Raw genomic sequence first — 72,089 nt, forward strand, 5'->3', positions numbered from 1 at the left:
GAGCCTTCAGGAAAGTTCTAGATGGTGTTGGTGAGGCACTTGTGTGCTTTGCCATAATGATCACTAACAGCACAATGAATTGATCAATGATGGTATATTCACCTTCATAGCAACACACAGTCATTCTCACACTCAAAGCCATGGAGGAGGCTCACAGATAGGACATCCATGCAGCACGAATTCCTTATTCAAAATACAGATATACACCAAAGCAATCTGTAGCTGAAGTGCAGGGGGAGTTTCCCTCAGGTGGTGGGCACTGATGGGCACAAGGAACCTGGGGGACTTTCTGGACAGCAGGAATGTTCTAGTCTGGTCTGGGGGATAGTTGCCTAACTGTGTACATATGTACATATTAAGAGGCTGGTGTTCAAGATTAGTGAACACACACACAAACACACACACTCACTATTTTGTACTTGAACATCACAATTGACTTTGTATTTGCACCAACTTTCCTGGTGTTGTTATTGGAGGTCTTATGTCTCCTTAGACCTCAGTTTAATTGGGCAGGGGTTAAAGCAACCCAACAGGAGACATGGAAGTGGGTCTGTTGGAGCAGGCTCACTGTTACATACTTTATGACATTTCCAAGAGTGGAGATTAGTATTCCAGATTTCTTGGTAATGTTTGAACAAAAACATGAAAAAGTTCAGAAGTCAACAAACACTTTTCAAAGGTATTTTTCTAAAAAGAGTCTGTTTACCAAGAGATCTGGGATATCCCTGGTCTGTGCTGATCATCTGTCAGCTAGAGGGAGGCTGCAGTGGCTGCTAATCACAAGACACAGTGGCGTGCCCTGGGCTGCCATGGAGACATAGCTGGCCACCACTCCTGAGCCGCCCCTGGATCCATGCTTCATCAATGTGTGCGTGCTCCGCTCCCATGTGGGCACCACTGACCTCTCTGCTTCCACCTACCTGGCAGGAGGCTTTTATTGAATTAATACAGGCTGACGTCTTAAAGAGCTGCAAGGCTGGGATAATCCAGTGTAGATTATAAATTCTGCTTGCACAGGAGAGTGGTTTTCTAAGATTCTGGCATTAGCCAGTCCCTTCACACCTGAATTCAGGCTAGAATAATCTATGCAATGTCCCACATTCTTGCACTCAAGTGTGGTCTGGTTGTGGCCACATCAACCTAAACTATTATCCCAGGTCTCACCCAGCCTACCCAGTGAGCACACACCCCAGCAACATCTGCAGGGGTTACCTAGGACATGGAAGGGAAAAAGCATTGATCAAACATTAGGCACTCACCTTGGCCTTGGAAGTGAAAAAAGATTTGGGGAAGAGATAGAAGGGGAGGTGAGAGGTCAGGAACCGTGGGCCCTCTCTCTCCTTTAACAATTTGTATCCTGTATCTATCTCTAACCAGGGTGCACGATCCCAGATGGACACAGATCGAATCCACGTGGTATCGCCTTTGGAGTGAATCAGGCAGAGAATTTCAATCAACCAGTGGGTTCCTAGATAAGAAAGTGAAAATGATGGTCACTCATTTCAACATGACTTGCGAACAAAAAATTATGGTAAAATGCATAATATAAACTTTACCATAACATAAACTTTACCCATTTTAAGCATGCAGTCAGGTACTGCTAAGCAGTGTTAAGCACATTCCTAATTTTGCTCTTACAATGTCCAGATACTTTTATCTTTGAAAAACTCAAACTCTCAGCTTATTAACAACATTTTCCTTGTTACTCCATATTTGGTCTCTGGAACCCATGATGCATTTTTTATGAACACTAGGTATTTTACAAGAGTAGAATTCTATAGTATTTGTCCCTTTGTGCCCAAAATGTTGCATCTAGCATGACTCCCTCAAGATTGCTCTATGTTGTAGAAGGTGTGAGACTATTCTTCCTTGTGAAGGCTGAATCGTATCCCATTGTATCAACACGCCACATTTTGTTATGCATTCATCTATGAAAGGATTTTAGGTTGCTCCACCTCTTGGCTGTTTGCTGAGGTCAGTTTTATATGTTCCCCTTTCCCTTGACTTCCCAGCGCAGTGCCCCTTCCAAGGACACTGGCCTCAATCCTCGCCCTGTTTGCAATGCCCCTGCCCCCAGGCCCACCACATAGATTTATGATGCATGTCCTTTCACTCCCTTGAATTTCTCAGGCTCCTGTCTGATTCCCAGCCCTTGTCCATGCTGACCCTCCTGCTCTAAAATCCCCCTCCTCATCCCATGGCCTCCCACTCCCTCTTTCATTTCTATGGAGCTGGTATTTCACCCTTAAGTGCCCACTGGTCATTCTCTGCCACCCCCCTCCCAGGCCACCACACAGATGCCTGGGTGACATTAGGATTCACTCCTGTATCTTCCTGCAGTAGCTTAGCTGACCCCTGCTGAGCACTTATGTCCCTGTGTCCTAGTCTGAGTGGAAGTGGCCTGGGGCACTGCCCCTTCCTCCCCCAAGCAGGGCTCACTGGCTGTAGAGGTCATGAACTCCATCTGCTGAGCAGGGGAGGAACACAGCCCTCGCCGTTCTCCTGGACAGTTCCTTTCTAGTTTCCTTACCTGACTTAGGGTATGACACCATTACTGTATCTTCGTCCTTTATCCAAATTTAGTACATGCTTCTTTTAGGCCTTCATAGCTGTAATCAATAGAAGGGAAAGGTAACCCTTCAAACCACAGGTAGCCATCTGTCATGATGATGATTTCTCTGTGCCCGGTGCTGAGGTTCACAGCATTGGACCTTATGGGAGATAGTGAAATTGGACTTTAAACCTACTCTTACTTTAACAAAAGTAAAAAAAAAAAAAAAGTAATGATTCAAAAGAATCATTAACTTTTTTTTTTTGTCAAATTAACTGTTATAAAAACAAATTGTGACTGGTGGTTTAAAGTTTCACTGTATTGATCAATTTTGGACTCATACAGAGAACATGAGCCCTGTGACATCAACATGATCTCATGACAGGACGCCATGGCAAGTGCTGCAAAATAATCCCACTGATGAATCCCTGAGACCTGAGAAAGCCACTCTTTCTCATTTATTTGCATTTGAAGAGTTTTTCAAAGTAGAATTTTTACATGCAACCGACTGATACAGTGTATAAATAATTGCCTGGAAGCAGACAGAGGGACAGTGGACTGAAGACTCTCAGGCTAAAGGGCAGGAACCTGCTTCAGAGGCAGCAGATATGAGGTGGACTGTCACTGACTCCGGGGTCCAGTCCTCCTTTACCTTCTGATTAACCTGTGGGAGTGGGTTTCATGCTGTCAGGATTTAGGGGGTTAGATGAGAGTTTTCATATCTACCACATCAAGGATCCATCGAAGCTCTGTTTCATCCTTGTCGAGCACTCTGAGTGCCATGGGACTCGGGGACCAACAGCTCCACATGTTCAAGCAACATTCCCACCCAGGGGGCCCATAAATAGCCACCTACTGATTCCAGGAATGCTTCAGGATGCACCTACATCTTTGTCAGTCCCCATGGTCTTCTGTCAGCTAAAATGAAAACCATCTAATGAATGTAAGCCCCACATTGGACGCAACAGTGTTTCATGTAGAATGTATGATAACCAGGAGCAAAAACATTGCCACTTTCCCTCTTAATTCTTGGGTGTATCAATAGACTGAGCACTTGTGTATGACACCAGGAGCTGTTGATACTGACCCTAAATCTCAGGTGGCCACAGACTACTGAGTGTATCTTGGGGAGAATGACCAACAACTGGGCATGAGTAGTATTCTGGCTGAAGGAAAAGTGGATCCAATTAGGCAAAATTGCAGAGGGGTACCTGTTCTCTGACAGAATAATATGCACATGAAGAAAAGGAGCTACCTTTTTTAAATTTAATGATTTATATTTAAACCTTTTATTTATGTATTTATTTTGTGTGGTGCTCAGAATTCAACCCAGGCCTTACACATATTAGACAAGTGCTCTAGCACGGCGTCACAAGCCCAGCCACAAGAGCTACCTTTTTTAAAAGGGAAAACCATTTCACGAATTTTGTTTTATTCTTCGTATTGTCAGATAATTTTAGAGAAATATGTCACGTTCACAGTGACCCTGTGACACTGTGAATGTCCAACAGTAATGGAGGGCTGACATGTCTCTGTAGAATTCTGAACATTTAATACCTGTGACCCGTTACATCATCCCACCAAGCCTATGGAACGAATGAGGCAGTCCTGAATCCACCCACCCGACAGTGTAAAATGCTTAACTTTCTTAAGCTCTTATTAGTGCACTGGGGTTCAACATTGCAGTGGGGTTCATTTTAACATAGCCATACAGACATGGAATTTAACTCACTCCCATTCTGCGCCCAGTGACTATGCCCTCCGTCCCCACTTTTCCTCCTCTACCTACTAGTATTTATTTATGTATTCATGCGTTATCAATATGCATGAAGGTGAACCCACTGTGGTGTATTTATACATGCTCATGGCATAATTTTATCCATTTCATTCTGCACTTGCTTGCCCTTCCACCCCTCCCTACCCCCTCAGTCTATTTCTTCTTCTCCACTCACCTTCCCTCTATCTTTATGATATCAAAGCCCCCACCCCAGAGTCCCCCCTTACTTTGCTCTATCTTCTGCATATGAGCAAGACATTTAACCTTTAACTTTCTGAGTCTGGCTTATTTCACTTAGCAGGACAATCTCCAGTTACATCCATTTACCAGCAAAGTCCACAATTTCATTCTTTGTCATGACTTACTAATTCTCCTCTGTGTCTATAATGCCATATTTTCTTAATCCATTCGCCTGTTGATGTGTTCCTGGGCTACTTCCAATACATGGCTCTTGTGAGTGATGCTGTTATCCACACTGATGCAGCAATGTCGCTCTAGTATACTGACTTTAGAGATGGGTAAATACCAAGGAGTGGGATTGCTGGGTCACCTTGGGGTTCCATTAGTCTTTTGAGGAATGTCCATAGGACTTTCCAGAGTGGCTGTGCTAATTTGCAGTTCCACCCACGATGTTGAGTGTACCCTTTCCCCCTATCCTCCATGGCACTCATTATTTGTGTTCTTGATGATTGTTATTCTGATGGAGTGAGATGAAATCTCAATGTCGTTTTGATTTGCATTTCCCTGATTGCTAGGGATGTTGAACAGTTTTTTCATATATTTGTTGGCCATTTGTATTTCTTCTTCTGAGAAGTGTCCATTTAGCAGTTTTGGTAAAATGGTTACTTTATTGGAAAGCATCCATGTGTCAAGAGTGTGATGACACTTACATATAGTTCCTCTGAAGCACCCTCTGCCTACATTTGTCAGCAGATGTGACCCCAGTTATTGCTCTCTGCTGGATCCCACAGTGTCACCAGAGTCCATGCTCAGTACAGAACTTCTGTCAATGGCCTGTCGTGGACCAGTGTTATGTCTGAGGGAAAGCAGAGTCTAGCATCCACTGGACTACAGTGATCCCTGGGTGACCCCAAGCCCAGCTCTGTGCTGCACTATGCTTCTTCCCAGTGGTAACCAAGTTCATGTTCTCTATATGGAAATGCTGGGTGAGCCATGAGTCAGTGCTTCACTGGTCACTGTTATCCCCAGTGCCCTCGAGTGCCTGCTGTGTACGGTCTGCAGTTATCCCTGGTGGCACAGGAGGCTCTGACAGTACTGTTACAATCTGTCCTTCCTGTCTAGTCCCTCTGCTAGGGTGGTCCAAACATGTCACCCATGGAGATTTTACAAGAAATCGATGAAGTAGATCCCTGTACTTCACCTTAATATAAAAGTCAACACAAAGTGGGTCAAAGACCTAGAACCAGACCAGAAACATTATAACTGTTATAAGAAGACATAGGGTCAATTCTCTGACGTATAGTTCCTGGCACTGACTTCCTCAATAAGTCTCCTAAAATTTAGGAAATCAAACAATGAATCAATAAATAGACACCAAATTAAACCAGTTCTGCAGAGCAATGGAAGCAAGTCTGTGAAGGAAGATGCAAGTAATGGGAAGAAAACTTTGCCAGCGACTCTTCTGACAGAATGTAAAAAGAACTAAAAAAAACCTTATTTCCAAATAACCAAATACTCCAATTAATAAATGTCAGATGAAAGTTCTTCAAAGACTAGGAGCAGAGTCACCATGTGACCCAACTCTAACACCCCTTGGTACTTATTCAAAAGAATTCAAATCAGTATAATAAATAGCAATACGTGCACAGCCAGGGTATGGACTAAAGTTGAGTCTATGGAATCTGGCAACACTGTGTGATCAAGCAGAGAGCTTGAACATGGGTCACAAATGGGGACAAGTTTAGGCAATAGTGTGCTTCAAAGGAACTTTATATCAAAGGGTCAACACAATCCTGACACATGAACTTATTCCAGCAAATTGACAATTTTACCAGGAGAACTGAACACATACTTCTCAGAAGAAGAAATACAAATGGCCAAGAAATACATGAAAAAATGTTCAACAACATCCCTACTTATCACAGAAATGCAAATCAAAACTACATAGAGATTTCCTTTCACTCCAATCAGAACGACAATCATCAAGAACACAAATAGTATATGCTGGGGAGGATGTGGGGGGATGGAGACACTCATCCATGGTGGACATGCAAATTAGTACAAACACTCTGGAAATTGGCATGGGTTACCCATAAAAGCTTCAAATAAAAACCCCATGTGACCCAGCTATCCCACTCCTTGGTATTTACACATCTCTAAAGTCAAATACTATAGTGATACAGCCACATCAATGAATATTATAGCATAACTCACAAGAACAAAGATGTGGAAATAACACAGCTACCCATCAATAGGTGCATGGATTAAAAATCATGGTGTATATACACAGTGGACAGTTCCTAATTTATAAGGAAGAACAAAATTATGGCATTTGGCAGTAAAACTATGGAACTGGTGAACATCATGCTGACTTAAACAAACCAGGCTCAGAAAGCATACAGGTAGATGTTGTTGCTTATATCCAGAATCTAGAGTAAAGTAAGAGGGAAAACCAGGTGGGGGTTCTAATATCATAAAGATAGAGGTAAGCTCAGAGGACTAGAAGGAGACCCAGGGAGTAGGGAGATGGATGGGAAAGGTAAGGAAATGCAGAAGAAATTAACAAATTTATGCTGTGTGCAATATAAGTAGACCACAGTGGATTCCTCCTTAATGCATATCTATAAAGCATAAATAAATAAATACTAGCAGTTAAATAAATAAATACTAGCAGTTAAGGAGGGAAAAGTAGGGTAGGAAAATCACAGTCATTGGGGACTGAAGTGGAGCAAATTATATCCCATGCATGTGTGATTGTGTCAAAGCGAACCCAAATATAATGTGTAAACATAGTGCACTATTAAACTGTAACAAAGTTCACCATTTTACTCTGTTGAGTGTGTGGAGTTCATGACCTCCTCATTCAATTCATGGGATTGGTGGATGATGTAATGGTTGACATGTATGAAGTGTTCAGAATGCTGTAGAAACATGTCAGCCCTGCATTATTAGTGGACATGACAGGGTCATTGTGATTGCCATAACTCTCTAGAATTACTTGGCAATACTGAGAATGAAACAAAATTCATGAAACGGTTTCCCCTTTAAAAAAAATGATAGGTTTTTTTGTCTTGATGTGCATAGTATTCTGTCCAGAGCACAGGTATCCCTTGCAACTTTGCCTAATTCAATTCCACTCTTCTATCAGCCAGAATAATACTCAAGCCCCAATTGTTGGTCTTTCTCCCCAAGAGGCACACAACAGCCTCTGGCTATATCAGATTTACACTCAGTGTCAACAGCCCCTTGTTTAACAAACAAGTGCTTCATCTATTAATACTTCCAGGAATTAACAGGAAAAGTGAAAAGGGTTTTTCCTCCTGATTATCAAATATTCTACATGAAACAGTAGTGCCAAAAAATGGGGTTTGCAGATTCAGGCATTTTTATGGTGGCATGGGAGAAAGTGGTGGAAGAGTGAAGATCTCCTAGGGAAATACCAGCTCAATGGGAAATGAAAAGTCTGAATGGGTGTTCACGTGGTGGACAGGGGTACTGTAGAGCAGGAAAGTCAGCATCGACAATGGCTGGGAATCAGAAATGAGCCTGGAAAATTCAAGGGACTGAAAGAACATGCATCATGCCTCTACAGGAGAGGGACTTGGGGCAGGAGCATTGCAAACTGGGCAAAGCTTGAGGCCAATGTCATTGGAAGGAGCATGGGACTGGAGAGTCAAGGCAAGTGGGAACATATTAAAAGCATCTCAGCAAAGAGCCAAGTAGTGGAAGCAACCTCAAATCCATTGACTGATAACGCATGAACAAACTGTGGCATGTTGATACAATGGAGTATGATTCAGCCTTAACAAAGAACATAGTCTGACACCTTCTGCAACATAGATCAATCTTGAGGACATCATGCCAAATACAGTCTGTTGGGCACAAAAGTCTAAATCGTATATGATTTCATTGGTGCAGAATACCTAGTGTAGTCAAAGTCGTAGAAATAGAAAGCTCCATGGAGAGTTTCAGGGGCGGAATGAAGGAATGAATAGGATTTATTGTTCATAAGCAGAGAATTTCAGTTTTTTAACAGGAAAAGGTTCTGGACATTGACTGAGCAAAAATATGAACGTGCTCAACACAGCTTAGCACCACCCAAATGTAAGCTGACATGGGTATAATGATAGATCTTGTGTTATATATTTTGTCATGATTTTTTGTTCAAAAGTAAGGTTCAAATGAGTGACCATCACTTTTTTTTTCCTTATCTAGGAAACTACATGCTGATTAAAATTCTCTGCCTGATTCACTCTAAAGCAAATCCCAAGTGGATTTGATCTTTGCCCATCTGGGAACACTCACCAATGTTAGAGACAAATATGGTTTATAAATTTGTGAATGACAGTGGAGGGCCCACAGCTCCTGGCTTCTCCTCTCCCTTTCCATCTCTTCCCCAAGTCTTTATTCACTTCTAAGACCAAGGTCAGTGCCTAATGTTTGATCAATGCTTTTTGCCCTTCCATAGGCCTAGATAATCCCTGCAGATCTTGCTGGGTGTCTGCTCATTGGTAGGTTGTGTGAGACCTGAGTTTCTCAGACATTAGATAAGGTTGCTGTAGCCAGACCTCACATGAGTGCAAGGATATGGACCATTCCACAGATTAGCCTAGCCTGAATTCAGTGGTAAAGTCACTGGCTACTGTTGCCCTCAGCCTGTGGGGGCAGCTGAACTTAAGTTCATTCATGTGAATTTCCAGGGACACCAAATAAAACATAGACACACACACTTTACCTTTAAACAAGCTTCAGGATGGCTCCTCCACTCTTGGCCTCAAGCTCCCCAAATGGGAGAATGAGAGATAGTCACAAGAGGCTGGCGAGAGAGAGAGAGCCAGCACGTTCAGAAGTGGGCTTTTATTGGGAGGACCCTCATTCTTAGAATATTCCATCCAAAAAAGGTAAGAAGGGGGTGGAGTTACAAGGGACATGTGAGTGTAATTCCACCCAAGGACTGTAGGGTGACACCTACATCTGAAGACATGTCTTCAAACTTCTAGGACCAGGGCAATGTCCAAGTCACTATGAGATGTAGTGACCATTAAAGCCTCTCCGCCCTGGGACGGAAACACAAATCATTCAGAGTGGCTCCCTACATATTCCCTTTTCTTTCTTTGAAAAGCAGGTGATGGGTCACTATTTCGAGTCCCAGAATCTTTGTTTTGAAGGCTCACCATCCTACAATTATAGAGAGAATTAGTAGCAAAGAGAACAATATAAGGATATACCATGTAGAATGTTTAAGAATGTTTCCAGGGTTGACGTCATTCAATTATTTATGTATTTGATCAGCTAAAGAAGTAGGATCCGAAAAATCAATCTTACTTTTTTTGTATATCTTGAATATGATGATGGAGCTCCAAAAAAATCCAAGGTGTTATTATTATTTTGCTGAATACCCAATAAATGGTTTTTAACCGTTTCCCAATCCCATTGGGAAGCATTGTATTTGGCAGCAGTAACACACACATACCTATTGCTAGTGCAAGAGTTAAGTCTTTCCTTGAATTTCAAAGCTGAAAGTTCATTACCAATATTTATGACAGTAGCCTCTAAGGCATTTAGCATAGTCTCAATCCTTTCATCAATATTTATTTGGTAAATAAATATTGATGAAAGAATTCTGAGCCATATTATTAAGAAAATTTGCATGTTGAATATTTTGAGATGTGGCCACCGAAACTGTGATCATTGAAACAATAAAGGCAACAACTCCCACTACAACAAGTCCAAGAGCACGTTTAGGTCTCGCTAGCTGGGTATGTATTTATTGTAAAACTTGAAAACCAGCATCAGCATATCATGGCTCTGAAATATTAGCTGGCAATAAGACAAAAAAGAGCTGATGATGTATCAGCATTCCTTTCCCTCTATTATATCTGGAGATACAGTTAGTTACTTTGAGATTTCTTCTTTTTGAGGGAAGGCTTCTCTAGGTCAATCTTCAGTCATTTGAATCTTGGTTCGATTTCCTCCATGCCTGATGGCACGTTCAGGTACCCAAATAGGATGAAAAGCACCTTCTGGGAAAATCCAAGCATGACCTCTGCCCCACATAATCACTGTGTCTGGTCCTTTCCATTGACCAGTCTGTAAGTCCTTCCACCAAACTAGGCCTAAAGGGCCTGTTGCTGTGGAAGACATGTGTCGCTCAGCTGCAGTGTGACCTTCCGAGTCACAATTTAAAAAATTTAAAATAAACAGCATGATTGAGGTGATTTGGGGGAGTCCTAGCCCTATTTCCCCCTTTTAGTTTTTGTAATTATAGCTTAATAGATAAATAAGCTCGTTCCACAATGGCTTGACCTTGGGGGTTATAAGGAATTCCTGTTTTATGGTCAATATGAAACTCTTGGCAAAATTGTTGAAAAGTAGAGCTAACATAAGCCGGTGCATTATCAGTATTAATCTGTAAAGGGCATCCTAATACTGCAAAGGCAGCTAGGCAATGAGAAATAACATGTTGAATATTTTCTTTTGCATGGTCTATAGCAAAGATAAACCTAGAATAAGTATCTACAATTACATGTACATAACATTGTTTACCAAATTGAGGAATGTGAGTTACATCATTTACCATAATTGATTTGGTTTTAATCCACAGTGATTTACACCAGATGGTAAAGATGGAGTGTGTCTCACACACGGGGGGCAGTGACATACAATTGACAAGCTTGCTCTCTAGTAATATTAAGTTTTTTATGTAAGCTAGAAGCATTTTGATGATGTAAAGAATGCGAAGCTTGTGCACAGTCATTCAAAGACCTTTGCTTACAAACAGCAACCAATTTATTAATTTTTTATTACCTGAATTTAGAGGCCCTGGAAGATTAGTGTGAGCCCGTATGTGACCTATAAAATATGGGTGCTTTCACATTTGCACTGTCCTTTGTAGGATATGAAACAAACTGAATAACTCTTGTGATGACGTATATCCAATAACTGAAATATCCAAGTTTCAATATTTTTTTATAACTCCAACTGCACATAAGCTGTCAGAATAAATATTGATGGACTCATTTGTAAAATAACTTAAAGCACAAATGAGAGCTTATTGTTTTTCTCCTTGGGCAGAAGCATATGAGGTTTGTATTATCTCTGTATGAGCATAACTATAAAAACCTGCTTTACCTGAGCTTGAGCTATCAATGAATACTGTTAGTGTGCCATATTGGTTGTGCACATAAAATCTTTGGAAATATGAATGGCTTTACCAATGCGAATTGAATAATTTTATCCCAAGGATAATGACTCTTTATCTGACCAGGAAAATTAGCAAAAGCTACTTGCCAAGAATTGGAATTTTGAAACAGCCTGTTGAACAGAAAATGGAATGATTATAATATTAGGTTCTGATCCAATGAGCTGTAAAACTCTTGTTTTGCTCTTTATCACTAATTCAGCAACAAACTCATGAAAAGGAGTTAATGACTTTTGAGAAGAGTGGGCTAAATGAATTCACTCAGTAACTCCCAATGTTTGTCATATCACCCCTGTAGGAGCGTGAGCAGTTGAAAATATCAATAAATATATAGGCTCTTGTGGGTTGATTCTAGTAAACTGAGCATTTTTAATAGCAATTTCAACTTTCCTTAAAGCCGTTCTTGCTTCTGCTGTGAGCTGATGAGAAGAAGTTGGAGAAGGATCTCCCTGTAATATCAGGAATAAAGGACTCAAATCTGAAGTAGTTAGTTTTAAAGATGGCCTCAGCCAATTAATATCTCCTAATAACTTTTGAAAATCATTAAGGGTGTGCAGCTCCTTGACTATTATTTGTAAGTTTTGAGGACAGATTGTATGTCCTTCGATCACATGACCTAGATATTGAAAAGGAGATGTCTTTTGCAACTTTTAAGGTGCAATGCACAAACCCATTGCTGTGAGTGAAGTCTCTAATTGGGCAAAACTTTTTAAAAGTACATCTGAATTAGCATGAGCTAAAAGTATGTCATCCATAAAATGAATAATATATGCATTAGGGAATTTTTCCCTCACAGGTGTGATAGCTTGTACCACAAATTCTGACACAGGGTAGGACTGTTACGCATTCCTTGAGGCAGCACTTTCCAGCAATATCTTTTAACTGGTTCTTTAAAATAAATGGCTGGAAAGTGGCAGGATATAAAATCAACACGCATAAATCAAAGGCATTCCTGTATATCAGCGACAAATCCTCTGAAATGGAAATGAGGACAACCACTCCATTCACAATATCCTCAAAAAAAAATAAAAATAAAATAAAATACTTGGGAATCAACCTAGCAAAAGAGGTGAAAGACTTATACAATGAAAACTACAGAACCCTAAAGAGAGAAATAGAAGAAGATCTTAGAAGATGGAAAAATATACCCTGTTCATGGATAGGCAGAACTAACATCATCAAAATGGCAATATTACCAAAAGTTCTCTATAGGTTTAATGCAATGCCAATCAAAATCCCAACGGCATTTCTTGTAGAAATAGAGAAAGCAATCATGAAATTCATATGGAAAAATAAAAGACCCAGAATAGCAAAAACAATGCTAAGCAGGAAGTGTGAATCAGGCGGTATAGCGATACCAGACTTCAAACTGTACTACAGAGCAATAGTAACAAAAACAGCATGGTACTGGTACCAAAACAGGAGGGTGGACCAATGGTACAGAATAGAGGACACAGAAACCAATCCACAAAACTACAACTATCTTATATTTGATAAAGGGGCTAAAAGCATGCAGTGGAGGAAGGATAGCATCTTCAACAAATGGTGCTGGGAAAACTGGAAATCCATATGCAACAAAATGAAACTGAATCCCTTTCTCTCGCCATGCACAAAAGTTAACTCAAAATGGATCAAGGAGCTTGATATCAAATCAGAGACATGGCATCTGATAGAAGAAAAAGTTGGCTACGATCTACATACTGTGGGGTCGGGCTCCAAATTCCTCAATAGGACACCCATAGCACAAGAGTTAATAACTAGAATCAACAAATGGGACTTACTCAAACTAAAAAGTTTTTTCTCAGCAAAAGAAACAATAAGAGAGGTAAATAGGGAGCCTACATCCTGGGAACAAATCTTTACTCCTCACACTTCAGATAGAGCCCTAATATCCAGAGTATACAAAGAACTCAAAAAATTAAACAATAAGAAAACAAATAACCCAATCAACAAATGGGCCAAATACCTGAACAGACACTTCTCAGAGGAGGACATACAATCAATCAACATGTACATGAAAAAATGCTCACCATCTCTAGCAGTCAGAGAAATGCAAATCAAAACCACCCTAAGATACCATCTCACTCCAGTAAGATTGGCAGCCATTATGAAGTCAAACAACAACAAGTGCTGGCGAGGATGTGGGGAAAAGGGTACACTTGTACATTGCTGGTGGGACTGCAAATTGGTGCAGCCAATTTGGAAAGCAGTATGGAGATTTCTTGGAAAGCTGGGAATGGAACCACCATTTGACCCAGCTATTCCCCTTCTTGGTCTATTCCCTAAAGACCTAAAAAGAGCATGCTACAGGGACACTGCTACATCGATGTTCATAGCAGCACAATTCACAATAGCAAGACTGTGGAACCAACCTTGATGCCCTTCAATAGACGAATGGATAAAAAAAAAATGTGGCATTTATACACAATGGAGTATTACTCTGCATTAAAAAATGACAAAATCATAGAATTTGCAGGGAAATGGATGGCATTAGAGCAGATTATGCTAAGTGAAGCTAGCCAATCCCTAAAAAATAAATGCCAAATGTCTTCTTTGACATAAGGAGAGTGACTAAGAACAGAGTAGGGACGAAGAGCATGAGAAGATGATTAACATTAAACAGGGATGAGAGGTGGGAGGGAAAGGGAGAGAGAAGGGAAATTGCATGGAAATGGAAGGAGACCCTCAGGGTTATACAAAATTACATACAAGAGGAAGTGAGGGGAAAGGGGAAAAATACAAGGGGGAGAAATGAATTACAGTAGAGGGGGTAGAGAGAGAAGAGGGGAGGGGAGGGGAGGGGAGGGGGTATAGTAGAGGATAGGAAAGGCAGCAGAACACAACAGACACTAGTATGGCAATATGTAAATCAACAGATGTGTAACTGATGTGATTCTGCAATCTGTATATGGGGTAAAAATGGGAGTTCATAACCCACTTGAATCAAAGTGTGAAATATGATATATCAAGAACTATGTAATGTTTTGAACAACCAACAATAAAAATTAAAAAAAAATAAATGTTGGTGAGGATGTGGGGGAAAAGTTACACTTATATATTATGGTGGAACTGCAAATTAGTACAACCACTTTGGAAAGTGATGGGAAAATTTCTAAAAATAAATAAACTACCAATGAAAGTAGCATACAAAAATAAATAAATAAATAAATAAATAAATAAATAAATGGCTGGGACACTAAAGGCAAACTTTTACAGTTATCTGGGTGCAAAGGTATAGAGAAAAAACAATCTTTTAGATCTACTACTATCAAATTATAATTTAAAGGGATAGCTGTGGGAGAAGGAAGCCCAGATTGTAATGCTTCCATGAGCTCTATGACCCGATTAATAGCTCTAAGGTCTTGTAATAATCTCCAATTACCAGATTTTTTTTTTAATTACATAGATGGGTGTGTTCCAAGGGCTGAGCTTAGGCTCTAAATGACCAGCTTGAAGCTGTTCCTCAACTAACACGTGGGCTATTTTAAGTTTTCCCCCTGTTAGGGGCCACTGACTAACCCAGATTGGCTCTTCTGTGAGCCAATTAATATTTTTGCTGTTTTGGGGATCAGGGAAAAGGTCAGGGCCCCCATGAAAAATTTTGGTTGGGTGCATTAAATAATCTCTGTCAAGGAGATTGGGTCATAGGTAGGTACTCACCCTGTAAGTTTCCCTCAATTTCCCTAGGAGTCAATCCTTGATTAAGTTCCTCAAATGAACCGAAAGAATCTGGGGTTACTAATAATAATCCTAAACTGCTTAAAATATCTCTGCCCCATAAATTTACTGCTAATGTGTCCAAAACATAAGGCTTGAAAATTCCAGTATTACCATCTCAGTCTTCCCAGCGAAGATACTGGGCACTCTGGGCAGGCTGAGAAATCTGCCCTATGCCTTCAAAATTGGCAGGCACAATATGTAAAGGCCAGCATTGGGGCCAAAATCCGCGAGATAAAACAGATTTATTTGCCCCAGTATTTACGATACTTTGAAATTTTTTATGATTGATTTTAAGTTCCAGTAGGGGGCGCTCCTGCAGAATTAACTGAGCCCAGTACACCCTGTCATGGAACCTGGATGTTGAGCTGTCTAGGGAACAGCAAGGTGAAAGTACTGATCGTGCCAGGCTGTCTAGGGAACAGCAAGGTGAAAGTACTGATCGTGCCAGGCTGTCTAGGGAACAGCAAGGTGAAAGTACTGATCGTGCCAGGCTGTCTAGGGAACAGCAAGGTGAAAGTACTGATCGTGCCAGGCTGTCTAGGGAACAGCAAGGTGAAAGTACTGATCGTGCCAGGCTGTCTAGGGAACAGCAAGGTGAAAGTACTGATTGTGCCAGCTCGGCTTTTGTAGAGAGCCGAATGGCATGCTCTGATTTCACAGTGACTGTTAGCTCTTCTCTAAAATCTGAATCGATAACTCCAGGCATTACTTGAATTCCCTTTTTTTTAAACTATTTCATCCCCAAATTAGGCCTATGGCACCTGGGGGTAATGGCCCATGGATTCCAGTGGGAACTTGCTGTGGTCCCATTTCAGCTGTTTATTACCACGTCTGGGTGGAGCTGGCTGGTAAGAGTGATGCTCTGCAAAGGCCGGCTGTGATGACGTCAAGGCCTGCGACTCTGACTCCTCCTCCCACCCATACTGCAGAGCCCCCACTGTTTGTTGGGCCTGGGGTAGACCCCGCCCTCCATTTTTTGTCCCCTAAGGAGGCGGATGTGAAGTTAGAAATGCAGGCTGGCCGCTGCCATATCCGTTCCCATCCCCCCTCGCCCCGCGGCTTTCTGCCGCCAGTGGGAACCAGGAGAGGTTTCTGCCCTATGGCGCGGATTCGCAGTCCTGCGCCAAATGCCCAGTTCTGCCACAATTAAAACACCGCCCACGAGAATGGCGTCTCCAGGATTGGGGCTGAAGTAACCTGTTTTAAAGCCGTGGTGAGCATAAAACCTTGTAATTGTGTAGGACCAACATCCTCACAAAGGCAAATAAATTCCAAAAGTGTCCCTTTCTTCCAGTGGGGTGGGAGTGAAGCCAGAATCAGACAGGCAGTCAGTATAGAGAGGTAAACCCAGTCAGGTCGGATCCAGGCGGCCAATTTTGAGTCCGGAAAGTTGGAGACTGTCCCCTGAGGGATTGAAATGTTAATTCCTTCAGGGCCCTTCTGTTGTAGGGACAAACAAGGCAAGGCACCGAAGACAGCAGGAAACGGTTTTATTTGGGGGCAGCCAGGTTCAGGGGGCACAGCTTTTGCTGTAATCAATCCCCTGAACCCCGAGTTCAGGGAGTTTCAGAGTTTTATACCCAGCATGTAAGGGGAGGGGCTCAGAAGTTCCCAGTCTGCAGAAGTTCACATAAAAGCAGCTTTTTCTTTCACTGTTCTGGGAAAGTTAACCCTTCAAGGACAACATCTGACTGAGAAGGGGGGGAACTTCTTCTCCCCTCTCCTTCTTCCCCCTACCAGCTGTTACCATGGAGCCCATTTGTAACTTATCTTAAAAATGTAGACATCTCTGTGAAGCCCTGCTCAAGGCCAGAGGCCTTGTTTGCACATTTCTTCAAAGTACTGTACTGGATACATGTTTGTGAAAAACTAGTGAGGGGGTGTCCAGCACCTGGAGGGTTGGTATCTTCTCGGCCAGTGGCCAAGTAAACAGGGCGACAGGAAAATAGGAAGTTTATCTACACTGAACTCTTTTGCAGAGATTCTTTTGCTGACAGTCCTAAAATGTAGGGCGTGGCTGCCTGCTTCCTTCCTGGTCTTGAGGCCACACATATGACTGGGACAGCTCCTGGGGATCAGCCAGGAGGCAGTGCTGTGGGCAGTGATGGAGGAGGCAGACCACCTCAGGATAGGTCTAGGACCCTTCCACCCTGGTGGACAGCTTGTGCCTTCCCTTAAAGACTATAAGGTGGGTGTACACGTGAACTTGCTCCACCCCTCTGACCTTTATCCTGATTGGCTCCTGTGCAGTATATAAGCGTGTGTACTTCCTCATTAAACGAGATCCTGCTTTGATTGTTCTCCCTGGCACATCTGATTGTCCTCCCAGGAGGGAGGGCTGGGTGTGGTCTGCCAGTCGACCTGACCTTTCCTCTCTTGGTTCATCTTGGTTGGGGCGTGCTTTTCCCGCTTCTCCCACTGGTCAGGAGGAGACGGGCTAAAAACCCCAACATCTGGCGCCCAGAACAGGGACGCCGAACAGGGACACGAAGAAAGTGTCAACGAGCCAAGCCAAGCGAGTACCGAGGTAAGGGTATCCCCGGAAAGATGGGGCGATCTCACACTCCCTGGTTGATGCTTCTCCAGCTTCCCTGTATGGCTGAGGGGAAGGAGGAGGGAGAAGTGTGTGAGAGGGAGCCAAGCGGGCCGTCTCGAGGCTCACCCTGCGCCCCTTTTTCTTTTTTTACAAATTTTGACATCCCAGGAGCCCCCACTCCACTTTCTTGGGGAAACCTACTACTGAAAAGTTGGGAGATATGGAGTGTGCCTGGTGCCTGGGGTGGGACAAAACCAGCGGAACTAATCCTGTAAGTGGGAGGAGGGACTGAGGGACTCCCAGCAGCTGCTGAAGCCCTTTTGCTTTGGGGAACTTCCTCCTTCCTTCCCTGCACTGTAAGGAATACTCCACCTCTGTCTAGTTAAAAAGGGGGAAATAGGGGGGCATTGAATGCAGTAATGTGTTGATATTATAGTTTGTTTCTTGGGAATGACCTTGGCTGAATGTGAGTCTACAGGATGATGTTTTATTGTAACAATCTGGTATCTGAATGGGTTTTTGAAACTTTGCACAATCTTGCAGTTAAAAGTTAGGTTTATATAATTGTCTAGTATATGATTTCAGATAATTCATGCCAGAGAACTTAAATACTTAGGATGGGAAACTAAAGAACTGTACTTCCAAGTTGGCGGGTAACTCCCAATCATTCAGTTTTTTCATCAATTTTTGAATTAGGTAGCCTGGGAAGATTTCATTAGGTGTACCAGTGCATTATTAATTTGGGCAAGGATAGTAATCTGTTCCCCTCAGTGTGTAGGATTTAGGAAAGGAAAGTGTTGGATTGGGATGTTGGTCTGGCTTATTGAAATGACATTGAATAACAACTGTCTTGGAAATTTTTAAAGTTTAATTTTGGATATACATGGTAGTGTGTGGTTCTCTTTTGGAATTTTTCAGGTGATGTAATGTAAGTTAATACTACTTTAGGAACTTCAGAACAAAGGAATGGCTTAATGATCCTGAAGGGATTTCTTCGATAGTAGCTTTTATATTATCAAGTAAGATCCTATTTTCAGTTTTATGTGAGCAAGTTTTTTCTAGTGTAGGAAATTTTTTTTTTCTTTGGCAAAACAAGATGTAAAGATATGAAATTTTGTGAATTGTATCTTAAACTTGTATCATAATTTTCAACATCCAAACCTGGGAATTATGACTTAAGGTTAAAATGCCTTGGGCATGAGGCTTCTGCTCAGAATAGCAGTTTTCTCTGCTCCTTCCACACCTGAGCCAGGACTTAAGTTGAAATGCAAATGGAAGAAGCCTGTGAGCTCAGTAGAAGACTGATCTGGGGATCAAAAAAAAAAAAAAAGGAGGGGGGAAAGGTGTCTTTCTTTTACCTGAACTCAAACTAGACTAAACCAAAAAGTAAATTGTACGGTGCTTTCTAATTACCGGCTGGTCATTTTTTTCTAGGACCCTTGCTTTTTCTTAGATTCTGTATTTTTTGAGCTCATGATTTTGATCTTACAGACCTAGGTTAATGTTTTTCTGATCAGTTCTATTAAAAACTGGAGTTTTTAAACATTGCAATGGAGATTTCACATGAGAAAAGCTACAAGGCCTTGTGTTATGTGTGCACACTTGTGTTATGTGTTGTATGTCTGTGTGTGCATATATCCATATGTCATGCACATGGTATGAAGATTGGCAGATATATGAGGAGCGCTCATGAAAAATTAAAAAAAAATGGATCCAAATATCTTTTATTGACGTAATTTAAACAGTTCAATTTAAATTGGGTAAACAGATGAAAGTAAAGATGTCTTTACTTTCATCTGTTTAACATATCAGTCATATGTTAAAAGGACAAAGATTCCTTAAAACATTAGTTTACCCATAACAGTGTGTTTTATTAAGTTTTGTTTCTTGTTTCTAGAGCAAGTAATCTTAAAGAAATTAATAAACAGCTGGTTAAACAAGAACTGTTATTTTAGAGAATTGTGCTATGTTAATTCTTTAAAAGCTAAATTTAGTTAATATAAAAACATCAATGTATCAATCTGGTGTTCTAAAGTTGTATGGTAATTTTAGGCGTAAAAGAAAAACAGGTTGGAGATTTGTTTGTATCTTTGATGTTCTATGGCTGGACCTGTTGTCGATGGGGTATGTGGGGTTTTCTGTTGAGGTATGATTCTTTAATTGTAAGAATGAAGGACCATTTTTTTTTTTTGCACTGAGGTATGATTCTTTAATTGTAAGAATGAAGGACCATTCTGGACACTTTGCCTGGTTGTGGCCGGACTCCTCGTTGTCTCCCTCGTGGCATTTGTTGTGGCCACGGGGATGGGAACTGGACTTGCTGGCCTCAGTGCACCATGTTGTCAGCACTACCTCCAATCTCAATTCCTTGGCTGTGGTAGTCCTCCAAACCTGCTTATCGCCCGAGAAGGAGGACTAGGTCTGTTCCTACAGGAGAAATGCTGTTTCTATTGGGCTCCTCCAGTTTCTCAAGGATCGAGCCAGAACTGTTCAACTGATGGTGGTTGGGCAGCAATACGCCGTCTTACAAGATACTGACTGTGAACCCTATGAGGTTGGCCACCGCCCCTACTGGGATGTGCAGATGTAAGCCGGGAGCAGAGCCATCTCTCTTCCTTAAGGCTTCCCATTGGGCCTGCAGGCCCTGCAGGTAGGATTGCCCAAAGAGCTAGAGTGGTAGTCAATGACGGGTAAGATCCCCAGAGTGGGACAACCTAAGACAGGCACACTCTTGAGTAAGGCAAACACCTGCTAATAAAACGAAAAGGGGGAGATGTAGGGTGTGGCTGCCTGCTTCCTGGTCTTGAGGCCACACCTGTGACTGGGATGTCTCCTGGGGATCAGCCAGGAGGCGGTGCTGTGGGTGGTGATGGAGGAGGCAGACCACCTCAGGATAGGTCCAGGACTCTTCTGCTCTCGTGGACAGCTCGTGCCTTTCCTTACAGACTATGAGATGGGTGTACACGTGAACTTGCTCCACCCCTCTGACCTTTATTCTGATTGGCTCCTGTGCAGTTTTACATAAGCTGTGTGTACTTCCTCATTAAACAAGATCCTACTTTGACTGTTCCCCCTGGCACATCTGATTGTCCTCCCAGGAGGGAGGGCTGTATGTGGTCGGCCAGTTGACCTTTACCTCTCTTGGTTCATCTTGATCGGGGCATGCTTCTCCCATTGGTCAGGAGGAGACTGGGGCTAAAAATCCGGACATTTTGCAGAGACTCTTTTGCTGACAGTCCTAAAATCAGCCATGGTGAAGCAGGCTTTTCTGTGGAGAAAGGGGGTGCCACTTCAATTCCCCCCTTTAATGATGCTCCCCATAATTTAATCCTTTAAATTTAAGAGCATCACTACCATTATCTTGGCTTAAAGCCTTATATATTGCCAAAATCTTAGTTGTTGTCATACTTTCAACAGAAGCTTCTATAGTGGACCCGATAGTTTAATGCACAGTGGAGCCAAACATGGGAGCAATAAGCAGGTTAACAGCAGAATTCCCACTACACCAATTAAGCTTTTAAATCTACCAAGAGTTGAAAACCATCTTCTCAAAGCATGTTTGGGATCCAAACTTTAATGCCCTTCTAGGTATGAACTAACACATGTGCTAGTTCTCTTGTGTTGTTGGCTATATTCTTAACCGTTTGTCTATTGTCATCCTTTTGGATGCAACAATCTGAGCTGTTGAACTCTCCACATATATTCTTTCCTCAGCCAGTAAGTAATCTAATGCCAAGTGGTTCTGATAGTTAGCCACTCGCATCTGGTCTGTTGTATGGCTAGGAAGTCAAAGGCTGTGGCAGTCTGATTAATAATAATTTCTAGTACAGCTTGTAAGTGAATAATTCTGTTTAACATGTAAATAGGAGTTCTATAGCTCCAACTGCCATTTTGTTTCCAGGTAGCAAGACCATAAGTGGCAATAATCCTCTGGGGTGGCCAGTTACCTTCACCCCAAGATCGGTGACCTCCTAAATCAAGTTTCTTTCCAATGGACCTCTTTTTCCTTTCCAGTCATCCATCTGTAGCATTCCTCTGGTGGGACAGGTCCTAAATATATGTTTTACCACCTCTTAGTTATAGTGGATTGTCTTGACACATGGTTCACATGATCTCCATGGTTGGAATAGGAGTAGGACAGACTCCCTTAAGGTTATCAAAGGAAACCAAACTAAATAATAGAGTAATGTTTTGGTTAGCATAGGTTAAACAGCATAAATTAACAAAGCCAAACTAAAACACCAAACAAATCCTAGAAAACTTATATAAGCAAGAGAAAAAGTATAAATGAAATTTTGTTACCCAGAGTCCAATCAGAAGGAGTTACTGTTATCAAACCAGTAGCAAAAACCAAACAGAGAACTGTGTATATATCTAGAAGCAAGGGGTGGCAATGCATTACAATATAAGAACTATCTCAGAGGTTGAAAGAGTCCATTAGTCCTGGTGGGAAGTTTATCTTTCACAGGGCATTGATCAGCTAGTCCCTCCTGTGTGGCTGAAACAGGGCTGTAGTCTCCTCAAGCTTTGGCCATGCATAGACTAGTCAGCTTCAGGAGTGACTGGAGCAGGGCTGTTGTCCTTCTGATCCTCAAGCTTCTCCAGTGCTCCTTTTTCTTCAGGATGGTCAGCTTCAATGGTGTAGCAGCATCTGGAGAGCACTCCCAGTCCGCAGCTGCAGGCGTGAGTCTGGTGTAGTGAACCCAGGGACCTGTCTCTGCAAACTTGACTGCAGCTGGGGGGGATAAAATAACAGGGAAAGGGCCCTTCTAAACAAGTTCAGGGGTTGAATATTTCATTCTTTGACCCAGACTCCATCTCCAGGCTTGAAGGAGTGTGCACTGGGCCAAACTTACTGGCTCTCTTTCTCTAACCCATTGGTTGAGAACCTAAGACCTGAAGCTGTCATCTCAGGGTTAATTTTCCTGTCTCTCTTAAGTCTCCCTGTAGTCTCCTAATAAGAGGGGGGGTCCTCCCATATATTATCTCAAAAGAAAAGAATCCACTCCTCAGAGTAGGAGTGGATCTAATCCTCAACAGTGTAATAGGGAGAAGTTCATCACAATGTAAATGAGTCTCCTGACACAGCTTACCTAATTGAGCCTTAAAGTCCTGTTCATCCTTTGAACTTTATTAGAACTCTGCAGCCTATAGGCAGTATGTAACTTTCATCTGATATTTACACTCTTGGTCAGTAATCATATCACCTGTGCCCAAAAGCTGGCCCATTGTCTGAGCCAATAATTATTGGGACACCAAATCTGGGAATTATTTCCCAGAGAAGCATCCTAGTATCTCCCTAGCCTTTTCAGTGTGGATGGGAAAGGCTTCCACCCAGTCAGAGTGGGAGTACACAAAAACCAAAAGTTACTTATAGCCCCGTGAGCGTGGAAGTTCAGTGAAGTTTACTTCCAAGTCTTCAAAAGGTGTTCCTCCTATAGTTTGGATTCCTGGTGGGAGCTCTGGGCACTGACAAGAACTGTTGTGAGCACAAACCTCACATTGTTTGCAGATCATCCAGGTGTTGCTTGTGAGCCAGGGGACATAGAAATGTCGACTCGGAACTGTCTCAAGTGCTGTATGTCCAACATGTTTTCCTGCAAAACTGTTTGATAAAGGCTGGGGTTGGAATCTCTGGGATGGCTATGTGGCCATCAGAAAATCTCCACCATCCACCTGGGAGAAAATGTCGTTTTTCAGTCTTAAATCACTTACTTTCATGTTGTGAGTATGTTGGCTCCCTTTCTGTTAGCTAGTCGGCCAGGCAGAAGGGCAGCATTTAAACCTGGGACTGGATTTTCTTCCTGTTTCTTGCAGACAGCTAACCTGGCCTCTCTGTCAGCTCTCCGGTTGCCCTGAGAAACCACAGTGTTTCCCTTTTGATGACCTCGGCAATATATAATCGCAACCTTCCTGGGAGCCCATAGTGCATCCAAAAGTTTAAGAATTTCTTGCCTATCCATCATGTCCCCCCCTTTTTTCCTCCTGAGTTAATTAGCCTACATAAGGCCCTATGAACATCAAGGGGTAGCAAACGCAAATTTTGAGTCTATGTAAATATCCACACAGAGTCCTGCTGTCAACTGAGGTGCTCGAATCAAATCAATAAGTTTTACTTTTTGTGCTGAAGTTCCCTGAGGCAGAGGTTTTGCCTCGACAGTAAAGTCCAGAGTGACCACTGCATATCCAGCAAAACATACCCCATCTTTTATAAAACTGCTTCCATCTGTGAAGTAATCTGCATCAGCATCCCCGAGGGCTGGTCTGCCAGATCTGGTCTGCTGGAGAACACTTCATCCATGACCTCAACACATTAGTGATCAGGTTTTCCAGGTCCAATGGGCAGCAAAGTTGCTGGGTTTAGAGTTCTGACGACCTCAACATGAATATGTGGGTTTTCACATAACATGCCCTGATATTTGACCATTCCTTCATTAGTCAACCAATAGTGTCCTTTTTATTCTAACAGTGTCAAAATTGAATGAGGAACTCTAACAACCAGTTCTTGTCCTATGGCCAGTTTATCAGCTTCCAACACCAGAAGAGCTGTGGCCGCAAGGGCCCATAAACAAGGTGGCCAGCCCTGGGCTACAGAGTCCAGCTGTTTGGACAAATAGGCCACTGGACGGTGCCATGTCCTCAGCATCTGAGTCAAAGCTCCCACAGCCACTCCAGACAGATCATGGACATACAGAAAGAAAGGCTTCATGACATCAGGGAGCCCTAATCCAGGTGCACTGGTGAGTGCTTGTTTAATGTCCACAAAGGCCTTTTGCTTATTGGCCCCAACATCAGAGGATCTCCTTCTCCCCACTTTGTGGCTTCATAGAGGGGTTTTGCCATGACTGAAAAGTTAGAGATCCATATATGGCCGAACCTAGTAGCCCCCAAGAATTCTCTAGTCTGATGGCAGGTTGAAGGGACTGGAATTGAGCAGATCTCCTGTTTCTTTTAAGGCTCATTGGTTGTTCTGTTCTGTTGTTAAATCAGGTGGTAACCAAGGTATTTGACTTTTTCTTGATAGATGTAGACTTCTAAGTTAGAGTCCAGTGCTGTCGCAAAGATGGTGTACTCCAGCCCCTGGGAGGAACTGTCATTTAGGGAAGGGAGGCGTATATAGAGCCTCTGGTGCTTTAAGATGCAGGAATTTTTTTGTTATCTCCCTGTGCAGGATCTTGGCTGCTGGGATTCTCCAACTCTTAAATCTAATGTAAATCTTAGCAGAGACTGATGACCTGGGATATCACTTGTGTAAAAGGCACCTATGTCAATCTCGCCGGGGGCCATCTGCCAAGGTTGGAGGGCAGCAGTGTGGTCCTGTGCAGGTCCCAGCATGGCAGCCACATTGTGCCCACCTAGGTGTTGCTCTTTGTGTGGTTTTCTCCTCTTGCCAGGTGGGAGCTGCTCTAATTGCATATAGGAGCTGCCCTGCTTGTGTTTTGTTCAGTATGCCTGGGTGCATGGGGCTCTGTGGCCCTTCCTGCTGGTGGTTCACAGCATGTGGCTTGGAGCCAGGTGACATGTCCTTTTGGAATGAGCACCCTATGGCCCACTACTGGCTGTTAACATGAACATATTGCGGGTTCATTTGGGGCTTGCAGCAGCTGAGCCCTCCGGCGCTGGGTCTCGAGCATCAGATGCAATTGTGTGTGTCTATCGGACTCCTGTCATATTCACCAATCATCGACTTCCCAGCAAGTGGGAACCAACTGAAAGGAGGGGCAAAACAAATGGACCCCGGGGGCCAAAGGCTTGGGGAAAGCATTCCTTCCTTCTCTGTTCAAGTCTCAGCTTTTGAGCGTGGCAGTGGGTGCTTGTCTGCCAGGGCCACTGGAGGCTTCCCCTTTTGTCTGGCCACACTTTTTTCCTTATAAACATTTGGACAATTGTCTTTGTTCTAGTGAGACCCCCCCCCCTTTGAGTGACCTCTGGGTTTGTAAGGAGATCCATCCTCCTCTTTATCTTTCTGGTCTGCCTGTCTTTGAGTCTCTGGATCTCGACTGATGAAAACTGTGGTGCCCACCTTAATCAGCTCACTGTCACACTTCTCAGAAAAGTCCTCTAGGATTGTAATTTTTGGCAAATGGCTCTCTGAGCCTGTCCCACAAAGGCTGCACTAATCATCTGTTGCTTGCGCCTGTGCATTTTCTCACTGACAAACCTGCACCATGGCTGCAATGTTTGTATGGTGCCCCTCCTCCCCCGGGGAACCTCTGGGCAGGGAGAGGGCTGGCAGCGGCGGTGGCCTGGACACTTAGCTCTGAGTCAGTTGGGTACATCTCTTTTGATCATTGCTGCCAGGTTCATAGGGGAGAGGGGCCTTAGGCAGATGTGGGGCCCAGTTCAGGGCTATGAGGGTGCGAGAGGGAGATGCCGGAGCAGCAGGAGGCTTATCTGGGCTCTGTTTGTCTGCAGATGCCTTTGGCTTAGGCCAGGGCTCAGGGCTGGCTCCGATCCCTTCTAACTCTTGGGCACAGTGTGTTTTATTATCTTTCCCCCCCCTTTTCTTTTAGACTTCCTTTGAGGGCTTCTTGACATTTCTTTATCTTTAGACCTTCTTCTTGGTTGGGCCCCATCCCTGGTCTGGAGAATGGGCTGCACCAGATCAGTCCTGGCCCAGGGTTTCTCCATGTAGGAGGGAGCATGATTTTTCCAGCTTATGAGCTCTGGGGTGGAGAAAGGCTGGCACACAAAACGGCCTTGTCTCCCTCAGGCGTTTCCCTTCTGGACAACATGGGTAGGTCCTTTAGTCCCTTGCAGGGGCATCTGGAGAGTTCTCATCTGAATTGTGGCTCTGGTCTAGGGACAAATCTCCCACCTTATTCTTGGGAGGTGAAGAGTCTTTGGTCCTATGAAGCCTTTGGCTCTGAGGACATCACAGAGGAAGGAATGGCCAGGATTGGGGGCCATCATTTGTTGCCTCTGAGGACGAGGGGGCTAGGGGACAGTCTGCTGTCCCAGTGGTCTTGGCAAAGTTGGGTAGAGTGGCACATAGGTCCTGGGTCCTCTTCTGGCTCACGGGGAATACTGTTCCCTTCCTGTCTTTCCTAGTCAGGTTTTCTGTTTAGCTGCTTTCCGCTGGGTCTTAGAGACCACTATGCTCCTGGCTAACATCAGTTTGGACTGTCCATCTAGACAGGCTCTCAACAAAGGGGACTGTTTCTGTACTATCTCTTGCCAGCAATCAATGTAAGAGAATTGGTTCAGAGAAAGTTCCAACAACAATCAAAGGACCTCAGCAATGACTCATCTAAAGATCCTTCTGGTGACCAGGCCACATCTTGGGTGAGCCACTCTAATTCACAGAGTATGCCACCTTTGAGGAGTGAGTCTCACCCACAGTCACCAGGAAAACCTTCCTAAAGGTCTCTAACACATATTTCAGAAGGCTCAGTTTCCTTAGTGTGCCTCCCATGGTCCACCCTGTATCGGTGTCACACACTTAGAACAAAACACACTTAGGACAAGACTCACTTCGTCCATCTCTGGCCGCTCCCCTCGCGGGGACTTAGGGCCCTCTTGGCCTTGCAGGTCGGTATCAACCCCCGACCTGGAGCTTTCACCTGGACGTTGGTTGGTGAAATTCTGCCATAGACTGTATGAGGGGCCACGGAACCGCAGATCAGGGCTCTGCATTCGCTTCGACCCTCGGGTTGGATCCCTTTGTCCGTCTCATTCACACACTTTCCCACAGACATGGCCAGGACAGAATTTCTATACTGACCAAATTCCAACAATTCCAAACCAAACAGAAAAGGGAGTCACGGTGGGTGTCCCCTCTGCTCGCTGACCCCGAACAGAGACTACTCGGGTGACCCTCCCCCCCCCCCCCCCCCCCCCCGGTCCCTTTCAGCTCCAACCACTTTGGAGGGTACTCGGGGTACTCAAGCTTCCTTCTTCTACATGTAGATAATCAGTTTTCCAGTCACCATTTATTAAATTGGCAGCGTTATCTCCAAGATTTGCTCTTGGTGTCTTTGTTAAGAATCACATGACTCTATGTATGGGTTTGTCTCTTTGTCTTCTATTCTACTCAGTTGATCTATGCATCTATTTTCATATTAGTACAATGTTTTGTTGCTACATACCTTTGCTATGATTTTTCTACCAATGACATAATTTCATTCTTCTTTATGGCTGAATAAAGCCCCTGGTACATATACATACCCCATTTTTAAATCCATTCATCGGTGGAAGGTTGATTCCTTAACTTGGTTAGGTGACTCTCACTGGCATAAACAGGGGTGTGCATGTGGTGCTATACAGGATGCTGACTTGAATTCCTTTGAACAAATGCCCAGGGGTGTTGGACTTGGGTCACGTGGTGGCTCCATTCCTAAGCTTTGGAAGAACCTCCCTCCCTATCTCCATAGTGGCTGTGCTAAGTTCTCTTTCCACCAACAGCACATGGGTGCTCTTTCCTCCATGCCCTCACCAAAATTTGTTAATATCCTTGATACTTGACACTCTAACTAGAGATGAAATCTTACTGTAGTTTTAATTTGCATTTCACTGATTGCTAAGAATATTGAACATTGTTTTATATATTTGTTGGCCATCTGTATTTCTTCTTGTGGGAAATGTATGTTAAATCTATTTGCATATTTAGACATTGAAGTAGTTTTGGTGTTAATGGGTTTTTAAAATTTTTTTGAGTTTCTTTTAATTTTACATTCTGTAAGAGTAGCCAACAAAGATCATCTCCCATCATTTAGCATCTTTCTTTGCATACCTCTTTCATTGCTGTGCAAAACTCTTTTAATTTGGTGTCTTTCTATTTGTTAATTCATTGTTTTATTTCCTACATTTTAGGAGTCTTATTGAGGAAGTCAGTGTCTGCAACTCTATGTTGGAGAGTTGACCCTATGTCTTCTTCTAGCAGTTAATAAGTTTCTGGTCTGACTCTAGGTCTTGACCCATGAAGTTTTGACTTTTATATGAAGATGAAGTACAGGATCTACTTCATGAATTTCTTGTGGAATCTCTCTGGGTGACATGTTTGGAACACCCCAGTTAAAGAATGAGACAGGAAGAACAGATTGTAACAGTACAGTGAGAGCCTCCTGTGCCACCAGGGATAAATGCAGACCGTATACAGCAGGCACTCACGGGCACTGGGGATATCTGTTGCCAGTGTAGCACTGATGCAGGAGTCACCCAGGGTTTTCCATGTACAGCATGAACTTGGTTATCACTGAGAACAAGCATACGGCAGCACAGAGCTGGACTCAGGGTCACTCAGAGATTGCTCTAGTCCAGTGGACTATGGACTCTGCTGTCCCTCAGACATAAGAGTGGTCCAGGACAGGGCATGGATACAAGTTCTGTACTGAGCTTGGAATCTGGTGACACTGTGGGATCCAGCAGAAAGCATAACTCAGATCATACCTGGTGACAAATGTAGGCCAGCAGGTGATTCAAATGAACTATATGTCAGTGTCACCACACTCTACACACAGGGACTCTTTCCAATAAATTTAACCATTTTACCAAAAAAAAAAAAAAAAAAAGAACTAAACAGTCAATTCTCAGAAGAAAGAAGAAATACAAATGGCCAACAAATATATAAAAGAAGTTCCACATCCCTAGGTGTCACAGAAATGCAAATGAAAACTACACTGGGACATCTACTCACCCTAGTCAGAGTGATGAGCATCAAGAACACAAATAACGAATGCTGAGGGGAGGAGGGGGAAGGGGCCTCATCCACTGTGGGTGGAACTGGAAATTAGCCCAGCCACTCTGGAAAGTGTGAGAAGATTTCTCAAAAGACAAATGGAACCCAAGGTGACCCAGCTATTCCATTCCTTGATATTTATCCTTCTCTAAAGTCAGAATACTGTAGGGACACAGCCACATCAAGGTTTATAACAGTGTAACTCACAAGAGCCACATTTTGACACTAGCCCAGGAACACATCAGCAGGTGGATGGATTAAGAAAATGTAGGATATAACTGTGATTGCTATAACTTTTAGAATTATCTGGCAATACTAGGAATAAAACAAAAGTCATGAAAAAGTGTCTCCTTTTTAGAAAGGTAGCTCTTGTGGCTGGGCTTTTGAATCAGGGGTAGAGCACTTGTCTAACATGTGTGAGGCCCTGTGATTGATCCTGAGCACCACCAAAAAAATAAGTAAATAAATAAGAAAAACAAAGTTTTAAAGAAAATATATCCTTAAATTAAAAAATTAGTGCTCTTTCTTCGTGTACATATCTTTCTCTCTGTCAGAGAACTGGTATCCCCTTCCAATTTTTCCTATTGGATCAGCTTTTTCCTTCAGCCAGAATACTACTCATGCCCAATTGTTGATCATTCTCCCCAATATACACACAAGAGCCTGTGGCCACATCATATTTAGGGTCAGTATCAACAGCTCCTAGTGTCATACACAAGTGCTCAGTCTATTGATACACCCAAGGATTAACAGGAAGCGTGGAAAATGTTTTTTCTCCTGATTTTCATACCTTCTACATGAAACTCTGTTGCCTTCTACGTGGGGTCTACGTCAGGCATTAGGATTCCACTGGTTTCCCTTTTAGCTGACAGAAGCCCATGGGGACTGATGAAAATGTCATTGTTTCTTTAAGCAATTCTAGGATTAGTAGGTCCCTATTTATGGGCCCCGGGGATGAGCATGTTGCTGGAGCATGTGAAGCTGTAGGCCTCGCAAGTCCCCTGGCACTGAGAGTGCTGGACCAAGGACGAGGCAGAGCTTTGATGGATCCTTGATGTGGTAGACATGAAAATTCTCTAAATCGGCCCCTAACTCCTGACAGCAAGAAATCCACTCCCACAGGTTAATCAGAAGGTAATGGAGGACTGGACCCAGGAGTCAGTGACAGTCCACCCTCATATCTGCTGCCTCTGAAGCAGGTTCCTGCCCTTTACCTGAGAGTCTTCAGTCCACTGTCCTTCTGTCTGCTTCCAGGCTATTATTTATACACTGTATCAGTCGGTTGCATGTAAAAATTCTACTTTGAAAACTCTTCAAATGCAAATAAATGAGAAAGAGTGGCTTTCTCAGGTCTCAGGGATTCATCAGTGGGATTATTTTGCAGCACTTGCCATGGCGTCCTGTCATGAGATCATGTTGAGGTCACAGGGCTCATGTTCTCTGTATGAGTCTAAAATTGATCAATACAGTGAAACTTTGGACTAACAGTCACTATTTGTTTTTAGATCCAGTTGAGCTGATAACAAAAAAAAGTTAATGATTCTTTCAAATCATTAATGATTCTTTTTGAATTTCGTTAAAGTAAGACTGGATTTAAAGTCCAATCTCACTATCTCCCACAAGGTCCAATGGTGTGAACCTCAGCACAGCACAGAGATATCATCATCATGACAGATGGCTACCTGTGGTTTGAAGGGTTACCTTTCCCTTCTATTGATTACAGCTATGAAGGCCTAAAAGAAGCATGTACTAAATTTGTGATAAAGGACGAAGACACAGTAATGGTGTCATACCCTAAGTCAGGTAAGGAAACTAGAAAGGAACTGTCCAGGAGAATGGCGAGGGCTGTGTTCCTCCCCTGCTCAGCAGATGGAGTTCATGACCTCTACAGCCAGTGAGCCCTGCTTGGGGGAGGAAGGGGCAGTGCCCCAGGCCACTTCCACTCAGACTAGGACACAGGGACATAAGTGCTCAGCAGGGGTCAGCTAAGCTACTGCAGGAAGATACAGGAGTGAATCCTAATGTCACCCAGGCGTCTGTGTGGTGGCCTGGGAGGGGGGTGGCAGAGAATGACCAGTGAGCACTTAAGGGTGAAATACCAGCTCCATAGAAATGAAAGAGGGAGTGGGAGGCCATGGGATGAGGAGGGGGATTTTAGAGCAGGAGGGTCAGCATGGACAAGGGCTGGGAATCAGACAGGAGCCTGAGAAATTCAAGGGAGTGAAAGGACATGCATCATAAATCTATGTGGTGGGCCTGGGGGCAGGGGCATTGCAAACAGGGCGAGGATTGAGGCCAGTGTCCTTGGAAGGGGCACTGTGCTGGGAAGTCAAGGGAAAGGGGAACATATAAAACTGACCTCAGCAAACAGCCAAGAGGTGGAGCAACCTAAAATCCTTTCATAGATGAATGCATAACAAAATGTGGCGTGTTGATACAATGGGATACGATTCAGCCTTCACAAGGAAGAATAGTCTCACCCCTTCTACAACATAGAGCAATCTTGAATGAGTCATGCTAGATGCAACATTTTGGGCACAAAGGGACAAATACTATAGAATTCTACTCTTGTAAAATACCTAGTGTTCATAAAAAATGCATCATGGGTTCCAGAGACCAAATATGGAGTAACAAGGAAAATGTTGTTAATAAGCTGAGAGTTTGAGTTTTTCAAAGATAAAAGTATCTGGACATTGTAAGAGCAAAATTAGGAATGTGCTTAACACTGCTTAGCAGTACCTGACTGCATGCTTAAAATGGGTAAAGTTTATGTTATGGTAAAGTTTATATTATGCATTTTACCATAATTTTTTGTTCGCAAGTCATGTTGAAATGAGTGACCATCATTTTCACTTTCTTATCCAGGAACCCACTGGTTGATTGAAATTCTCTGCCTGATTCACTCCAAAGGCGATACCACTTGGATTCGATCTGTGTCCATCTGGGATCGTGCACCCTGGTTAGAGATAGATACAGGATACAAATTGTTAAAGGAGAGAGAGGGCCCACGGTTCCTGACCTCTCACCTCCCCTTCTATCTCTTCCCCAAATCTTTTTTCACTTCCAAGGCCAAGGTGAGTGCCTAATGTTTGATCAATGCTTTTTCCCTTCCATGTCCTAGGTAACCCCTGCAGATGTTGCTGGGGTGTGTGCTCACTGGGTAGGCTGGGTGAGACCTGGGATAATAGTTTAGGTTGATGTGGCCACAACCAGACCACACTTGAGTGCAAGAATGTGGGACATTGCATAGATTATTCTAGCCTGAATTCAGGTGTGAAGGGACTGGCTAATGCCAGAATCTTAGAAAAACCACTCTCCTGTGCAAGCAGAATTTACAATCTACACCGGATTATCCCAGCCTTGCAGCTCTTTAAGACGTCAGCCTGTATTAATTCAATAAAAGCCTCCTGATAGGTAGGTGGAAGCAGAGAGGTCAGTGGTGCCCACATGGGAGCGGAGCACGCACACATTGATAAAGCATGGATCCAGGGGCGGCTCAGGAGTGGTGGCCAGCTGTGTCTCCATGGCAGCCCAGGGCATGCCACTGTGTCTTGTGATTAGCAGCCACTGCAGCCTCCCTCTGGCTGACAGATGATCAGCACAGACCAGGGATATCCCAGATCTCTTGGTCAACAGACTCTTTTTTAGAAAAATACCTTTGAAAAGTGTTTGTTGACTTCTGAACTTTTTCATGTTTTTGTTCAAACATTACCAAGAAATCTGGAATACTAATCTCCACTCTTGGAAATGTCATAAAGTATGTACCAGTGAGCCTGCTCCAACAGACCCACTTCCATGTCTCCTGTTGGGTTGCTTTAACCCCTGCCCAATTAAACTGAGGTCTAAGGAGACACAAGACCTCCAATAATAACACCAGGAAAGTTGGTGCAAATACAAAGTCAATTGTGATGTTCAAGTACAAAATAGTGTGTTTGTTTGTGTGTGTGTTCACTAATCTTGAACACCAGCCTCTTAATATGTACATATGTACACAGTTAGGCAACTATCCCCCAGACCAGACTAGAACATTCCTGCTGTCCAGAAAGTCCCCCAGGTTCCTTGTGCCCATCAGTGCCCACCACCTGAGGGAAACTCCCCCTGCACTTCAGCTACAGATTGCTTTGGTGTATATCTGTATTTTGAATAAGGAATTCGTGCTGCATGGATGTCCTATCTGTGAGCCTCCTCCATGGCCTTGAGTGTGAGAATGACTGTGTGTTGCTATGAAGGTGAATATACCATCATTGATCAATTCATTCTGCTGTTAGTGATCATTATGGCAAAGCACACAAGTGCCTCACCAACACCATCTAGAACTTTCCTGAAGGCTCCCATGTTGGGTAACCTAATGTCCTAGAATGAAGAGGCAAGGTCTTCCTCTTCTATTCCTATAATGGGAAACTAAAATGTATATTTGATGAATGAATGCTATAAATAATTAATTAAATGAATCCCTTGATGTTCAGCAGATGTTTAGTAAGAACTTCCTGGGAAAAGATGAAAATCAAGGTGGGAAAGGACTGATTATTACTGTTTTTTTTTTTTTCTTTCTCTCATTTTCCTTCATTTAAGGTAATATATATCATGAGAAATCCCAAAGATGTCCTTGTGTCAGGTTACTATTTTTGGACTACGACAAAATTTTCTAAGAAACCAGAGTCACTGGATCAATATTTTCAGTGGTTCCTCCAAGGCCACGGTGAGTCTCTGTGACCTACAGATCTGCGTCCACACTGCTCTCCTAATTGTGTGGCATGACTTTTGTGCTCTTTTCTGTGTACGTCCCATGTATGAGAGAAAGCAGACACCCCTTGACTCTGTGAGCCTGGCTTCCTTCAATGAGCATGCTGGTCTCCAGTTCCATCCATTTTCACACCAATTTGTGTCTTCACACATGTACTTTGGATAATAATGTCCATCACATTCCACCATCATTTCTAACCCTAAGCACCCTCCCCTCCCCTCTCACCCCTCTTCCCTATCTGGAGTTTGTCTGTTCTTCCCATGCTCCCCCTCCTACCCCACTATGAATCAGCCTCCTTATATCAAAGAAAGCATTCTGCATTTGATTTTGGGAACTGGCTAAATTCACTTAGCATTATCTTCTCTAACTCTATCCATTTATCTGCAAATGAAATGATTTTCTCTTTTATTGATGAGTAATATTCCACTGTGAGGTGTTAAGATTTTTGAGTTCTTTATACATTCTGGATATTAATCCTCTGTCAGAAGAGTAGCTGACAAAGATTTTCTCCCCATTTTTCAGCCCTCTCTTGTCTCCTTACCATTGCTGTAAAAAAGCTTTTTAGATGGATGACATTCCTTTATCTATTCTTGGTTTTGTTTCCTGAACACAAGGAGTCTTATGGATGAAGTTGTGCCTGCACCTGTATGTCGTAGTGTAACCATTGTTTTCTACTAGTACTTAAGGGGTTTAGGGTCAAATTCCTATTTGCTGATCCACTTTGAGTGGAATTTGTTGCAGCATTTAGCTTCATTCTTCTACATGTTTTCTTAGTACCATTTATTTAACAGTCTGTGTTCTCTCCAATATTAGCTTTTGGTGTCTTTGTTATGAATCAGATGATTGTATCTGGGTGATTTGTCTCTCTCTGTGTTTTCTATTCTAATAAATTGATCTTTTTGTCTGTTTTATACAGCACAATTTTTTTGTTATTGCACCACTTTCGTATGATTTGAGACCATGAAGAATTTAAAATGTGATACATTCAACACTGTTCATTGTGTGTGTGTGTGTGTGTGTGTGTTGGGATTAGACCCAGTGCTTTGCAACACCAGTCGAGTGCTTTACCACTGAGCATCATTCTCGGCCCTTGATCATTATTTTCATTGCTGAGAATGGCTTTGCATTTTTGTTTTTCATGAAAATTGTGGGACTATTTCTTCTATTTCTGTGAAGAATCTCATTGGTATTTGACGGAGATTGCACTGAATTTGTAGATTTCTTTTGGAAATATGGCATTGTTTAAATTCTGGTTATCCATGAACATGGAAGGGATTTTCACATTCTAGTGTCTTCTTCAATTTCTTTCTTCAGTGTTCTATAATTTTCATTCTAAGAGGTGTATCTGCTCTTTGGGTGGAGTAGTATGCCAAGGGTTGGTTTGTTTGTTGTTGTTGTTATTGTTTTTCTGTTTCTTTGAATTGGTACCAGGTATTGATCTCAAACCAAATAATTACTGAGCAATATTTCTTTTCCATTTTTATATTTTATATATAAATAAGGTAGTCTCGCTGAGGTCCTTAACTTTGCTAAGTTGCACAGGCTGATTTGAACTTGCCATCCTCCTGCCTCAGCCTCCCTAGCGCCTGGGATTATAGGTGTGCCCCCCCACACCTGGCTACCTAAGTACTTTTTAAGACCATTGTGAGTGGAATTGTATTTTTGGTTTCTTCCTCAGCAGATTCATTATTATTATGGATTTTTTCTATGATGATCTTGTATCCTCCTACTCTGCTGAATGTGGTATCAGTTCTACAAGGGTTTTGGGGCAGCTTTAGGGGTCTTCAAACATTGCATCCATCATCTGCAAACACTGATATTTTGGCTTCATTCTTTCCAACTTGTATTATCTTGATCCCCTTCTCTTGCCTGACTTGTCTGATTAGAGTTCCCAAACTTCTGTTTAATGAGTGGTGAGAGTGCACATCCTTGCCTTGTTCCTGGTTTTAGGAGAAATGCTTCCAGTTTTCCCAGGTTAGCATGATGTTGGCTTTGGGTTTGTCACATGTAACCTTTAGGATGCTCAGCCATGTTCTTCTCTCAAGGTAAAATCTACTGATGTGGTGAAATACATTTATGAATTTGCATATGGTAAACCAGACTTACATCCCTGGAATGAAATCAACGTGTCTTAAAGTATAATCCTAAAGTGTCAACACACCATGCCCTGTGTATAATCTTAATAGAATGTGCTAACATTTTAATAAGGTTTTTGTATCTGTGTTCATAAGGAATATTGGGCTGTTGTTTACTTACATGATATCTTGTCTGCCTTGGGTAAATATGCTACAGCTTTCATAGAATGAATTCAGAAATGTTCCCGTCTCCATTTCATCATCTTGTTTAAGGAGTATTTGTCAATTATACATGAATCAAGCTGTCAGGGTGTTAGAGTGACATGGATGGCACAGCCCTGTTTCAGCAGTGTGTAACCTGCACCCCTGTGCCTGCCCCACAGTGCCCTATGGATCATGGTTTGAGCACATTCGTGGCTGGATGTCCATGAGAGACAGGGAGAACGTCCTGCTGCTGAGTTATGAAGAGCTGCAGAAGGTGAGCACCTGTCAGATCCAGTGCCCGCCAGCTCTTGACTATCCTTGCTCCCTCTAATGTCCGTGGTTCTCAGTATCTGCTCCCCAACTTTCTGTAAATTGTAGCCTCTTAAGGGTCACTAAGAGGAGATGAGCCCTTGGTCTCCATTGACGTTTCTTCATTGATCTGCCCCCAAATGCAAGCTCTTCTTTCATGTCTTCAAAGTTTTCCATCTGACAACATCTAAAGGGCCCTTCCCCACACCCAGGCAGAGGGCAACGGCTTATGCTAGCACCTATGGCTGCCAAGGTTTCTGTGTGCAGGACCTATGATGCTCATAGAGACCTCGTCATCAGAAGGGACTGGGTAGAACATTAATCCCAGAGTTGTGTCCACCTGTCTGGCTTCTCCCCTTGACTGGCCAGGTGAGATGAAGGAGAGCTGTCACTTTGTGTAACTCTTGTGAGAGGTCAGGGGCTGGAGTCATCCCAAGGGCTTACAGATGAAGCTCGGCACTGGTGGGGTGGGTGCCGGGTACAGCTGGGTAACAGAAATGACTTCTAATGACCTGTAGCACAGCGTGGCCACTATAAACAGTGATAATCAATAATGCATTTCAAAATAGCAAGTGAAGAGGATTTTGAGTGTTTTCAACTAAATCAATGATTTATGTCTGAGTTTGTAGATGTGATACTTTACAGATTGGATCGTCACACATTGAATAGATACTCATTCTAACTTTATTTTTCTGTTATCGTAGAGGAATGGCACTCTGACTTGCACATAGATGTCCACTTCTGGATGTGAGTTTAAGAGCACCAAATGTAATTAATACATTTAAATTACATAATAAATTAATGTAATTTAAAATATCTAGAAATTTTTTCAGAGTTGTTAAGCAATGTAAGAAAAAACCCTTTCTGTTTCTCCCTCCTTCTGACACCCATAGCAATCTCCTCTCATCCTGATGTCATTCCTCTCCTCTCCCCCCGTCCCCCAGCCCTCCTAACACCTTCATTCCTATCCTCCCGAATCCCCTGTGTTGCCCTCTCATAGACTCGCTCTTTGTTGTTCACATTGTAGGACCCAAGAAGCACCATAGAGAAGATCTGTCAATTCCTGGGAAAGAAGTTAAATCCAGAAGAACTGGACTCAGTCGTCAAGAATAGCTCCTTCCATGTCATGAAAGAAAACAAGATGTCCAATTTAGAGATGTTGCCTGAAACTCATGTTGATAAGGATTTCAAAATTACAAGAAAAGGTAAAAGCTCTGGTTTCAGAATGTGTGAGAATACTTGGAGGGAATTCTTGTGTTTACCACCGGACCCTTAGAGTTAGGGTGTTTGAAGATATTGACTTGAGTGATTCATAACCAAGAAAACCTCTCATGTGCCTTATGGAAGAATGTTTCCACGGTTCTGGGATGGGCTGCAGTCCCTGGAGACAGCCGATTCCTCCAGGGGAGGAGAGTGCATCTTGGAGATGGTCATGTCTGTGCCACACCACTAGTGACTACCATAGAGAACTGCCCTCAAGAAGAGATACATAGAGAATGAGCCAATAGGTGAAGTAGGGACTGGGTCATTTGTGATGAGACATTGTAATGCCTCCTTCCTGTGAAGAAAGATGAATTATATCTACACCTTCAGTTTCATGTCTATTGAAAATGTCTACTGCATGTACTCACAGAACCAGTTTTTCCAAAATTCCCCCAGTTCACATGTATCTGAAATGGCAATCCATGGAGTATTTAGACTAAATGCTTCACAAGATATTCAAAAGATCAGGATTCTTGCCACTGAGTGAGGCTGGAGCACAGAGCCATGAAACAGAAGAATGGGCTAGGGGTGTACCTCAGGGGGAGAGCCCATGCCTAGCAGAAGAAGTCAAGAAAGCTTGTTCTAATGACGAAGATATCAATGAACATGGGCATAAGAATCAGTGGTTATAGGATAACAATTACATATTAGACATTCCTGTTTATATTCATATGAGTATAATGTTTACATGCATATACAACAGATATTGTTGTATTTTCTGTTAAGTAATTTGATTGGTCTGGTATGTGAAAATGAATTCATATGATACATAAAATGGCACTATAATCAGATAAGGAAACGGTCTGACTTATGCCCGTAACTTTAGCTTCCATTTGACCCCCACCACTTTCCCACAGGGTAACCCTGACAGGGCATTGTTTAAACTCTGTTCTGTAAAACAGGGTATAATGCTAGTATATTACTCATTCTTTTTGTTTTAAATAAATGACAGCAGAATGCATTACCATTCTTTTTACACATTTACAGCACAAGTTTTCATATCTCTGGTTGTATATAAAGTATGTTCACACCAATTTGTGTCTTCATACACATACTTTGGATAATGATATCTATCAAATTCCATGGTCCTTTTAATCATTTCAAAAATTATTTCTTAAACATTTACTGTGTCATTCCTTGAAGTATTAAATCTTATATAGTCTATAAATTTTTTAGATGTCCTAATATTTGAGAAATGCATACCATATGAACATTCAAAAAGGAAATACATAGAACATATCATTTTGGTCATTGCTGTGAAGTCAGCAAGGATGGATTTGTATGGTTAGAACTGAGAGCCCCACTGAGTCACTGCACTGGAGTCAACAGTTGAATTAGGCTAACGGACATGACATCATGTGTCTGCTAGGACAGCACTCTGGGTCAGGAGCAGGAAAGTAAACACCCTGAGGAGGGGGCAGCCTGGCAAGCTTGAGGCTGAATCCGAAGACTGTGCCATGGAGCCGAGAGAGCCAATGGGCAGTCCCAGGATGGAGTGTGAATCAACAAGGACCCTACACCTAGAGCCCCAACATCACCAGGGAACTTGGCTGAAGGAGACTGGAAATCTGGGGAGACATGAGCCAGAAGTGACTGGAGCCACTGACTCTGCCAATGGATCCACATGGTGCCATGTGCAGAAGAACTTCTCACAGAGAAAAGTTAACACTCAAAGATGAGTTGTGACCTGCTCTGATCACCAGGTCAGAAATTTTGTTGGTTTGGACCAAAGTGCTCAAAAACAAGAGGTCAGACTTTGTTATAGTCCATATTTTCTGATTTACACCCAGCCTCACTGAGTATGGATTCTGTACAGATTGCTTTGAAAATGGAGGGCAGTCAGGACACACTTTCCAGACAGGTAGAAGGGGAAATGCGCATGGTGTCCAGGCAGGAGAAGGCCTCACCAATGACCCAGGGGTCACTCTGCTGTCTTGACAGAGCAGAGAGGAGGTCTCCATCTTAAGACCTATGCCTAGATCTGATCTGCGTCTACTTCATCTTTTCCAGGCATCTCTGGGGACTGGAAGAATCACCTCACAGTGGCCCAAGCTGAAGCCTTGGATAAATTATACCAGGAGAAGATGGCGGGTTTCCCCAAAGAGCTGTTCCCATGGGAGTAGTGTCCAAAAATTCTGGATCTTTTATGGATACTAACATTGTTTCCTGTCTTGGGATATTTACAGGATTGGGAGGTTCTTAATATAAAAACCATTTCTATGAGAAAAGGAAGGAAAAGATAGGATAACATAAAGACCAATGAAATGTAAAATAATAAATGAGTAAAAGGAAGTCTAGTCGGTCAGAGGAAGGAAAATGGGTAAGGGGGTGCACAGGAGAGAAAGATGGATCGTGATCTAAAATTGATTGCATGGATGACTTTTTACGGAAGATCTCAACACTATGTATAACAATACAGCTGTGTCAAAAAAAATCAATTACCTGTTGAAAACTACTAGAATTTCCCTATTCACTTCACCACATCCTAGCTTTTAAGTAATCTAACTAATATTTCAAACACATAGAGGCCTACAAAAATAAAATGAATATCCCACCATTGTGTCTCATTTTTAAAACAAGAAATAAAATTTAGAACCAGTTGAGGTTCCTTTCTATTACTTGTGTCTCCTGAATTTATTATGATGATGATGATCTGGAAGAGTGAAATTTCCAACGTAGATTTATTTTCATTCCCAGTGGTTTTTACAGCATAAAAAAACAAGTGCTGTGTTTAGAACTTTTAAAACATATGTAAATGGACCTGAAATAAAAGGATAATTTGTCCTCAATGTACCCAAGTTATCTCATCCTGAATACAGCAAAATAAAGTGAAGTAAGACAATGGGCCAACCAGGCCTCGGGAGCGCCACCTACAGGTCTGCCGTTATGGTGCCTTCTGCCCACTCCCAGCCCAGTCCTGCTTCCCTCCCTCTCTTCCTTCAGCACCTGGGCTCCCTCTCATGGCTTTGTGGTGAGAGCCTCCCATCTTCCTTGGCTTCCTAGCTGAACGTCAATCCTTCTCATTCCCCAAGAGCTTGGCCTCCAATTCTGGGCCTTTTTGAGAGTGAAGTAAATGAATTTATTCCAGTGACTGTTGTGTTTTCAAGTAGTGATGAGTTTCCTTCTTTAAGAACTTTCTAATGTGCTGATTATCTGGGCTTTGTGTAGCTTTTTCCTTTGTCTTGTACCTGTGTGGTCCAGGATGTGATCAGAGGCCTGATGGCAGTTTTCATTGTTAATTCAGGCTCCTCTTACAGCCACTCACTATATCCAAGCTCTGAATATGGAGAACTAAGAGGTAGCACCATGGAGAATGTCTTGCTTTATACAATTTGCCTGCTGTTTCTTCCATGGTATTTATTTTTGGTAAAATTAAACAAGCAGTAAACCCTTTCCTTCATGATGTTGATAGGTCAGTACTTGCGGTTGACTAAAAAGAATGATCCATGAATTCCTGAATTATCATAGCTATATTCTTATTCTCTCTCTCTCTCTTTCTCTCTCTCCCTCTCTCTTTCTCTCTCTCCCTCCCTCCCTCCCTCCCACCATGTCCCCCTCTCTCCCATCTCTAGCCCCTCTCCTCCCTCCCTACCTCCCTCCATCCTCTCTCTCCATTCCCTCTTCCCCTCTCTCTGGATTTACATATCCACAATCAGAATAAGTTCCCCTCACTGTTGAGAACAAAGGCAAGTATTACCCCAATTACCTCAAACTCTGACCCTTTCAACAGAAGGATATTATGCAGAAACCTATAGAACTAAAGTTAGAAACAGGTAAAAGCACTAAAATTCATCATAAATGAAGATGCGATTCAAAGGACTGCCACCATATTCACAATCATCAAATTTAAGAAGGAATATAGACATAGTGATGCAAGAAGAAAAGAAAACTATGTTTAAAAATAAACACCCTTTTAGAAAATGATTATATTTAGAAGACAGACATAGAAATAATTGCAATTTCTAAAAAAAGAACCCAAAGTTTCTCAACAAGAGAAAATTCATACGATAACAAAGATGAAGCATTCCACTATTGTCATGTATGAAATAAGTAAAAAAAAAAGAAAGATCTTATACTGATATATCCATAGAGCAAACGTTAAAGGGAAACATTTACCCTGAATAGTCAATGCTAATTCATATCCAAGTAAAAGTATGTAGCTTGAAGCACCTGATAACTCTTTAAGTTTTCACAAAGGACAAAGGGTTATTTATAACCCTTACTTCTAACTGCTAATTCTACACATATGATGCATTATTGTTGACCATATGGCACACTGTGCCAGGGAACACCAGGACATATTTCTCCAATCTACCTGTAAAACTGTACCTATTGACCAAACTCCCTCGTCCTCTGCTCCTTACCATCCCTGTGTCTGTTATGCACCACTCTGCTGTTCCGATGTCATCTTTTCTATATGCCATTACAAGTGTAGTATGGGCTTTTCTGAGACTGATTGTTGTCACTTATAATGTCCTGCATGTCCATCCATGCTGCCATAAGAAATAGCATTGTGTGCCTGCCTTCCTTAGACTGACTAGATTGCATTACTTATATGTGCCACTCTCTATTTTTCCATTCAACACTTAACAGACATTTAGCTACTAATTTTATCAGATTTCAAATATGTCATACTAAGATTTAGTGGCAGAAAACAGTGCGGAAAATGCTATGAAACTATTCATATAAGTGTGTACACCAATAAGTTTTTAAAATTTATTTTTTAGTTGAAGTTGGACACAATACCTTTATTTTATTTATTGATTTTTATGTGGGTCTGAGGATTAAGCCCAGGGCCTCACACATGCTCCATGAGTGCTCTATCACTGAGCCAACCCTACCTCTGCACCAACAACTCTATACCCAGCCAAGCTGTCCATCCAGTATAAAGGGTCCAGACAAAATTATGCACAATATAAATCTCAGTAGTTGTTCTCACATGCTTTTCTGGAGGAATCCACTAGGTATCAACAAACTGTTCACTCTCCATAAATAAAATACAGCTTTACCTGGATGGATCCCAAGGCCCACAAACAGTGTAGTTGGTTAACAAAATTAGTAAATTCTGTCCACACAACTACAATGTCATAAGACTTAGCTCGTGCCAGAATAAGATGACTTGAAGTTTTGATCCCCAACACATATTTACCAGCAGGAAGGACTTAGAATGGTTGATTAACTTTTTAAGGCAAAGTTTCTCCATCAATAAAGTGGGTTCATACATTTGCAGACCGTATAAAGTTTGGGGATTTTGATTTATAGTAGAATTGTTTTACAATGTTCATTTTATTGTTATTAGTTGTAGTTTTAGGAGCAAAATTGCCAACAATGCTAAATAAAACACTTTCTTAGCACTCAATATGTGCTAGATATTTTTTTTATTGCTTGCCACATTATATCACGGATAGTACAACCAATTTATGAGTAAGTTTCTATTGTAATTGCTTTATGAAAAGTGAAGTAGGGCACAAAGCAGTGTACACTGCACAGTAAATATAGAAGCTAACTGTTGAACCCTAAGAGACTGACCACAGAGAGAGCATCTGTAAAATTAGTAATTACTTAAGATGGTGATATTACTCAGTGGCAGAAATGACAATCAAATTCTGTTTTATTGAAACAGCATCACAGGGATTTCTATCAAACTAAATATAATATAAACAAAATATGTGTATTTTTTAAAAGTTTTTCCATGACCAAATGGAAAACCCTCCCACATCACAAAAATAAAGGCATTGGAAAGAGTTATCCAAGCAGCCCACACAGAGGGATCTATTGTGCATTAGGATTGCATAGAATACTTGGGCTTGTGGTGATGTATTCATGCATGTGTAGAGCGTAATGAGGTTTGCTTCACTGCTGGACCAAGCTTTCCCCTTCCGCCTTCTGTGATTCATTTCCAAGACTCTCCTGTCTCTTTCATTTACCTTTGTACTGTCTCTGCTATTTTCTTTTTTCCTTCAACCTTCTACATATGTTATGAAATATATGACCATTGTCTTTCTAAGTCTGTCTTACTATACTTAAAAAAATGATTTCCATTTTTATCCATTTTCCTGCAAATGGCATAAGTTTGTTCCTCTTTATGGCTGAACAAAGCTTCCTGATGAATGTATACCACATTTATTATGCACTCATCAGTTGACAAATTGATTCCTTTAACTTACTTATTGTGAATCTCACTGGTATAAACTTGGGTGTGCATGTATTGTGGTATAGTACGATGACTGGAATTCTTTTGAATAATACCACAGACAGAGCTGGGTAATGTGGTGGTATGGTACCCTTCCTAGTGTTTGATGAATCTCCATTCCTATCCTCATACTGGTTGTGCTAACTTCTAATTGCACCAACAGTGCCTAAGTTTCCCTTCTCCCATGCCTTCACCAGAATTTATTATTATTCTTGATACTTAACATTCTAAGTGAAGATGAATTCTTATTGGTTTTTATAGAATATTGAATATTGTTTCATATGTTTGTGGGCCATCTTCTTGTGAGAAACATATTTGCCCATGTATTGACTGGCATAATTGTGTTTTTTAAATATTTAATTGATTATTAGAATTGTAATGCATTCCACTGTCATGTATTTAAAAAATAATCATGTTTTTGGTGTTAATATTTTTTTTGAGCTCTTATTACATTCTGTCAGAAATATAGCTGGCAAAGATCTTCTCCCATTCTTTAGCATCTTACTTCAAATACTTGCTTCCATTGCTGTGCAGAGTCTTTTAATTTGGTATATTTCTGTTCATCTTTGTTCTGTTTTCTAAATTTTAGGTGTATTATTGAGGAAGTCAATACCTGCCACTATATGTCAGAGACATGACCCCATGCCTTCTTCTGGTGGTTAAAGAGTTTCTGTTCAAATTCGAGGTCTTCAGCCAATTTTGTGTTGACTTTTATATTAAGATGAAATCCAGGGATCCATTTCATCCCTGTACTGTGGAATCTCCCTGGTTCATATGGTTGAACAGCCCCAGTAGATGGACTCCTTGTAGAACAAATTGTAAACCGTACAGTTAGACCCTCATCAGCCACCAAGGATAACTGCAGACCATATGCAGCATGCACACGAGGGGCACTAGAGATAACTGTAGCCAGTGGAGTCACCCAGGACCACTGTAGTCCAGTGGATCCTGGATTCTGCTGTCACTCAGACATAACAGTTGTTCAAGGACAGGGCATGGAACAAAGTTGAGTCTATGGAATCTGGCAACACTGTGTGATCAAGCTCTTGGGTCACAAATGGGGACAAGTTTAGGCAATAGTGTGCTTCAAAGGAACTTTATATCAAAGGGTCAACACAATCCTGACACATGAACTTATTCCAGCAAATTGACAATTTTACCAGGAGAACTGAAAAATACTTCTCGAAAGAAGAAATATATATAAATAGCCAAGAAGTGTGTGAAAAAAATGTCCAACATCCCTAGTTATCACAGAATGCATCATAGTATCTCTGTTCATTGTGGCCCTAAAACGTTGGTCAGGTTTCTGTTTAACTCTGGAGCTGAACATATTCATCATTTCTTAAGTGACTCATCTGGAACTAAAATACAAGATTGATTTGACCTAAATTTACCCAAATTATCTCCTTCCATGATGGTTGAATACAGCAAGATTAAGTTAACCAACACAATGTCCCAACAGAGCTTGGGAGTGACATTTAGAGATTCCAGGAATCAGATCAATCCTGCCCACTCCTTCACCTGCTCCACTCCATGGAACAACACAATATATTCCTCAACATGCAGGTAAAACTGTCCACATTGACCAAGCTCCCTCCTTCTGTCTCTCCTGTAACCCCTGGTCTCTGGTCAGCACTATTCTACTGTTCTGGGGTCCTCTTTTCCACTGAGAGTGTAGTATTGCTGTTCCTGTGGCTGGCTTCTTTCACTGATAGTGTCATGCAAGTCCCTCTGTGTGGCCATGAATAATAGGACTTCATACTTTTTTTTTGTAGATGGAACACATTCCATTGCTTACATGTGCCACACACTTTCTGTCCATTCATCAGTTAACAGACATTTAGCTAGAAGAGAATTTTATCAGATTAGTGGGATATGTCAAAAGCCAACATTCAGTGGCAGAAAAATGTGAGGGAGTTTCTATAAAACTACTCAAAATCATGTGCACGAACACATTCATACTCAACCGAACTGTCCATCCAAGACACACAAGCAGGTTGAACACCTGCTTTCTTTCTGTGCTGTGCATCTGTGAAACATGGGTATGAAACACCCCCAGTCACAGACACAAGTGAAGCATTTAGCTCATGTGCCCACTAATATGGGGAAACCCCAGGATTGCAGGTTAGTCTACCTCATGATGATGCTCACAAATTCTCCACTGGATTGAGAGCTGCATTGTAAGATGTTCTACATAAAAACTGGCAGAAATATCTTCACTTTTGTAGAAGATAAAAACTGAACCACTGCCCCCTCTCACCTCTGTCCCAATCAATGGCAATTTTGATTGACCTGTGATTGGTTATTTTGTACAGAAGACTTGGAAAACAATGGACCTCTGCCCCTTGTAAGGGTTATCACCTTCAGTAAGATTCTGTCTTCTTTCACATTAATATGGTATTGGCCCATGATAATACACAGAATATTTGGGTTCGTGGTGATATATTCATACATGCACACAGAAAAATGTGGTCTCTTTCATTGCTTGACCCACACTCTCCCCTTCCCTCCTCTCCTTCCTTCCCCAATTCATTTCAAAGACTCTACTGTCTCTTCTATTTTTTTATTACTCTTTTCTTTTTCCTTTTTTCTTTCTGTCTTCTGCATATAAGATAAAATATACAACCACTGACCTTCTGAGTCTTAGTTATCTAACTTAACAAATTGTTCTCCACATTGATCCATTTTCCTGCAAATGACATAATTTCATTCTTCTTTATGGCCAAATAATGTTTTCTGCTATATATACATACCCCATTTTTAAAATCCATTCATTGATTGAGAGGTTGATTCCTTAACTTGGTTATTGTAAATCTCACTGGCATAAACAGGGTTATGCATGTATTGCTATACAGGATGCTGACTTCAATTCCTTTGAATAGATGCCAAGGTGTGTTGGAGTTGGGTCACGTGGTGGCTCCATTCTTACTTGCTAAGTTCTCTTTCCACCAAGAGTTCATGGATGCTCTTTCCTCCATGCTCTCACCAAAATTTATTATTATATTTGATACTTGACCTTCTAACTAAAGATGAAATCTTGTATTTTTGATTTGCATTTCCCTGATTGCTAAGAATATTAAACATTGTTTTATATATTTGTTGACCATCTGTATTTCTTCTTGTGGGAAATGTATGTTAAATCTATTTGCATATTTACAGATTGAAGTATTTTATTTTTTGGTGTTAATGGGTTTTTATTTTTTTTTTATTTTTTTTTTCACATTCTGTAAGAGTAGCCAGCAAAGATATTTTCCCATCATTTAGCATCTTTCTTCACATACTTCTTCCATTGCTGTGCAAAACTCTAAATTTGGTGCCTTTCTATTTGTTAATTCATTGCTTTATTTCCTACATTTTAGGAGTCTTATTGAGGAAGTCAGTGTCTACAACTCTATGTTGGAGAGTTGACCCTATGTTGTCTTCTAGCAATTATTAAGTTTCTGGTCTAATTCTAGGTCTTTGACCCACTAAGTTTTGACTTTTATATTAAGAAGAAGTACAGGGATCTATTTCATCGATTTCTTGTGGAATCTCCCTGGGCGACATGTTTGGAACACCCCAGCTAAAGAATGAGACAGGAAGGACAGACTGTAGCAGTACAGTGAGAGCCTCCTGTGCCACCAGGGATAACTGCAGACTGTACACGGCAGGCTCTCAAGGGCACTAGGGATAACTGTGGCCAGTGGAACATTAACTCAGTAGTCAAACAGAGTTTTCCATTTACAGAGCATGAACTTGGTTATCACAGTGAACAAGTGTGTTGCAGCACAGAGCTGGACTCAGGGTCACAGAGAGACTACTGTAGTCCAGTGGATCCTGGACTCTGTCATCCCTCAGACATAACAGTTGTCCAAGGACAGGGCATAGACTAAAGTTGAGTACTGAGCATGGCATCTGGCAACACTGTGTGATCAAGCAGAGAGCTTGAATATGGGTCACAAATGGGGACAAATTTAGACTAGAGGGTGCTTCAAAGGAAGTGCATATAAGGGTCAACACAATCCTGACACATGAACTTATTCCAGCAAATTGACAATTTTACCAGGAGAACTGAGCACATACTTCTCAGAAGAAGAAATACAAATGGCCAAGAAATACATGAAAAAATGTTCAACAACATCCCTAGTTATCACAGAAATGCAAATCAAAACTACATAGAGATTTCCTTTCACTCCAGTCAGAATGACAATCATCAAGAACACAAATAGTACATGCTGGGGAGGATGTGGGGGAAAGGGGACACTCATCCATTATGGGTGGACATGCAAATTAGTACAAACACTCTGGAAATTGGTATGGGTGTATCCCCAAAAACTTCGAAAAGAAACTTCATGTGACCCAGCTATCCCACTCCTTGGTATTTATCCATTTCTAAAGTCAAATATTATAGTGATGCAGCCATATCAATGAATATAATAGCATAACTCACTATAACAAATATTGGAACTAGCACAGCTACCCATCAATAGGTGCATGGATTAAAAATACTATACACACACACACACACACACAGTGGATAGTTGCTAATTTATAAGGAAGAATGAAATTATGGCATTTGGCAGTAAAACTATGGAACTGGTGAAAATCATGCTGACTGAAACATGATATATATATATATATATATATATATATATATATATATATATATATATATATATATATATATATAAATGAAAGAAAATGAGAGAATGAAAAATCAGTCTCAATCAGTCATTTCCCACCTTGAACTTGATATAGGCAATTGTAACTTAATTTCTATTAAATATCAATGGGTTCCTTTAATGAATTAGCTAGAGCATTCATTAATCAAATCTACATTTACAAGATCCTATTACATATTCATTCATCTAGGAATAGAAGAAGAAGACTTTGTCTCTTCTTCCTGTGGTATCACTCTACTCAACATGGGGGCTGCTGGAAAGGTTTATTTGGTAAGTGGTGAGGGATTTGTGTGCTTTCCCAAAATGAGGACTAACAGTAGAACAGATGAATAAAGTATGGTATATTCAGATTCAAGGCAACATGCAGTTATTCACACACTCAGGACCATCGAGGAATCTCACAGGTATGGCATGAACACAGCATGAATGAATCTATTCAAAACCCAAGAATGAGCAAGAGTAAGCTGAAGCTGAAGTCCAGGGAGTGTTTCCCTCCAGTGGTGGGCACTGATTGGTAGGAGGGGCCTGGGGGCACTTTCTGGATGGTAAAATGTCTAACTCTGGACCTGGGCTTCTCCTGATAGGTAGACTTTTGATGGCATCTGCTATTTTGTCACTTGAAATTGATCTCTTTAAATTGTGTACATCATCCTGATTCAATTTGGGCAAACTATATGACTCTAGAAATTTGTTGATGCCTTCAATATTTTCTGTTTTATTGGAGTACAAGTTTTCAAAATAATTTCTAATTATCTTCTGTAGTGTCTGTTGTGATATTTCCTTTTTCATCACGTATGTTAGTGATTTGAGTTTTCTCTCTCCTTCTCTTCATTAGCATGGTCTGTCAATTTCATTTATTTTTTCCAAAGGACCAACTTTTGGTTCTGTCAATTTTTCAATTGTTTCTTTTGTTTCGATTTCATTAATTTTAGCTCTGATTTTAATTATTTCCTGTCTTCTGCTGCTTTTGGTGTTGATTTGTTCTTTTTTTCCCTAGGGCTTTGGGATGTGGTGTTAAGTCATTTATTTGTTGACTTTTTCTTCTTTTAAGGAATGAACTCCATTCAATGAGTTTTCCTCTTAGAACTGCTTTCATAGTGTCCCAGAGATTTCAATATGTTGTATTTGTGTTCTCATTCACCTCTAAAAATTTTCAATCTCATCCTTGATGTCTTCTGTAACCCATTGTTCATTCAGTAGCATATTATTTAGTTCCCAGGAGTGGAGCGGATTTTATTTCTTATTTTATTGTTGATTTCTAATTTCATTCCATTATGATATCATAGAATGCAGAATAGTATCTCTACTTTTTATATTTGCTAAGAGTTGCTTTGTGGCATAGTATATAGTCTATTTAAGAGAAGGATCCATGTGCAGCTGAGAAGAATGTGTATTCACTTGTTGAAGGGTGAAATATCCTATAGATGTCAGTTACTTCTAACTATTGATTGTATTATTGAGTTCTATAGTTTCTTTGTTCAGCTTTTGTTCGGAAGATCTATCTAGTGATGAAAGAGGTGTGTTAAATTCACCCAAAATTAATGTGTTGTGGCCTATTTGACTCTTGAACTTGAGAAGAGTTTGTTTGATGAACACAGCTGCTCCATTTTTTGGGGCATATATATTTATAATTGTTAAGTTTTGTTGTTGTATGGTTCCCTTGAGCAGTGTGTAGTGTCCTTCTTTATCCTTTTTGATTGACTTTAGTTTGAAGTCTACTTTATTTGATATGAGGATGGAAACCCCTGCTTACTTCCAAGTCCATGTGAGTGGTATGATTTTTCCCAGCCCTTTACCTTCAGTCTGTGAATGTCTTTTTCTATAAGATGAGTCTCTTGGAGGCAGCAGATTGTTGGGTCTTTTTTATCCAATCTTCTAGTCTATGTCTTTTTATTGGTGAGTTTAGGCCATTAACATTCCAGGATTATTATTGAGACATGATTTGTATTCCCAGCCATTTTTGTTTATTTTTGATATTTAACGTGACTTGTTTCTCTTATGATTAGATTTATTTTTAGTGTAATCCCTCTCTCTGCTGATTTTCATCATTGTTTTTCATTTCTTCTTCTTGGAATAGTTTTCTTAGGATGTTCTGTAGTGCAGGATTTCTAGTTGTAAATTCTTTTAACTTTTGTTTATCATGGAAGGGTTTTATTTCATCATCAAATCTAAAACTTAGTTTTGCTGGATATTAGATTCTTGGTTAGCATCCATTTTCTTTCAGGGCTTGGTATATGTTGTTCTATGATCTCCTGGCTTTGAGGATCTAAGTTGAAAATCTGCTGAGATACGAATTGTCTCCCCTATATGTGATCTGATTCCTCTTGAGGCTTTTAAGATTCTATCCTTATTCTGTATGCTAGGCATTTTCATTATAATGTGCCTTGGTGTAGGTCTGTTGTAATTTTGTATATTTGGTGTTCTGTAAGCCTCTTGTATTTGGTCCAATTCATTCTTCATGTTTGGGAAATTTTCTGGTATTATCTCATTGAAGAGATTGTGCATCTCTTTAGTTTGAAACTCTGAATCTTCCTCTATCCCAATAACTCTTAGGTTTGGTCTTTTGATGCTGTCCCATAATTCTTGGATGTTCTATTCATGGTTTCTAACTTTCTTCACAGTGTGATCAACTTTATTTTTCAGATTGTATACTTTGTCTTCATTATCTGACGTTTTTTCTTTCAAGTGATCTAGTCTGTTGTTATGCTTTTTATTGAGTTTTTTATTTGATTTATTGCATCGTTCATTTCAAGGATTTCTGACTGTTTTTTTTCATGGTCTCTCTCTCTCTCATGAAGTAATCTTTTGCTACCTGTATTTGCTCTCTTATGTCATTGTTGGAGTGACCAATTTTTGCCTGTATTTGCTCATTTAGGTCATTCTTTAATTCACGAATCATTTTAATTATGAGCCTCCTGAACTCCTTGTCTGACATTTCATCAACTCCACTGCCCATGGGTTCTTTATTATAGTGTCCTGGTTTGTTTGGGGCACTTTCCTCCCTTGTTTTTCCATGTTATTTATGTGTCTTCCTTTCTTGCAGTGCGGCTCTGAGATATTACCAGGAATGCTATGTGCCTGGGCCCCACAGAGGCCACTGTGGGGGGATCTGGGCCCCTGGGCTTGACCTCCTTCCGTAGTCTGCTGTCAGAAGGGGTGGTCCTACACCAAAGGCTAGGCTCTAGTGGTGTCTGCCCTGCCCGGAGAGGGGTGAACTGGGCCTACTGAGATCCTGGATCCCACATGAGTGGTTTGAGCAGTCTGGGCTGAATCTTGGCCCCCGCAGTAGTCCACTGGTCAGAAAGGGTGGTCCTGCACCAGAGGCTTGGCTCTGGCGAGTGTCTGCCCCACCAGAAAAGGGGTGGACTTGGCCAACTGTGTGCCTGGGCCCTGCAGAGGCCGGTGTGGGTGGATCTGGCTGAATAAACATATTTTGTGTATATATACCACATTTTTTAACCATTCAGTTGACAGTTGTCAGGTTTATTCTCTTAACTTGGTAATTGTGAATCTCAACGGTATAGACATGGGTGTGCATGAATTTCTATACAGTATGCTGACTGCATTCTCTTGAATAAATGTCAAGGTGTGATAAACCTGGATCACATGGTTGCTCCATTCTTAACCTTTTGAAAAATCTCCATTTCTAAATCCATAGTGGTTGTACTGACTATATTTCCACCAACAGTGCATACATGCTTCTTTCTCCCATGCCTTCAACTACATTTATCATCATTCATCATACTTGACATTCCAACAAGAGCAAGATAAAACCTAATTGTGGTTTTGATTTACATTTCCCTGATTCCTAAGAATATTGAACATTAGTTCATTTTTTTTTTGCTGGCCCACTGTATGTAATCTTTTTGGTAATATCTGTTGAGTTTATTTTCCCATTTATAGATTAGAGTATTTGGGGTTTTGGTGATAATTTTTTTGAGTTCTCTCTACATTCTGTCAGAAGGGTAGCTGGCAAAGACTTTCTCCACATTTATCATTGTCTATCTTCACATACTTGCTTCCATTTCTGTGCAGATCTCTTTTAATTTGATGCCTTTCTATTTGTTATTTTTTATTTCCTAAATTTTAGGAGTCCTATTGAGGAATTCAGTGCCTGCAACTCTATGTTGGAGAGTGGATCCTATGTCTTCTTCTAGCAGTTACAAAGTTTCTGGTTTGATTCTAGGTCTTTCACCCACTTTGTGTTGACTTTTATATAAGATGAATTACAGAGATCTACTTTATCACTTTCTTGTGGAATCTCTCTGGTTGACATGTTTGGAACACCACAACAGTGGGATGAACAGGAAGAACAGATTGTAAACAGTACAATTAGAGCCTCATGTGTCACCAAGAATAACTGCAGACCATTACACAACATGCAGCTGAGGGGCAGTAAGTATAACTGTAGCCAGTGCAGCTCTGACTCCAGAGTCACTCAGAGTTTTCCATTTACAGAGGATTAACTTTATTATCACTAGAAACAAGTCTACTGCAGCAGAGAGCTGGATTCCAGGGTCATCAAGAGATCACTGTAATCCAGTGGATCCTGGGTTTGGCTGTCCCTCAGACATGGCAGTTGTCCAGGACAGGGCATGGACTGAAGTTCAGTACTGAGCACGGACTCTGGTGACACTGTGGGATCCAGCAGAGAGCATGAACGTGGGTCACCACTTGGTGACAAATGTAGGCAGAGGGTGCTTCAGAGGAACTATATGTAAAGATCACCACACTCCTGACAAATGGACTCATTCCAATAAAGTTATCCATTTTACCAAAAGAACTGAACAGACATTTCTCAGAAGAAGAAATACAAATGGCCAACAAATATAAGAAAAAATGTTCAACATCCCTAGCAATTAGGGAAATGCAAATCAAAAATATATTGAGATATCTTCTCACTGCAGTTAGAATGACAATTATCAAGAACACAAATAATAAATGCTGTGGAAAGGGTACACTCATACATTGTGAGTGGAACTGCATATTAGTACCACCACTTTGGAAAGTTGCATGGAGATTCCTCAAAAGACTAATGGAACCCTAAGATTACCCAGCTATTCCACTCCTTGGTATTTATCCATCTCTAATTTCAGAAGATATAGTGGTACAGCCACACCAATGTATATAACAGCATAACTCACAAGAGCCAAGTTTGGAACTAGTACAGGCACCTATCAACAGGTGGACAGATTAAGAAAATGTGGTGTATATATACACAGTGGAGTATTACTAAATCATAACAAAGATTGGAATTATAGCATTTGTCAGTTAATGGATGGAACTAGAGAACATCATGCTCAGTGAAACAAGCCAAAGCCAGAAAGAGAAGAGTTAATGTTTTGGCTCATATGTGGAAGCTAGAGCTGAGTAATGGAAAAATGTATGTGTATGAGCAGGGGCTCTGATATCATAAAGATAGAGGGAAGATCTATAAGGAAAAAAAAGAGACACAGAGACAAGATGCAGAGACAGGAAAGATGGCTGCTTGTCCAAGCAGCCCCATTTATTTATACCAATAGGTTCCATTAGGTCATTAGTGCGATAACTACATTATTGTTTATTGTGTCATTAGGTAGGTTTCAGAGTTAGCAATATTGTGCAGCTTATTCCTCAGTTACACACTATACTTGCAATGTGCAATGTTAGGAGCTTTGTGTAGCTCTCAAGAAAGTCATTGTTTAAAGTTACTGTTAGTGGGCAGGCCCAGGAGCACCAGAGCTTGGTTAAGCATTGTAGTTATCTAGCAAGTGAGTTCCTTTATTCCCAGGAGCTATGTGGCTGGGATCAAGGTCGAGGCTGATAAGATTCTAGCACAGAGCCTCCTGATGTGGGGCATTGCTACCGCAGCTAGGCATCCTGTGTCTTTGCACAGGAGTTTCCCTAGCAGTGAAGTATTTCATGTCTGCACAGAAACTCCCCTAGCCACCAAGCATTTTCCATAGTCATGAAGCTATCAGAGACCTTAATCCTAAATACAGAATCCTTACAAAGATCAGTGGAGTAGAAGAAGTAAAATGCAAGGGTAGGGATGGATGGGAAAGGGAAGAAAATGTAGAATGAAACTGACAAAATTATGCTGTGTGCATGTATAAATACTCCACAGTGGATTCCACCTTAATTCACATCTATAAAGCATAAATTAATTGATATGTAAATAAATAAATAAACAAATAAATACTAGTAGGTGGGGGGGAAGTAAAGGAGAGAAATCAGAGTCACAGGGACTGAAGTGGGGCAAATCACATTTCATACAATATGAATATATGAATATTACCCCAACTATTCCTGTAAAACAATAGTGCACTCTTAAACCATAAGAAAATTAACAAGTTTACTCTGTCATAACTTCCTCATTCATGGGATTGGTGGGATGATGTAATGGATGACATTTATTACCTGTTCAGAAAGCTGCAGAGAAATGTCAGCCTCCCATAATTATGGGACATTGGCACTGTCACTGTGATGGCCATAACTCTCTAGAATTATTTGGCAATACTAAGAATGAAATGAAATTCATGAAACAGTTTCCCCTTTTATAAAAAGTTAGCTCTTTTATCTTTTTTGGGGTATGTATAAATTTATTTTTATTTTAAAAATTGACACATAAAGTTGTACATATTTACAGGTACTCTCTTGTTTCTTTTTTGTATATATTAGTTCCTTGTTCACAGTGTTACTTCTCCCCAGAGCACATATATCCCCCTGAATATTTTCCTGATTCAATTCCTCTTTTCTTTCACCCAGAATAGTACTCATGCACTAATTTTTGGTGATTCTCCCCAAAATGCACACAACAGTCTGTGGATATGTCAGATTTATACTCAGTGACAACAGCTACTAATTTAATACACATGTGCTCTGTCTATTAATACAATCAAGAATTAACAGGAAATGTGGAAAGTGTTGTTGCTCCTGATTATCAAATATTCTAGATGTAACACCATTGCCTATAATGCCTTTAATGTGGGGTTTACATCATTCATTAGATAGTTTTAATTTTAGCTGACAGAAGCCCATGGGGAACTGATAAGAATGTAGGTGTTTCTTTAAGCATTCCTGGAATCATTAGATTGCTATTTATGGGCCCCCCTGAGTGGGCACGTTGATTGAACATGGGAAGATTTTGACTCCCAGAATCCACTGAAAACTGAAAGTGCTAGACCAAGAATAAAACAGAGCTTTGATATACTTTTGATGTGGTAGATATGAAAATTCTCTTATCTCAGTCTCTAAATCCTGAATCTTGAAACCCATTCCCACATGTTAATCAGAAGGTAAGGGAGGACAGGACCCTGGAGTTCAGATAGAGCCCACCCCAATATCTGCTGACTCCAAAACAGGTTCTTATCCTTTAGACCCAAAGGGTTTTCAGTCCATGGTTCCTCAATGTCCCTCCAGGCTACTATTTGAACACTGTATCTATTGGTCTCATGTAAACTCCTCTTTTGAAAATTGCTCAAAATGCAAATAAAAATAAAATTATGGATTTCTTTAGGTCCCATGGATTCATCAGTGGCTTTTTTTTTTTTTTTTGCAGCATGTGCTGAGGAGTCCTGCTGTGAACTGTTGCTCAGATCCTGATCTTCATGTTTTATGAATGAGTCCAAAATTGCTGAATACAATGAAACTTTGGACCACCAGTCACAATTTGTTTTTAAAACCAGTTAATTTGATAACTCAAAAAAGTTAATAATTTATTTGACTTTACTTCAAAGTCCAGTCTCCCAGTACCTCCCCCAACATCCAATGGTGGCTACAGCTTGAACCCCTGCACCTCGCACGGAGAGCTCATCACCATGACAGATGGCTACTTGTGGTTTGAAGGGTTACCTTTCCCTGTAGTTGGTTACAGCTATGAAGTTTTGAAAGAAGCATGTGCTCAGTTTGTGATAAAGGATGAAGACACAGTATTGGTGACCTACCCCAAATCAGGTAAGGAAACAGGACAGGGACCATCAATGGGAAAGGTAATGGCTGCGTTCTTCGCTTACTCAGCAGAGGGGTGGCATGTGCTGTACCTGCCAGCGAGCCCTGCTTGGGGAGGAAGGGTAGTGCCCCAGGCCACTTCAATTCAGACTAGTGCAGAGTGGTGTAATGCTGAGCAAGGATCATCTAAGTTATTAGAGGGAGATATGGGAGTGAATCCTAAGCAGATTGAGGCATTTGTGTGTGGTTGCCTGGCAGAAGTGGGTGGAAAAGCGTGACCCATGAACATCTAATAGCAAAATAGTAGCTAAATAGAGATAAAAAAGACTGAAATCGAGGTCATGAGGTGAAGAGGGATAATTTAGAGTAGGATAAGAAGCATGGGTGATGGCTGGAAATCAGAAATGAGCCTGGAAATTTCAAGGGACTATGAGGACTATAGGAGAAGGGACAGGAGCATTGCAGGGGTGAGGATTGAGGCCAATGTCATTGGAAGAGGCATGGGGCTGAAGAGTCAAGGGGAATTTCATGGGGTCTCTCTCTCATCCAGCAAGGAGGTCCATGGAACAGGGTAGAGAAGAGTGTGGTTGCAGAGTCAATAATCAGAACCTCTGGAGACCAAGCAGGAAGCAGGTCTGATTTTATTGCGCAGTTACCAAGTATATATATTCAGGCAGTAGCTAAGCAGATTACAGGCAGCCACCAATGCAATGTCTGCTAACTGCCCTTGCAGCAACCAATTGAGGAGTGGACTGTGGAGCAAGCACAGGGACTGCAACACATGGCCTCATGCCCAGGGCTGTGCCTACAGGGTAAGCAGCCTGCCACTCACACACCCAGCACGGGGGAGTGGCCTGCCACTCAGATGCGCAATGCAATTTCCGCTAACTGACCTTGCAGCAACCAATCGAGGAGTCAGCCATGGAGCAAGCACAGGGACTACAACACATGGCCTCACGCCCAGGGCTGTGCCTACAGAGCAAGAGGCCTGACGCTCACATGCCAAACAGAAGGGGAGTGGCCTGCCACTCAGACACCCTTAATGTATGCCGTGTGTGCAGTACTCCATGCACTTGCCCCACAGGGAGTGATAACATATTAAAAGGATACCAGCAAAGAGCCAAGAGGAGGAAGCAAGCTAAAATCCATTCATAGATGAATGCATAAACAAAATGTGACATGTTGACACAATGTAATATGATTCAGCCTTAAGAAGGAAGAATAGTCTGACACCTTCTACACATAGATTAATATTGAGGGCATCAAGCTAAATGCAATAAGTTGAACACAAAAGGACAAATACTATATTATTCCATTGGTGCAAAATATCTAGTATAGTGAAGTTCATATAAACAGAAATTCCAATGGTGAGTTCCAAGAACCGAGTGATGGAATAAGTAGGGATATGTAGTTAATAAGCAGAGAGTTCCAGTTTTTCAAGAAGAAATGATTCTTGACATTGGCTGAGCAACAATAAGAATGTGCTTAATGCTGCTTAGCATACTTGAGTGCATGCTTTAAATGGGTATAATGGTAAAGTGTATGTTAGGTATTTTATCATAATTTTTTGTTCACAAGTCATGTTGAAATGAGTGACCATCACTTTTTCCTTCCTTATCTAGGAAGTCACTGGGTGATTGAAATTCTCTGCCTGATTCACTCCAAAGGGGACACCAAGTGGATTCAGTCTGTGCCAATCTGGGAACGATCACCCTGGTTAGAGTCATAGGGGTTCTAAATTGTTAAAGGAGAGAGAGGGCCCAAGACTCCTAGCCTCTCACCTCCCCTTCCATCTCTTCCCTACATCTTTGTTCACGTCCAAGGCCAAGGTCAGTTCCTAAAGTTTTATCAATGTTTTTGCCCTTCCATGTGCCCAGATAATTCCTGTATCTTTCTGGGTGTCTACTCATTGGGTAGGTTGGGTGAGACCCGAGGTTATTAGACATTAGGTGAGGTAATGTGGCCACAACTCAGACCACGCTTGAGTACAAGGATGTGGACCATTCCACAAATTAGCCTACCCTGAATTCAGGGTAAAGTGACTGGCTAATGTCGGAAATTTAGAAAACCACTTCTTATGTTCAACCTGAATTTATAACTGCATTTACTCTAGAGTTTCCCATCTTGGAAGCTCTTGTATATGTTTACCCATATTAATTCAATAAAACCCCCCTGCCAGGTAGGTGGAAGCACCCAATCAGTGTTGCCCATATAGGGAGGAGAGTGCGCATACATTGATAACTGCATAAATCCAGGGGACTGCTCAGGGGTTGTGGCCAGCTGTCTAACCACAGCAGCCCACTGCACATCACTGTGTGTGCTCTGTGATCAGCAGCCACTCCAGCCTCCCCATGGCTGATGGATGATCAGCACAGACAGTGGATATCCAAGATCTAACATGCCAAAGACTAAATTTAGAAACATCCTTTCTTAAGCTGTGTGTTGACTTCTGAATGTTTCATGTTTTTATTTTAAAAACACAAGGAAACCTAGATAATATTCTCCTGCCTTGGAAATGTAATAAAGTTCCAGATGGTGAGGTTGTCCAAATAGACCTATTTCCATGTCTTCTGTTGGGTTTATTAACCTCAGCTTGAGTAAACTCGGGCCTAAGGTGATACGAGACCTCTAGTAACAACATGAAGAGAGTCAGTGCAAATACAAAGTCAAATTCTGATGTTCCAGTACCAAGTGGTGCCTGTGTGTGTGTGTGTGTGCGTGTGTGTGTGTGTGTGATCTCTAATCTTAAACACCAGCCTCTTATGCACCTAAGTACACAGTTGGGCAACTATCATCCGGACCAGACATTTCTACCATCCAGAAAGTCTTCCAGGCCCCTTCTACCAAACAGGGTCCACCCCCTGAGGGAAACACTCCCTGTACTTTAACTACAGATTACTTTTGCTTATTCTTGAATTTTGCACAAATATATTCCTGGTATATGAATGTAATATCGGTGAGATTCCTATAGGGTCTTGACTGTGTGAATGACTGTGTATTGTCATAAATCTGAATATACTATAATTTATTAATCCATTCTGCTGTTGATGATTATGGGAAAGCATACACATACCTCACCACTTACCATTTAAAGCTATCCAGTAGCTTCCCATGTTAAGTAGACTAATATCCCAGAATGAAGAGAAAAGCTATTCTTCTTCTATTCCTAGCACATGAATATAGAAAAAGGAATGTTAAAGTATTTGATTAATGAATGCTATAACTAATTCATGAAAGGAACCCACTGATTTTTTTAAAGAGAGAGAGAGAGAATTTTTTAATATTTATTTTTTGGTTTTCGGCGGACACAACATCTTTGTTTGTATGTGGTGCTGAGGATCGAACCCGGGCTGCATGCATGCCACTCGAGCGCGCTACCGCTTGAGCCACATCCCCAGCCCACCCATTGATTTTTAATCAAGACTAAGTAAGAACTGCCTGGGTGAAGATTAATATCAAGGTGGGAAATGACTGATTCAGACTAATTTTTCTTTCTCTCATTTTTCCTTAATTTAAGGTGATATATATCATGAGAAATCCCAAAGATGTTCTTGTGTCAGGTTATTATTTTTGGACTATGACACATGTTTCTACGAAACCAGAGTCACTGGAACAGTATTTTCAGTGGTTCATGGAAGGAAACAGTGAGTGTTCTGTGACATATAATTCTGCTTCCTCTACTCTACTGTTCTTTCTCCTAATTTTGTGGTAACCCTATTTTATTCTTTTTCCACATATGAGAGAAAACAGACAACCCATGACTCTGTGAGTCTGGCTTCTTTCAATTAACATTCTGATCTCCAGTTCCACCCATTTTCCTGCAAATGGCATAATTTAGCTCTTCTTTATGACTGAGTAAAATCTATCATGTACATGGACCTCATGTTCTTTATCCATTCATCAGTCAGGGGACACCTAGGCTGGTTCCCTAACTTAGCTGCTGTGGGTTGAACTGGCATCAACATAGGTGTGCTGTACTGCTATAGTGTGCAGACTTTCATTCTTTTGGATAAATACCAAGGAGTTCTATGACTGGGTCATATGGTGGTTCCATTCCTACTCTTTTGAGGAAACTCCACACTGATTTCCATGATGGTTGTTCTAATTTCCAATCCCAAGACTGTGTAAGTGTTCCTTTTCATTCACATTCCCACCAGCACTTATTAGTATTTGTGTTCTTGATGATTGCCATTCTAACTGGAGTGAGATGCAATCTCATGCAGCTTGGATTTGCTTTTCTCTCATTGTTAAAGATGTTGAAATTTTTGTCATTCTAATTATTGGCCATTGTATTCCTCCATTTGTGAAATGATTATTCAGTTATTCATCTATTGATTGGGTTATTTGGTTTGGGGTGTTGTGATTTTTTGAGTTCTTTATAGATGCTGGATGTTAATCTCTGTCAAAGAGGCAGAAATTTTCTCCCAACCTGTAGGCCACCTCTTCTTTGCTGGGTGGAAGCTTTTTAACTTGATGTCATCCCATTCATCAATTCTTGGTTTCCTTTCCTGAACACTAGGAGTCTTAAAGGAAGTCACGCCTGCACCTATATGCTGGAGTGTAGGCTCCATATCTTCTACAATAGTTACAGTGTTTATGGTCTAATTTCTATAAATTTCAGCCCACTTTGACTTGACTTTTGTGCAGGATTTAGCTTCATCTTCCACATGTAGATATTCAGTTTTCCAAGCCCCATTTATTAAACAGGCTGTGTTTTCCCCAATATTTACTTTTGGTGTCTTTGTTAAGGATCAAATGACTCTGTCCTTAAGTATTTGCCTCTGTGTCTTCTATTGTATTCAATTGATCTATGTGTCTGTTTTGATATTAGTGCCTTTTGGATACTGTACCCCTGTAGCGTGATCTGATAGTGGGAAATGGGATGACTTCAGCATTATTCCTGTTACTATTCGGCATTGGGAACACACCGGGGCTTTCAGGTGCCAGTTAAGTGCCACATCCCCAGCACTTCATCATTGCTCAGAATGACTTTGGCTAAGCTTAGTCTTTTATTTATCATTCAAATTTGAGAACTGTTTCTTATATTTTTTTTGAAGAACATCATTGGAATATGATGGAGATTACACTGAGTCTGTAGATTTTTTGGTAATGTGGCCACTCTGGTTCTGCCTATATAAGAACATGGAAGGGCTTTTTATGTGACACTGTCTTCAAGTTTTTTCTTCAGTGTTCTATGGTTTCCATTGTAAGAGGTCTTTCACCTCTTTGGAGAGATTATTCCTAGGATTTTGTGGTTGTTGTTTGTATTTGTTTGTGTGTGTGTTACCCATGATGTAATCCACTGAGCCACATCCCTAACCCTTTGTTTTTATATTTTATTTAAAGACAGAGTTTCACTGAGTTACACAGGGACTCATTACATTGTTGAGACTACCTTTTGAACTCACAATCCTCCTGCCTCAGCCTCACAAGCTGCTGGGATTACAGGAGTGCACCACCACATCCAGCTACCTAGGTTCATTTTGAGGCCCTTCTGAATGGAATTGTGGTCCTGATTTCTTCCTCAGTAGGTTCATCATTGTTACAAACAAAAGTTCTGAATTTTTGTATATGAATGTTGCATCCTGCAACTTTGTTGAATTTTGTTATCAGTTCTAGAACTGTTTTTGTAGAGAACTTTTTGGGTCTTCAAAGCATAACATCATATCATTTGCAAACACTGATAATTTGGCTTCTTTCTTTTCTACCTATGAATATTTGATTTCCCTTCTCTTGCCTAACTTATCTGGCCTGAGTTTCAAGAACTCCATTGAATGGGAGTGGTGTGAGTGGACATCCTTGCCTTGTATTTGATTTTAATAGAAATGCTTCCAGTTTTTTTTCCAATTTAGTATGATATTGGCTTTGGGTTTGTCACATATAGCCTTTATTATGCTCAGTCAAGTTCCTCTGTCAAAGCAAATTTTATTGATATGGGGAAATACATTTATAGATTTGCATATGTTACCCAACTTTACATCCCTGGAATGAAATCAACATGTTGTGATGTATAATCTTAAAGTGTGAACACAATGTGTCGTGTTATAATCTTCATGTAGAATATGATTTGCTGATATTTAATACATCTTTTTGTGTCTGTGTTCATGTTGTTTTCTTACTCGATGTGTCTTTGTCTGGGTTGGGTAACAGTATGATATGGTTTCATAGAATGAATTCAGGAATGGTCCCTCTCTCTATTTCACTACCTAGTTTGAGGAGGATTGTTCGATTGTACATGAATCCAGCTGTCAGGGAGTGAAGAGTGACAGGGACAGCCCAGCCCCTGGTAGTATGTAACCTGCACCCCCTGTGCCTGCCCCGCAGTGCCCTATGGATCATGGTTCGGGCACATTCGTGGCTGGAGGTCCATGAGAGACAGGGAGAACGTCCTGATGCTGAGTTATGAAGAGCTGCAGAAGGTGAGCCCCCTCTCATAGTCAGTGCCTGTCAGCTCCACACCATCCTTCTCCCTCCGACATCCCAGGTCCTCATCGTCTCCACTCCACCAAGAGGCCGTCAAAGTGCAGCCTCTTGGAGGTCACCAAAAATATATGAAAGCTTGGTCTCCATTGCTGTGCTTCTGCTTCACCATCCCCAAGCTTTCTTCATGTCTTCCAGTTTATTGCATTTGACAATTCTATAGAACCCTTCTACACACAAAAGCTGAGGGCCACGGCTTATGCTATCACCTGGGGCTGCCAAGGTTTCTGCATTCAGGACTTATGATGGTCACCAAACCTAGTCATCAGAAGAGACTGGGCAGAAAGCATTAAATCCCAGAGTTGTGTTCTCCTCTCTGGCTTCTCCCCTTGACTGATGAGGTGAGGTGAATGTGAGAAGTCACAACTGCGTAGCTATTGTGGGGGGTCAGGGGCTGGAGTAACAAGAAAGGCCTGCAGATGGTACTCAGCCCTGGTGGGTGGGTACAGGGTACAGCTGGGTAACGCAATGACTTCCGATGATCTGTAGCACAGTGTGGTGACTGTGGAGAACAGTAATCAATCATACATTTCAAAACAGCAAATGGAGAGGGTTTTGAATGTTCCAAACTAAGTAAATAATGTCTACCTGAGTTTATAGATATGCCACTTATACTGATTGGATTGTTACACATTAAATAGGTACTTATTCTAACTTTATTTTTCTGCTAGAGCAGAAAAATGTCACATAAACTGCACAAAAATGCCCAGTGCTCTGTGTGAGTTTAATAGGTCCATATGTAACTGAAAGCTTTAACATTTCTAGAAGCTTTTTCAGAAGTGGTAAAAAATGAAAAACAAAAAAAAAAAAGTAGAAGAGTGAACAGACCTTTAGAAAACACTTAGCCTCTGAGTGTGTCTTGGGGACAGAGAAGGTGCCACAGGCTCAGGCATCTGCTTCGCCTGGAGAAAGGACCCTGCTCACCTTCCTGCAGCTGATTCCTGTTCTGCTGGGTTCTCAGCATGAAGTCATTTCTCACCAAGGGCCTTGATGCCACCTTCAGCCACGCCAGCAGCAAGCTCCCACATGTCCCTGTAATTTTCCTCTCAAATCACTCAACACTCTTTGTAAATTATTGACACAGTTGTGTGTCTTTTTTATATAATGCCTGAGGCTCATGGGGAAAAAAAAAACTAATAAAAAGCACTATCATCCTAAGAGGAAGGTCTAGGATTTCAAGCAAATTGTTTCTTCTTATGAAGACCTATTTCCTTGGTGTGATCTTCCAGGAATATACATCAATAATCCTGGGGTCAAGTTTAAGGAGATATTTTAAAGCCCTATGTGTTATCCAAGTGTCAGTTAAGAAACATAGTATCATTGGGTGTAAGGATTAATCTTTGGGAGATTTATCTCCTTGCCTTATCTTGAAATCCCAACGCCTGCCTTTGGGGTGTCCTAAACTCAACCTCTCTAGGAAATGCACCCCAATCTTCACGTCACACACACACTTCACACCCCTCTTCTTGGCCCCTTTCTCTTTCTCCCTCCATCCGGCATCCATTTCAGTCTTTTCTTATTTTGATATCACTCCACTCCTCTTTCTCCCCCACACCCCTCCTAACACTTCTGTTCCAATTTCCCATGTCTGCTTTCTTTCCCTTAAGAGCGTCACTCTTGATTGTTCACATTGTAGGACCCAAGAAGCACCATAGAGAGGATCTGTCAGTTCCTGGGAAAGAAGCTAAATCCAGAAGAACTGGACTCAGTCCTCAAGAACAGCTCCTTCCAAGTCATGAAGGAAAACAAGATGTGCAATCTTGAAATGTTGCTTGAAGAATTCTCTTCTAAGCATTTTGAAATTACAAGAAAAGGTAACTTCTCTGTTTTCAGAATGTATGGAAACACGTGGAAGGCCTTCTATGTTTACCACCCTACACCCAGAGTGAAGGTATTTGAACACATCAACTTGAAATGATTCATAGCCCAGAAAGCTTTGCATGTGCCTTTTATGGCAAAAAAAAAAAAAAAATGTTTTCATGGTCCTGGGATGGACTGTAGGCACTTGAAGAAAGTTGATTCAGTCTTGGAGAGAAGGGTTATTTTGAAGATGGTTGTTTTGGGGCTACTCCACTGGTGACTTAACATAGAGAACTGCCCTAAATAAAGAGATCTACAAAGACCAACCAGCAGAAAGTAAGGAGTGGGTCATTTGCTATGAGATAGGGTAAGGCCTCCTTACTGCGCAGACTGATGAATCATATCTACACCCTTGGATTCAAGTCTATTGAAAATGTCTACTGCAAATACTCACAGAACCTACTTTTCTAAAATTTCTCCAGTTCACAGGTATCTGTAATGATAAATTATGGAATAAATACACTACATGCTTCGAAAGATATTTAAGAGGTCAGGATTTCTGCCACACAGTGAACTTGGAGCACAGACAGAGAAAATAGAGCACTGGGCTGGGGATGGGACTCAGTGGAAGAGCCCAGGCCTAGCAGAAGAAATCAGTAAACATTGTGCCACTAATGAAAATAGGGTACGAATAAGTGGTTATGGGATAACAATTACATATTACACATGCTGCTACTTTATATTCATTTGAGTGTATTGTTTACATGCATATAATAGTTTAGAGATTGTTATGAATTTTATTAATGAATGAAATTGGTCTCAAAAGTGAAAACTAATTTATATGACACATAAAATAATGCTATAATCAAATGAATAAAGTGTTTGACTTATGCCCATATCTTTAGCTTTCATTCCACCACAACCACTTTCCCACAGCGTAACCCTGCCAGTGCATTTTTAAAAAATTCTTCTCTGGAAAACAGGCTATTATGCTAGTATATTACTCACTCTTTACTTATCCTTTCAAACATTATTTACTGAACTTATATGTCATCATGTCATTACTTTAAGCACTAATTCTTAGGAAATTTGTAAAAATGATTCCATGCCCTAATATGTTAGAAGTGCATACCTTATGCACATTCAAAAAGGAAGTACACAGAACGTATCAGGTTTGATCATTGCTATGAATGAGGATGGAGATGTACGGTTCTGAGCTGAGAGCCCACTGAGTCACTGCATTGGAGTAAACATTTGAGTGAGGCCAGTGGACAGAGGTGAAGGTGTCTGCTAGGACAGCACTCTGGGGTCAGGAGCAGGAAAGGTAAACACCCTGAGGAGGGGGCAGCCTGGCAAGTCTGAAGCTGAATCAGAAGACTGTGTCATGGAGCCGAGAGAGCAAATGGGCAGTCCCAGGGATGGAGTCCCAACCAACAAGGACCCTTCACCTAGAGCCTCAAAGCACCAGGGAACTTGGCTGAAGGCGAGTGGACGTCCTGGGAGACTCTGAGCCACAAGGGACTGGAGCCACTGGATCTGGCAATGGACCCACATGGTGCCAAATGCAGAAGAACTTCTCACAGAGAATGGCCAAAAGCAGAGGGACTAGTTGTGATCTGGTCTGATAAGTTAGGTCAGAAATTTTGATAGCTTGGGCAAGGTTCTGAAACAAGAAGTGGTCAGTTAGTTATAGTGCAGGTGTTCTTATTTGATAGACAGCATCACTGCCTAGGGATTCTGTGCAGGATGGTTTGGGAGAGAAGGGAAGTCAGGACACACTTTCCAGGCAGGTAGATGAAAAGGGTCTGACTTATGTTCATAACTTTAGTTTCCATTTGACCCCCACCACTTTCCCACAGGGTCATCCTGCCAGGGCATTTTGTAAAACCTTTTCTGTAAAACAGGGTATTGTGCTAGTATATTACTCATTCTTTATTAATTCTTTCAACAATTATTTATTAAAACATATACTATGTCATTCCTTGAAGGGTTAAATCATGCAGTTTATAAAATTTTTTGATGTCCTAATATTTGAGACATGCATTCCATATGGACATTCAAAAAGGAAATACATAGAACATATCATTTTGGTCATTGCTGTGAAGTCAGCAAGGATGGATTTGTATGGTTAGAACTGAGAGCCCCACTGAGTCACTGCACTGGAGTCAACAGTTGAATTAGGCTAACGGACATGACATCATGTGTCTGCTAGGACAGCACTCTGGGTCAGGAGCAGGAAAGGTAAACACCCTGAGTAGGGGGCAGCCTGGCAAGCTTGAGGCTGAATCCGAAGACTGTGCCATGGAGCCGAGAGAGCCAATGGGCAGTCCCAGGATGGAGTCTGAATCAACAAGGACCCTACACCTAGAGCCTCAACATCACCAGGGAACTTGGCTGAAGGAGACTGGAAGTCCTGGGGGATTCTGAGCCAGAAGTGACTGGAGCCACTGGCTCTGCCAATGGATCCACATGGTGCCATGTGCAGAAGAACTTCTCACAGAGAAAAGTTAACACTCAAAGATGAGTTGTGACCTGCTCTGATCATCTAGGTCAGAAATTTTGTTGTCTTGCATCAAAGTGCTCAAACCCAAGTGGTCAGAATTAGTTATAGTCCAGATCTTCTGATTTACACCCAGCCTCACTGTGTATGGATTCTGAACAGCTTTATTTGAAAAGGGAGGAAAGTCGGGACACACTTTCCAGGCAGATAGAAGTGGAAATGGGTGTGGTGTCCAGGCAGGAGAAGGCCTCACCAATGACCCAGGGGTCACTCTGCTGTCTTGACAGAGCCAGGAGGAGGTCTCCGTCTTAAGACCTCTCCCTAGATCTGATCTGCGTCTACTTCATCTTTTCCAGGCATCTGTGGGGACTGGAAGAATCACCTCACAGTGGCCCAAGCTGAAGCCTTTGATAAAGTTTACCAGGAGAAGATGGCGGGTTTCCCCAAAGAGCTGCTCCCATGGGAGTAATGTCCAAAAATTCTGGATCTTTTATGGATACTGACATTGTTTCCTGTCCTGAGATATGTACATAACAGAGGGATTCTTAGCATTAAAACTATTTCTACAGGAAAGTGGAAGGGAAGGAAAGAATAACATAAAGAACCAATGAAATAAACATTAACAGATGAGCAAAGGAAATCTAGTCACACAGAGGAAGGCAAATGGGAGGGGGAAGGAGAATGGGAGGAGGGAGGGGGAACAGCAGGGAAAAGGGCATCATGAACTGAAATCAGTTTCCGTGCATGGATGAGTTTTTCTGTATGAACTTAACTCCTATGTATAATTACAAATATCTGAAAAAAAAGACTTCGTGGGTCATGGTGGCATATGCTTGTACTTCCAGTGGCTCAGGAGGATGAAGCAGGAGGATCCCGACTTCAAAGACAGCCTCAGCAACTGAGCAAGACACTTTGCAACTCAGCGAGATCATATCTCTAAATAAAATATTTAAAAGGACTGGGGATATGGCTAAGTGGCTAAATACCCCTGGGTTAAAATCTCAACACCAAAATAATATTAATAATAATTATAAAAGAAATTTTCTTCATTTTGAAGCCTTCAATTATCCCTTTTGTGTCTCTGAACACTTGCTTCTGAAAAATGACTGGTATTTCCCTATTCACTTCATCACATTCTTTTAAAAAGTCTTTTTAATATTTTAAACACATAGAAGCCTACAAAAATAACATGATTATCATCCACAATTATGTCTCATTTTTAAAACAAGAAATAAAATGTAGAAGCAGTTAAGATTCTTTTTTCTATTACATATCTCTCCAGAATTTATTATGATGATGATCTGGTGGAGTATAATTTTCAACATAGTTTTTGTTTTCATTTGCAGTGGTGTTTATAGCATAATTAATAAGTGGTATGTATGGAAATTTTAAAACTTATATAAATGCTGAGTGGTAAGATATATTTATAGACTCTTATTTCTCCTCAGCATTTGAAATAGAGTTTTATCTGAGCTGACATGTATAGAGGAGTTCAGGATTGAGTTGAGACATGGGACACAGTTTATTTATTTATTTATTTTTTATTGGTTGTTCAAAACATTACAAAGATTGCAAAATCACATCGGTTACACATCCACATTTATACATGATGCCATATTAGTAACTGATTGTATTCTGCTACCTTTCCTATCCTCTACTATCCCCCCTCCCCTCCCCTCCCATATTCTCTCTCTACCCCATCTACTGTAATTCATTTCTCTCCTTGTTTTTTTCCCATTATACTCACAACCTCTTATATGTAATTTTGTATAACAATGAGGGTCTCCTTCCATTTCCATGCAATTTCCCTTTTCTCTCCCTTTCCCTCCCACCTCAAGTCTCTGTTTAATGTTAATCTTTCCCTCCTGCTCTTCCTTCCTGCTCTGTTCTTAGTTGCTCTCATTATATCAAAGAAGACATTTGGCATTTGTTTTTTAGGGATTGGCTAGCTTCACTTAGCATAATCTGCTCTAATGCCATCCATTTCCCTGCAAATTCCATGATTTTGACATTTTTTAATGCTGCATAGTACTCCATTGTGTAAAAATGCCACATTTTTTTTATACATTCATCTATTGAAGGGCATCTGGGTTGGTTCCACAGTCTAGCTATTATGAATTGTGCTGCTATGAACATCGATGTGGCAGTATCTCTGTAGTACGCTCTTTTAAGGTCTTCAGGGAATAGTCTGAGAAGGGCAATAGCTGGGTCAAATGGTGGTTCCATTCCCAGCTTTCCCAGGAATCTCCAAACTGCTTTCCAAATTGGCCTCACCAATTTGCAGTCCCACCAGCAATGTACAAGAGTACCCTTTTCCCCACATCCTCGCCAGTACTTGTTGTTGTTTGACTTCATAATGGCTGCCAATCTTACTGGAGTGAGATGGTATCTTAGGGTGGTTTTGATTTGCATTTCTCTGACTGCTAGAGATGGTGAGCATTTTTTCAGGTACTTGTTGATTGATTGTATGTCCTCCTCTGAGAAGTGTCTGTTCAGGTCCTTGGCCCATTTGTTGATTGGGTTATTTGTTTTCTTATTGTTTAATTTTTTGAGTTCTTTGTATACTCTGGATATTAGGGCTCTATCTGAAGTGTGAGGAGTAAAAATTTGTTCCCATGATGTAGTCTCCCTGTTTACCTCTCTTATTGTTTCTCTTGCTGAGAAAAAACTTTTTAGTTTAAGTAAGTCCCATTTGTTGATTCTTGTTACTAACTCTTGTGCTATGGGTGTCCTATTAAGGAATTTGGAGCCCGACCCCACAATATGTAGATCGGAGCCAACCTTTTCTTCTATCAGACGCATAGTCTCTGATTTGATATCAAGGTCCTTGATCCATTTTGAGTCAACTTTTGTGCATGTTGAGAGAAGGGGATTCAGTTTCATTTTGTTGCATATGGATTTCCAGTTTTCCCAGCACCATTTGTTGAAGATGCTATCCTTCCTCCATTGCATGCTTTTAGCCCCTTTATCGAATATAAAAAAGTTGTAATTTTGTGGATTGGTTTCTGTGTCCTCTATTCTATACCATTGGTCCACCCCCCTGTTTTGGTACCAGTACCATGCTGTTTTTGTTACTATTGCTCTGTAGTACAGTTTGAAATCTGGTATCGCTATACCTCCTGATTCACACTTATCTGCTTAGAATTGCTTTTGCTATTCTGGGTCTTTTGTTTTTCCATATGAATTTCATGATTGCTTTATCTATTTCTACAAGAAATGCCGTTGGGATTTTGATTGGCATTGCATTGAACCTATAGAGAACTTTTGGTAATATCGCCATTTTGATGATGTTAGTTCTGCCTATCCATGAACAGGGTATATTTTTCTATCTTCTAAGATCTTCTTCTATTTCTCTCTTTAGGGTTCTATAGTTTTCATTGTATAAATCTTTCACCTCTTTTGTTAGGTTGATTCCCAAGTATTTTATTTTTTTGAGGATATTGTGAATGGGGTGGTTTTCCTCATTTCCAGTTCAGAAGATTTGTCACTGATATACAGGAATGCCTTTGATTTATGCGTGTTGATTTTATATCCTGCCACTTTGCTGAATTCATTTATTAGCTCTAGTAGTTTCTTTGTAGACCCTTTTGTGTTTTCTAGGTATAGGATCATATCACCCGCAAATAGTGATAATTTAAGTTCTTCGTTTCCTATCTTAATGCCTTTAATTTCTTTTGTCTGTCTAATTGCTCTGGCCAGTATTTCGAGAACTATATTGAATAGAAGTGGTGAGAGAGGGCATCCCTGTCTTGTTCCAGATTTTAGAGGGAATGCCTTCAGTTTTTCTCCATTTAGAATGATGCTAGCCTGAGGCTTAGCATATATAGCTTTTACAATGTTGAGGTAAGTTCCTGTTATCCCTAGTTTTTCTAGTGTTTTGAACATAAAGTGATGCTGTACTTTGTCGAATGCTTTTTCTGCGTCTATCGAGATGATCATATGGTTCTTATCTTTAAGTCTATTGATGTGGTGAATAACGTTTATTGATTTCCGTATATTGAACCAGCCTTGCATCCCAGGGATGAATCCTACTTGATCATGGTGCACGATCTTTTTGATATGTTTTTGTATACGATTTGCCAGAATTTTATTGAGGATTTTTGCATCTAAATTCATTAGGGATATTGGTCTGAAGTTTTCTTTCTTTGAGGTGTCTTTATCTGGTTTGGGAATCAGGGTGATATTGGCTTCATAGAATGAATTTGGAAGTTCTCCCTCTTTTTCTATCTCCTGAAATAGATTGTGGAGTATTGGTATTAGTTCTTCTTTAAAGGTCTTGTAAAACTCTG

At 41.2% G+C, this 72,089-nt stretch overlaps 1 protein-coding gene and 1 pseudogene across 5 annotated transcripts; both read left to right on the top strand.

The window, feature by feature from the left end:
- The first annotated feature begins 16,407 nt into the window (after positions 1 to 16,407).
- LOC114108450 (sulfotransferase 2A1-like) lies at positions 16,408 to 40,855 on the top strand. 5 transcript variants are annotated; one of them, XM_071605053.1, is made up of 7 exons: positions 16,408 to 16,642; positions 31,266 to 31,445; positions 32,508 to 32,716; positions 34,215 to 34,341; positions 36,845 to 36,939; positions 38,002 to 38,179; positions 40,248 to 40,855. In XM_071605053.1, the coding sequence occupies exons 2-7, from the start codon at positions 31,310 to 31,312 to the stop codon at positions 40,358 to 40,360; spliced, it is 858 nt and encodes a 285-aa protein (XP_071461154.1). In that variant the 5' UTR covers positions 16,408 to 16,642; positions 31,266 to 31,309; the 3' UTR covers positions 40,361 to 40,855. The 5 variants fall into 5 exon arrangements, with proteins under 5 accessions (XP_071461154.1, XP_071461158.1, XP_071461156.1 ...); XM_071605057.1 differs by having other exon boundaries at positions 16,411 to 16,642; positions 31,366 to 31,445; XM_071605055.1 differs by lacking the exon at positions 16,408 to 16,642 and adding an exon at positions 17,409 to 17,617.
- Positions 40,856 to 56,639: 15,784 nt separating this feature from the next.
- LOC114080043 (sulfotransferase 2A1-like) lies at positions 56,640 to 68,269 on the top strand (annotated as a pseudogene).
- The last annotated feature ends 3,820 nt before the right edge of the window (positions 68,270 to 72,089 follow it).

The sequence above is a fragment of the Marmota flaviventris genome, chromosome 18 (genome assembly GCF_047511675.1).
Source record: "Marmota flaviventris isolate mMarFla1 chromosome 18, mMarFla1.hap1, whole genome shotgun sequence".
Classification (NCBI taxonomy): Eukaryota; Metazoa; Chordata; class Mammalia; order Rodentia; family Sciuridae; genus Marmota; species Marmota flaviventris.

Bases quoted from the DNA above. Each gene is read 5' to 3' on its own strand.
- LOC114108450 (XM_071605053.1), top strand. From the start codon at position 31,310: ATGACAGATGGCTACCTGTGGTTTGAAGGGTTACCTTTCCCTTCTATT. The intron at 31,446-32,507 runs GTAAGGAAACTA...TTTCTTATCCAG, and splicing joins GGTGTCATACCCTAAGTCAG to GAACCCACTGGTTGATTGAA. The intron at 34,342-36,844 runs GTGAGTCTCTGT...CCTGCCCCACAG, and splicing joins GTGGTTCCTCCAAGGCCACG to TGCCCTATGGATCATGGTTT.